The sequence below is a fragment of the Tamandua tetradactyla genome, chromosome 7, assembly GCF_023851605.1.
Source record: "Tamandua tetradactyla isolate mTamTet1 chromosome 7, mTamTet1.pri, whole genome shotgun sequence".
Classification (NCBI taxonomy): Eukaryota; Metazoa; Chordata; class Mammalia; order Pilosa; family Myrmecophagidae; genus Tamandua; species Tamandua tetradactyla.
In genome coordinates this window covers 23,752,392-23,824,480 of record NC_135333.1, presented here as the reverse complement: position 1 = coordinate 23,824,480, position 72,089 = coordinate 23,752,392, and the positions used below count along the sequence as shown (strand labels likewise).

The window sequence follows — 72,089 nt, the reverse complement described above, 5'->3', positions numbered from 1 at the left end:
TGGGCCCTGGAGGCCACTGCTGGCTCAGACCCTGCATGCTGGCATCTCCACATGTCAGTGATTGATTCCAAGAAGAAGCCACCAGGTGCAGGAATGGCTGAGCCAAAGGTCTCAACGGGTTCCTCATATTTCACAACCTTCCCCTGCTGACCCCCTACCTTCCAGCTGTACCAAAATATTTTGGCATTTCCAGAAGAGGCCAAGCTGTTTGTCTACCCTTGCTTCACACTTTCTGCTCTCTTACCTGGAATGCCCTTCCTGCTCCCTTGTCCTCAGGCAAATTCTTACCCATCCTTCAAGACCCAGCTCAGGTGGGTCCTCCATGGAGCATTCTCTGGTCTCCCCCAGGCATAAAGGACTTCCCCTCCTCTGTACTGTACAGCAGAGGGATTAAGTACGTCAACTTGGAGGCAGACGACTTCAATTCACGCAACTGCTGATCAGCTGTGTGACCTTGGACCTTGGTGAGTTACTTCAACTCCCCAAACTGTAGTTTTCCCATCTGTTAAATGGGGACAATAATGGTCCCTACCTCAGAGTGTAGATGTGAGACTTAGATGAGCTAGCCCACAGCTAGCCAGCATGCTGCCTGGTACATGTTGAACCCTCAGTAAATATCACCAGCCATCACTATTAAATCTCCCTTCTGAGAGAACCAGCCTGTCATTATTAGAAGTACCTGTATGCCTGCTTGTCTTCCCCCCTGTGCTGTGGTCTTGAGGTCTGGCACACTGTCGTATGCCTGGAACACGCTGGATGCTCCATAAATGTTTCCAACAACGTTCTGAGACACATACATTGAGGGAGGGGAGGAGAATGCTTTCTTTAGGCTAGAGAAGTAACATGATTGTAACTGATCTGGGGAGATGGGGGAAGAAGCAGGACCAGAGTCTCGTGAGGGTGAAATTGTGAGGATGGGGACGAGGTGGCAGACAGCCTAACCAAACACTGGGGCTTCCTTGCCCATTCTTGTCCTATTGCCTCAATTTCCCTCATCTCCTTAATCCTTGCATTTATGTGGGAAAAATTGCTTGCTGCAGCCATCTCAAAAATCCTGGTGCTCAGAATGTCTGGCCCCTATGTCTGATTATTTCCTGTGGGAGGTATCCTTTTCCCTGGTGCTGAGGGGCAAAAAGGACACTTGCCCATGGGCTATGCCCGGAGTCAGGTTTCTCCGAGACTTCCTGAGTGTTTGGTTGTCATGGCTTAATGTGGTGATGAATGATTCTGTGTATCAAAGTGTCACATCACAATGGAATGCTAGGTTTAGAAAGACCCCTATACCTCAGCCCTCTCCTTGTCCCCACCCGGAGGGCAGTGAGGGAGGCATGGTCTTCCTACCATGTCTTGTTTCCTCTTCTCAGTTCCCCTGCCTTTCCTTTCACTCATTTTTACTTGAAAAGAGGTCCCACTTTGAGCCAAAGTGCTTTCAAAATCACTTCATATGATAAGTACTACATAGTACATGTGTAACTTGTCTTTCTTTTAATAAAAGTCTTCTCATTATAAAAGCAATACATGCTCATTGGAAAAAATGCAGAAAATTCAGGGGCATTTAAAAAAAAGAATATTTACATCACCTAAAATCTCACAGCACAGAGAAAAGCACAACTAACATTTCTGACATTTCCTTCCACAGTGTCATGCATGCTTGTATCTGCATTTGAACACAGTTAATGCCATACCTCAAATAAACCAGAGATGCATGCCACACATCTGCATTGATTTAGATCGTGTGGATTTCCATGGCATCTTCATATCCTTTCTTTTTTTTCTGACCAATATCATAAAAGGAGATTTAGTGTCTTAGGTTCTACTAGAGGAAAAATAAGGCCCAGCAAAGTAAAATGACTCCCTCAAGGTCACACAGCTTGCAGGTACAAATGGAACTGAAGCTCAAGTCTCTTGAACCATGGCCAAGATTTTTTCCCACTGAACTGAAAAAAAAAAAATCAGTCCCAACAGCACCAAAAGAAGAAACATAATCAGTCTTAAGTACTTGCCCCCAATTTGTAAAATATAGACTCAGAGCTCTTAGCTAGTTTACATTTTCCTCCAAAGTCCAAAGATAGAAATTGTCAAAATGCCTTTAATAAGAAAATTTGAAAATGTATTGTGGTCACTGAGGGAGGGGATAGACCCCCCTCTGTGGCCCTGACCTTGGCATATCACCTCTGCCGACTCTCTTTTAATCAGATTTTAAGTTGCAAACAACTGAAATATACTCACTCTTCTTTTCCACAGAAAATTAACTTATTCAAGAATATTGGATAGGTCACAGAATCTCCAGAAAAACCACAGAACCAGACTTTGTAGCCACATCACCAGGGGCAAACAAACCTAGGGGTGATTGTCAAATATCTGGTAACTATATGACACAGGCTCCTATTAGTCAGAATAGTGGCAGGTCATCTTTACTGCTATCTGGGCTTACTTGCTAAATATCAGCCCTGCCCAAATCATAGCTCAGATAAACAGCAGGAGGTATGCTGTATCAGTCAGGTTCCTTCTGTGAGAATGCTCTATAACAAAAGAGTCTCCAATATCAGTGTTTACAACAAACAGTTTATATTATGCTCCAGAGTCACAGGTCAGTTGTGATTTGGCTAATCTTGGCCAGCGTCAGCTGAGTTTGGTTGAGCAAGTCTAGACTCCAGGGTCTGGTTCAGGTTCAGGTCTATTCCAAGTGCCTTCTTTATAGACCCCAGACAGAGAGAGCAACAGCTACATGGAACATACTCTTCTTGTGGTGAGGGCAGAGGCTCAAGGGAGCTGATGAACTTTTGCCATACTCCTAAAGCCTCTTCCTAGAACTGCAACCTTGGCCTTCCATCTGTCCTTCATGAGTGAAAGCCAGTCGTACTGCCAAGCCCAAGGTCAGTGGACCTGGAATGTGGACTCTCCCTTCAGTCAGTGAAGGCATTGCAAAGTCACTTGGCAAAGGACACGGTTTCAATTACCAGGAGAGAGTGAAGAGTGGAGAGTGGAGACAATTATCCAGTCTGCCATAGAACCCACTGCTGCCACCGCTGGGCACAGCCCCTTTGGTTTCCACTGCCAAGCCTGGGCGCTGGATGCTCTGTTAGAACCTCTGTCTCCAGTGCCTCTCAGTATTCTGATACAGAGATCTGGTCAGTCTTCCTTCAGTATGAATGTGGATAAGATTATAGGTTTTGGAGAAAAGGAGGCCTGAAGTTACAATCGTGGGTCTGCCAATTACTAGCTTTGGGACTTTGGGCATATTTTGTTACTCTCTCTGATCCTCAGTATTTGCATCTGTAAAGTGGGGTTATACCATCTACTTCATAAGGTTGCAGCATGACATTTTTCTTGAATATAAAACACAGTGTAGTGGTTGGCATATAATTGCTCAAACAAAAGACTAGTTTGTTATTGTTTAGGAGTAGAGTTTGGACTTTGGTTCACATATCTCCTTTGTTCAACAAATTCTTCATTCATTAACTTGAGCAGTTATTAATTCCTATTGTGTATAGGACATTCTCCTAGATGATGTGGAAAACACAAAGATAAATAAGGAACATTACTGCACTCAATTAGTGAGAGAGAAGAAAATAGGAAGAACCAACTAATCCATGGCAGAATTTTAAAAATGTGGAAAAAGAGTGCAGGCAAAGTTTTGGAGGGTAAGAACAGGTTATAGCTAAACCCAACTGGGGTAGGGTTGCCAGATGAAAGTGCAGGGTAATTGGTTAAATTTGATTTTCAGAAAAACAGTGGGGAAAATTGTAATGTAAGTATGTACTATGCAACATTTGGCAACCCTAAAGTGGTATGGGGGTGGATATGGGACATCATGGGAGATGTCAAGGAAGAATTGATGGTTAAACTGTGGGTAAGGACTAATGAATACGATTTCAATAGCTGGGTTATTTAAATCTAACCAGTTGGGGAGGGTTGTGAGAACAAAGGACAAGAGGTTGACAAATATCTGGCATGTCTTGGAAACTACGCATTATAGTTTGGTGAGCCAACTAATCCTGTCTTCATCTTGGTGGCTCTAACTGATATTGAACCTAGTGGTGGAGGCAGAGAGAAAGGTACAGGCATGTTGCAGAATTTAAAAACTGGGATCTAGGATCTGGGATCCTTAGCAATATGTTCATCTAATAGTAGGTGTCCTGACTTCTGGAAGTACAATTAAACCAGACAGTGGAGAATTTTTAAAGGGGGGTATAATATAGAAATGGCAACATTCTTTTCTAATAACAGGAATCGCCACCCAGATCTTCTTTCTTTGCAAGATATAGTATGCACTATTTGGAGGATTTGCCCAACTCATGAGGCCCTTGGTCAGCCACCTGCCTTACAAGAATGGGCTCCAGGAAACCATGTTTGTTCTCCAACGTCTCTACCACCCCTCCCAAAATTGACTAAACCAAGTGTGAGTATGTGATTCATGCTGACTCAATCAGATTCCATCAGCTGCGTATTTGGAAATGGGACTAGAAGATTCTAGCTCATTCTGCATCACTACTTTGAGAGGACATTTACAGTTACTAACTGTCACTGACAGTGAAGTCTTATTCTCACAACTACCTCATAAACTCTGGTCCCTGGGTGTAATAGCTCTGGGAGCCTGGAGACCCTTCTCATTGGAATTTGATGATCATAGTTGGAAAAATTCTCTGCCTACTGCTAAAACTGACACGGTGTCACACTGTGAAATGTGCAAATGGGCTAACCATTTCTTTTTGTTCCTCACTAACCATGGGGCCCTTGGTGAAGGTGCTGGCCTGCAGTCTGCTTTCTGGAACACATGCTGGCCTCCTCCTTCATACTTGTATTCTCTGGAACAGCAAGTGGTCATAGATGTATTCTGATCCCTACTTGCTTTCTGCTCTGTGCCTGCTCTAAACTGGAGGGCTGCTGTTTGCATTATTGATAAGGAGGCAGAGAATCTGAAAGGTCAATCCAATGAGCCTGCCTCTGATATCTCATTCAAGCATGGGTTTGCACACCAAGCCCTGTCTTGTGATTCCAGTTTGGCCAGCTTGGAATTTAATGAGATTCATCTCGGGCTTGAACTGGTTTTGCTTTGGTCCCTTGAAATTCCCCCCACGAAAGGATTCCATAGACTTATCAGGTGAACTCTTTCTGAATTAAATGAACATCAATTAACTACACTGTCTTGCACTCCTGAGTAGTGATCAGAAATAAACGCTAGAGCTAAAACTACTGAATAGTTTTTCTAAACTTACTGCAAACATGTGGCCTTGAGCCCAATCAGCTTCAGAGTAATTGTGGAAGGTGGATGCTCTCAATTGAGAAACAGGAGGAAAACAAATAACATAAAGAGAGGAATCACTTGCTTCCTGGGGCAGAGAGCAGGGGGTGTGTGATACAGGGGTGCAGTATCTTTCCTCTGACATTGGGTGGCATATAGTGAAACTGGATCCCATTTCAAAAATCCCCCTTAAAAAGCTTCATCCCAGTATTGTTTACAGTAGAAACACTGAGCTGGGAAGAATGTAACCCATCTTCCATCCAGTCACACAAGGCTCTGGACTGAGATGATTCTCAATGGCTGGAGGGCAGCAAGGCAGCATAGCACAAAACCAGGAGTCCTGTTATATAGCTGGCTCAATCAAACTCAGCAAAGTTATACAAGCTCTCAAAAGTCCTGAGTGATCAGCTTGCTCCAAATTTGGAAAAACCTGAGAGTGGATTCGTGATTTAAAAGGTAAATTATTGTCTTAGTAATAACAATGATATCTGTTGTAAGAACAAGCCCCAGTTCTCTGACCCAAAAGTAATCTTTCATGAATGCCTTGTTTAATGTCTTCCTGGGACAATAAGAATTCTTAATACTTTTAGTTTCGTGTGTGAGATTAATCTGATGTTTTGTTTCTCACACTGGGCTCTGGAGAACCATGGTTATTTTCCACTTTGTAAAGCTTTCCCTCACTTTCCATCCCACTCAAAGGCAGTCGTTCTAAATTCTGAGTATCTTTTGTATAATGATGACATTCCTTGAACTAATCAGGATGGCTTTTTAGCAAAAAGGCATTGTTGGTTGGCTCTAGCTATCCAAGAGAAACAGTCTTTACCATGTGGGATTATATTCCTTCAAGAATCAATGCCCAGTGTTTACAGACACAACCACAAACTTTGCACTTAATCAGCTGTCCATTATATGCCTGTACATTAAAGAGTAAAAATTTCTACATTATCAATAAATCAATAAACAGGGCAATGCAGAAAGAAACCACATACATTTTATTCATTCATGAGTTCCCAAGGAGAGTAGCTTCATAAGGAAATAGGCTGGAGGAATCACAGCAGGAACTCAAGGGACACCCCTTTTATAGCCAACTTAGGAACTGGCTATGAAAGTTAAGAAGAGGCCTCCCAATACAGAATGAGTGGGCAAATAGTGGTGCACATCAGGAATCAGAACCGAGGAGAGGTACACCTGGATTCATGTCCCAGATGCACCGTGTTCTCAGTACAGGACCTGGGATGTGTTACTTAATCTCCCCATGCCTGAGTTTTCTCATCTATAGAGTGAGGACAATAATAGCACCCATCTGATAGAGCTGTTGCAAGAGTTAAATGAAATATTAATATTAGCAGCTAATTCATCCAGCCAGGGCACAAGAACCACTCTAGGTCTTTTTGACCAATAGGAGTTTAACACAGGAAATGGGAGATACAGGTGATGGTATTGCTGAAAAACAAACAGATGCCCATAAGGCAGCTCAGATATTAGAAGTAGCTGGAAGCTGCTAGGGCTAGAGGGTCCCGCAGGAGCTGAAACCAGAGTGGGATCTGAGCCAGTGTCATAGGGATTCCACAGGATACAGAAAGAAGGGGAAGAAATACTCTGGCATCTTCTGAAGTCTTGTCTTCTAAATCTTCCACTAGAGGCTTCCATGGCTGAACCTCCCTTGGAGCTCTGAATTCAGGGATCTCCAGAAATGTAATTCCTTGAGATAAATAGCAGAGCGAAAGAAGGTGAGGGATGTATCTAAGAGCATCCATTCAAACGGTCTGATGAATGTTAGACCAATTTTTGAAGTAATTAGCGTGCAGCCCAAATAAAATAACGGCATGCGTATGAATCCACTAGGTTGAAAACACATTGAGGAGAGGTACTATGTCTTATTCATCTTTAGGTCCCCAGCACTTTGCATGGTGACCTGCCCTTAGTGATAACGCAAGACATATTTGTTAAGTCAAATGAAACTGACAACACTGAAAGTGTGAATGAGTGAGTGAACTTGCTATAAGTAAAAGACTGCTTTCTATCCTTGCTAGAAGTTGTAGTTTTGTTATTATACAATCCTTTTACCTCCCATAAATATCTTGGCATTTTACCTTTAAAAATATGAATATTTTATAACCAACCCTGTTATACTGAGCACTCTGGTACCACAGGTGTGGACTCAAAATGGCATTTCCAATTGTTAAAATCAGAGAAATGATTGATTCTATGTCCAAAGCAGGAAATAGATGACCCTGGAACATCTTGTTATGCCAGAACCAAGAGATCGATCAAAGACAATCATGCCATGTCAAAAGGGTCCAGGGGTCAACTTTAAGAGGTCCCTGCTAGTCAAAAATGGAACAATTTAAGCATCAATAAGAATAATAACTGCAATGGATTAAAACATCAAATATGTTTAAAAATTCATGAGTTCATAATGTCACTAAGGAAAGAAACCTCATTGATCACCTTTGGCAAATGCTAGGTAACCAACTCATCCCGAAATGTGGTAGGTAAAGGGAAAAAAAAAATCAAGCCTTTACCCTGCTTTTTTCCATATAAACTTACCTCAGGTAAGTAAATAGTTGATGAGGGGAAGTTTCTTTTTATGGTTATTCTATTTAATAAAGAAGGAATGAAAGAAATTTTTAAAAATCACTATTTTGCCGACTCCTCTTAGAAGACAACAGTTTTAGGCAATGATTGTCGATAATCATTGCTATCATAAAAAAGAGACAATTAGATATGATGTGCTTCCTAATGGAAATACATAGCACCATGTATAAATTACTTTTTGCCAAAAATCAGACCTGATCAGACCAATTGTCTAGATCTAAGTGCTAATTTATGGAAAAATAGAAAGGACAGAGGAAGATGTTGAATTAACAGTGGCAGGATACACTCAGCAAAATCCAGGATCTAGGAAATTCTACAAGACAAGTGGCCTGGTTTCTTCAAAAATGAAACCACAAGAACTAACAAAAGGAAGGAGAAGGCTACAGATTAAGAGGTTTAAAATTACATATCAGAAAAATGACGTTAGTAGACCTTTTTCAGTTTCTATTTCCGATAAACCAATGATTGTCTATTACAAACAAACTCTTATGAGATAAGCAGGGAAAACTGAACATTTGCTAGATATTCTATTTTTAAAAATATCTTGTTATTTAATATTAAGGAATATTTTAGGTTCATGTTGGTTTTAATGGCTGTTTTTAAAAAACATCTTTTAACGATATATAATGAAATATTTACTGGAAAAATATGATGTCTTGGATTTTCTTAAAAATGATCTAAGGGAAGAGAGCAGTAAGTGGGTCAGAGATGAAAGAAGACTGGCCATGTATTGGGAGCTGTTGAAGCTGGTGACAGTACATGGGTGTTTATTATACCATTCTTTCCACTTTTGTGAATGCTTCATGCTTTCAATTACAAAAAGCATGTAAAGGATGTTGCAATATTGCAGGTGAACAGAAGCAAACAAACTCTTATTCAAGAAATGCAAAGAAAAAATAACTTTTGGCCTATCAAATTAGCAAATATGTAATGGTAATTCCTAAGGTTAGAGGAAGCAGACACTTGCATGGCTTGTAGGAAGAGTGTAAATTGGTACAATGCTTTTGAAAAGTAATTTGTCAGTATGCAGTAAGAATCTTCAAAAAACATTCTTATCCTTTTCAGAAGAAAAGAACTTATTATTTTAAATGTTCATACCCTTTAACCCAGTAATTTCATGGCATAGTTCTCCATCCCCCAAATATTCTTCAAATAAAGTGAGAAAAGCTTTATATTTAATGAATATGTTCATTGCACTGTTATGTATACAGGAAAAAAACAGAAATCAAACTGATATCCACAACCACGTAAAATTTAATTAGAGCAAAATATTATTTGGATACAGGCAGAAGGAGATTGCGGGGGGTGAGCTGTGAAATTGTCCTCCCGACCCTGGTATGCAGGGACCCACAGTGAGTTCTGAAATCAAGGGCATCTGTAGATATGTTTACCTCACCCATCCAAGCCTGACCACATCCAGGTCCTTTCAACACTGATGGCCTGAGAGATAGCAAAAGGTTGGCCCGAAGAATGACACGTGGATCTTTGAACTGGCAGTACTTCTGAGCAGCACATTTGTCTGCAACAGCTTGAGCCCCATCAACCACCACACTGCACTTTGAGATTGAACCAACAGAACTAATCAGGGCAAAATCCTCCTTAAGACCTGATGAAGTAGATGATTCCACAAAATGGGTGAGTGTCTTTTCAGACTTTGTAAGGATGGTGCAGGATTTCACCTTGGAGGTGTAGAGAGATGAATGCCATCACAGAAGATGAGGGCCTGGAGAATGCCTTGAAGCTGATTCCAGGCAGGAATTCTAAAATTCCAAATCCCAATTTCTAGCATGCCTATCAGGCATTTCCTTTCCGAAATAGAAGTGCTTCTCTTTGACCAGCCCACACATGACAAAGATCTGTTGGTTCATATTAAGGAAGTATCAGAAAACCAGCTGAATTGTAATTTCCAGGTGCAAGTTTAAAAAAAAAATTTATTCCTGAATCCATGCAAAGATCACATCCCTGAGAGAGGGAATCATTGTCCCTGGGAACTGGCTGGAAAGTCCAGTGGAGTCCTACATGGATGCCATCAACAGTGGATCAGTGCCTTGTCTGGAGAACGTGGGGACAACTCTGACCCAATGTGAGAACTCAGCAGCCATGAAGAAGGCAGGCAACCACTACAGTGAGTTGACAGCCCAGAAAGCAGGGTTCCCCCCAGATGTGCTCCAGGAGTTGCTGAATATCTATTTAGGCTTTAAGAGGAGCTGTCTTCGTGGATGCACTCCTTCATGGAGCATCCCATCAAGGATGGCAATCAAAAGTTCCAGGAGAAGTTCATAGGCACCAAAGAGAAAAAGAAGGAGAATTTCTTGCTGCAGAATGGAGAAGGCTATGTCAAATATTGTCAGGCTTTCAGAGACCCTGATGAAAAGTATTTCAAGAGGAATTTTTCTCTGTTCCTGGAGGGCATGATCTCTACTCAGAAGCAAAAGAAAAAGGTTGAACAGAAGCTATAAGCTGGTGGCCAGGAAAGGAGTTAAGGACTACAAGGTGCTCAAGTGCTTCCTGCAGTCACAGGTGGCAATAAAGGGATCCATCCTGCAGTCAGATAAAGCCCTGGCAGACGGAGAGAAGACCAGAGCAGCAGAGTGGGCTAAGAAAGAGGCAGCTGAGAAGGAGAAGAAGCTGCTAAAACAGAGAGTAGCAGCAAAAGATAGGGGCTCAAGAGAGGTGCTGCAAGGAAAACATTGCCCAGTTGACAGAGAAGAAGAAAAGGTGAAAGAGAAAAGCTTCTGAGAGAGTAGGCAAAGGAGCTGGAACATAAGCTGAGGGCCCAAGAAAACTTGCTTAATGAAAGGGTTTTTTAAAAATCTGAGGAGTTGAATGCAGAGATAAATTAACTTTAAATAGGCTGAAACAACTAGAAAAGATGAACACTCATTGGTTTCACAGTTCTTTCAAGGGACTGGCAATTTGTTAGTTACAGTACTCTCAGTTCCCGGTGAAACTGCCAGTTTGGGATGGAAATTTGCGAGCTCACAAACAAAATAGGCTCAGAGTTTCTGTTAGGGAATTATAAAGAGGCTTCTTTTGTTATTCTGTGGGTAACTTTTTAAAACGAGCCTTGGTCATTATTGTATTTAAAAATACAAAGCACAGTAAGAACAGAGCTAGGACTTGTGTTGCCTGTGGCTGATTATTAAAGTATATGTGTCATGTTAGTTTTATTAAGCAAAAGTTTCCAAATAACAAATGAAATAAAAATCAAGTTAGAAGATGTAATGGGATAAAAAAAAAAAAAAAAGGCCAAATTTGAAATAGCTGCCAAGCAAATAAAAACTGTGGAATAAAATTATCAAGAAGCATGTGCAATTTATCTGAAAAAAAAAAGTTAAAATGTTGCTAAAAGCCACAAATATTTATAAAAATGGACAGAAATAAAAATGTCAATCATCTGTAGGCTAAATATACATTACATTTAATGTGATGTAAATAAATTTGTCAAACATAAATACTATTTGACAATTAAAACATTTAAAAGGGCTTATAGATAAAAACGATGTTTATATTATAGTACCTTTTTAAAAAAGAGGATAAACAGTTTATGTGATTATAACTTGATGTGCATTGGATTTTCAAAAAATGGGTATATATACATACATCATAAATAAATACGCATAGATGCATACACACACACACACACATATAACACATACAGAGACCCTCTTACCTTGGGTGGAGCTTTATAACTAACTGCCATGGCTAACAAAAGTGGCAGAAGTGATGCTGTGTGACTTCCGAGGCTAGCTCATCAAAGACCCCCACCTTGGCTCCCCGTCTCTTCAAACAAGCGGTTTTAGACTCCCAAGCCACCACGCAGCTATCCAGCAAGTCTCTGAAGCCCATGCTGGTAAGATCATTGAGCCAGATCACGAAAAGCTGAAGAAGGCTGCGCAAGGACTCCCAGCTGCTTGAGTCTTCCAAGCCCAAGCACAAAACTTGTGAGTGAAGACGACTTTGAGAGGAGCCCAGCCCCAGTCCCAGCCCCAGCCCCACCGTACCCTCCTAAAAGAGCCAGAACCAGAACTCCCAGCCTATCCACTCCTAAATTCCCAGTCCACAGATCATAAATGACTGTTGTCATTTCAAGGCACCAAGTTTTAGTGTGTACCGATAGATAACCAATATGCAATTTCATAGCATATAACTGTAATATATAAAACCACAGTAAAAAGTACATTTAAAAGACAGGAAAAAGATGCCCCAAAATATGAACAGTGATTGCCTCTGGTGGGAGCTCTGTGTGTATGCTCTATTTTCCTTCTTCCCAATTTTTTTGAATAATCACACAGTTCTTTAATAAATAAATTTTATGATGGAAATATGCTTACCTGTGATAACTTAGGTATCCAGTCTCCTTCAGTCAAGCTCAAGGGTTTCCACCAGGGTTTCCTGAGGGTCACGTGCAGCGACATGAAGCCAAATACAGTTGAATCCTTGACCATTGGTTATTAGAGACCGTCTCATCCAGCGCCACCCCCACCGCCGAAGCTGTTCTAAATTTCCTGGACACATGTTCATGGAACAGTTGAATTAAATGTCTCCATGACAGGGGCTTTGTCTCACCCAGAGCTAGGCTTTTCCATCTTCAGTCTCCTCTGACTGTAAGTCTGCTCTTATAATGAACTGAAAAGTGTCTTCCTGGAGCTTCCACTCACTGGTCCTATTGATGAGATATTTAGGAAGCCTCCACAGAATGCCCACCATGGGCCAGGCATTGTTCTGGGTCCTGAGATACAATAGCAAACAAGACAGACAAAGTCCTTCGTCCCAAGGAGCTTAGATTCTAGTAAGGCAGACACGTGGTTAAAAGAAAACGTGCATAATATAAAGACAGTACTAAATACTAGGTACTACGAGGAAAATAAAGCAAAGTAAGGGGAGTGAGAGTGAGGGAGCACAATTTGAGAAAGGGTGGTGTGGTGGTTTGAAGCTATGCACCCCAGAAAAATATGCTTTTGAACCTAATCCATTCTTGTGGGTGTGAACGCATCATAAGGAGGACTTTTGGATGAGGTTATTTGGTTAAGGTGTGGCCCAATTCAATCAGGATGGATCTTACACCTCTCGCTGGAGTCCTTTATAAGCAGAATGAAATTCAGACCCAGAAAGAGATAAAGCCACAGGAAGAAAGAAGCTGAAGGCGAAGGTAACCCAAAAGAAAAGGAAGAGGCCAGGAGAGGCCACCACGTGCACTGCCATGTGACAGAGGAGCCCAGGGCCAAGAGTCACTGGGAAACAACTCAAGAACACCACAGTCTTCAGGAAGAAAGCATCACCTAGATATTGCCTTGATCTGCACGTTTTCCTAGGGAGTCAATGGGAGTCAATAAATTCCCATTGTTTAAGCCAACCCATTGCATGGTATTTTGCTTAGCAGCCAAGGAAACTAAAACAGATCATTGGGAAAGTTCACTCTGGGAGGTGACCTTTGAGTAGAGAACTTAACTAATGAGAGCAGGAGACTTGTGCATATTTAGGGGAAGAACATTCCAGTCAGAGGGGCCTCAAGTGTGAACTCCCAGAGCAGGAACCTGCCAGGCATATCCAAGTAATGGCACAGAAGGCACAGTGGCTGGTGAGTGGTGAGCATGGGAGAGAAAAGTAGGGAAATGCGATCAAGGAAGAATGCAAAGGTAGATGATGGAGTCCTCTGCCTGCTTTACTAAGGACTTCGGGTTTCATTTGAGGTGTGATGGGAAGCCACTGGGGGGTTTTGAGCTGAGGAGTAATGTGAGATGATTGAAGTTTTTGAAGCACCACCCTCGCTGCTGTGTGAGTAGAGTGAAGTTGGGGGTCAAGGGGAGCAGAGAGATCACTTGGGAGGTCTCTCTGCTGCCCAGACAACAAATGGATAAGAAGCAGTGGAATCCTGGACATAATTTTGAAGGCAGAACCAATAGAACTTGGTGTTTGAAAGTGTGAAAGTGAAAGGGGGGTCCAAGATCATTCCAAGTTTCTTCCACACGAACAACCATAGGGCCAAAAATATTTGTGTAAGATGGTAGAGATGCATCTATGAATAAAACATAGTTGGCTCGTGTACTTCCCAGAGAGAGACAGACATATTCACAGATAATCTTTACCTATTAGGTTCTAATATATCGAATACCATATAGTGAGGCTAGGTGTTGAAATGGACCTATTTGGAAACCTGGGAAAGGCGTGGCTGAGGGCTTCCTGGAGAACAAATGCTCAGCGGAGTCTTGAAGGATGAGTAACGGTTGGCAGGTGAAGGTCTTCCCAGGGGCTGGGACCAGCCTGGATGAGGCTTGGAGGCAGGAAACAGTGGGGTATTGAGGAAAACTCCAGGCACTTGGGTATTAGTAGAGCATACAAGTTCAGGGCAGTGTATGGAAGGAAATGAGGCTAGAAAAGTCCACAGACATCCCCCACAAAGGGCCTTGGCCAGTTTAAGGAACATGGGTTTTGTCCATGGGCAGGTCCTAAGTCAAGGAGAGGAGTGGTGAGATATGGGCCTCAGAAGGAGCACTCTGGAAGCCACAGTGCAGAGAAGGGAGTGGAGAGGCCAAAGTGGAGGCCAAGAGGCCAGCAGAGAAGATATAATAATAGTCTGGGGGGGGGAATGCAGAGATGGAACTAACACAGTGAACAGAGGGAGGAGATTTCAAAGAAAAGGAAGGCAAAATGGGCAGGACTTGGTGACTGATTGGCTACTGGGGCGATTGCATATGGTCTGGAATGGTGCCCTGCTCCTAAGGCGGGGTGACTGAGGTGGGAAGTCGGGGGAAAGGTCATGGGTACATTCAGACACATGGAGCTTGAGCTGCCCGAGGAATGCCCAAGTGGCTGGTGTAATATCTATAGGCTAGATAGAGAAGTCTGAGCTCAGGGAAAGGCCAGGACTGGAAATAGAGATGTAGCTATATCATTCTTTCCCTTCAGGCTCTGTAAGTCAGGCTGATTTGCTTCCCACAGGGAGGTTCTTTAAATAGCCGAGAATGGCCATGACATTCTTCAACTCCATCCCACTGAGCTGCCTCCAGGCTAAACGCCGTAGGTTCTTCCCGTCACCACTCACTTTTGGGGAAGGTAAGCAGAATTGTTGAAAACCTCCCTACGCCACTCTGGACCAGCAGCACCTGGGAGATGTTAGAAATATAGAATCTTATGCCAGCTCCAGACCTACTAAGTCAGAATTTGCATTTTAACAAGTTCCCCCTTGGGAGAAGTGTTGACTTCCAGTACAGACTGGATTCACACTGCCTGTGTTTCTATCCTGGCTCTGTGGGCAGATTGTTCCAACTCTGTGCTTCAGTTTCTTCCTCTATCAAATGAGGAAAATAGGCAGACTCACTTCATAGGAATGTTGTAAAGACGTAATAAAACAACTCAAGTTAAGCATTTTACACAGTCCGGCACTTAGTAAGGGTGCATTTATTATTGACGACTTGACTCCAGCCCCCTTACTGTGCTGAGCAACCTCTGACTCACCTCCAATTTGTCTGCGCCTCTTTTTAAGTAGGTTCCCCCCAGAGCTGAGCATTGCCACCGAGTGGTCTGGCCAGCCTAAATTAAATTGGACCAGTTCATCCTACATGCCCCATTTTCATAACTGCTGCCTTCTGGTATCATGGAATGGAGTTGATTGCAGATGATGGCTGAGACCTGAGCTTGGAAGCCCGACTGCCTGAGTTTGAATCCTGCCTTTACCACTTAGCAGCTGGTAAAATTATTTAACCTCTCTGTGCTTCTGTTTCCTTGTCTATAAAAGGGGGCTGATGATAGTACCTAATTCATAATGTTATTACAAGGTTTAGAGGTTTAGGTGACCTAAAGCACTTAGAATAGAGCCTGGCACACAAGAAGTAGTCACTAAATATAAAATCTCAGTATGATGCACTTCAAAAAATCACGACATTTTAGGGTTGCAGAGAAGTTGAGTTATACACAAGCCACTCAGCTAGAAAAGTGTAGGCCTGAGTCTGGCTCAGACACCAGGCCCTTTGACCTTGACTCACATCTGTGTCCTCTTCTCACAACACGTACATCGCAATCTACATGAACATCAACCCCGGGATTGTGCAGTATTCAACCTGAACAACTATATATGGTGGGCCTGCTCACCCTGATTTCATCCGAATCTAGCTGCCTTTATGTAGGGTATGGAGGAGAAAGGGGACCCAGCGTCTACACTAAGAGAATCTAAATGCGTTTGCATTTTGCCTCAAGTCAGTAATGGGCTCTGTAATTATGAGTTAAATATGGAGTTAATTTTAGTGAGAAATAAATCCAATTTTTCCCCTTCCCTTACTGTCTTAAGTCTTATAGAAATGTCAATGGTGTCCTGACCAAAAGGGGGAAAATAAATGCAACAGATAAGGTATCAGTGGCTGAGAGAGTTTAAATCGAGTCAAGAGGATACTCTACAGACTACTCTTATGCAAGCTTCAACTTAACATTGCTACTTACCATGGTTTGCCAAACCCCAACCCAAACCATTCCTACCAATCCTAAAGAACACTCCAGGTCTTATCTGAGATTCTACAAAAGTTGCATGCACCAGGATTACTTTCCAGAAACCTACAACCTCCAGATGGGTTTCTAGGCCAGTAAGTCCTGAAACTGAGAAGGGCCAGCCTCTCCAGAACTTCAACTAGTTCCATCTCCCTATCCCATATTATCGACAGCCCCTTCCAACATGAAAAAATTAGAATGGGCAGAGCCCAAATAACCCTACAGATTGGGAGAAAGATCAAAAGAGATGGTGGTCTTATACAGAGAAGGTAGGGTTTAACAAATGAGTATGATTGCTGAATCATATTTCTTTTAGTCTCCAGTGTCTTAAAGCAACTAAAAGGAAAAATCCAAAAATCTCTGAAATCTGCTCTACAAGTAATTGTTGTGGTGTGCTTTGAAATTTTTTGCTTTTTTTGTATATATGCTATCTTTAACAATTAAAAAAAAAATGGCAATAGCAGGGAGTTTTTCCCCAGGAGCCTGAGCCAAATGTAGTCATTTCTCTACTCTTTTCTTTAAGCACTGCCAAAGTGGTAAAGCAATAATCATCTCCTTTGGTGTGTTGGTGGGCTGGGGTTTTGTTGTTTGTTATAAAGCAGCTTTGATTTACCAAGTCACAACGACCAGGGTGCTGCCCCAGGGGCAGGGGATAACCAGAAAGAGAGTGACAAACGGGCTGTGGATACCAAAAGAACCCTTTCCCCAGGAAACTGATTCAGTAGGTCAGACTGAGCTGGGAACCTGCAGTGAAATAAGCATCCCAGATGCTTTCCTGTAGGACATTTGCTCTGAGAAACACTGCAGTATAGCAGGTAGAGGGAAGAGTCTTTTGAGTTAGAGAAGGGTCATCTTTCCTGTGAGATCTTAACTTCTCAACCCTGGTTCCCTTCAGCACAACTAATAGTTGAAGCCACCTCACAAACTTATTGTAAGAATTAAATTAGTGCATAAAAAATGAACTTTGTGTGTCAGGGAACTCAATAAAAATTAACTCGCTGTTCTTAAAGATGCAGTATAGTCTTATGGCTATAAGCAGGGACATTGGAATCAAACAAATCTGAATTCAAATCCACTATTTAAGAATTGTGTGACCTTGATTTTCCATACTGAAAAAATGAGATGAATACAGTTCCTCCATCGTAGATTTGTAACAATGGAGCTGCAACGTGAGGCAGGTACTTAGCACAGTGCTGTCACCTGAGTACTCTTGCTTCATGTGACGAGAATGCACCTTCCCCAGCCAATTTAAAGTTGTGTGATCATGTGACTTGCTTTGGCCAATGAAATGTGAGCAGAAAGAATGCGTCACTTTCTGTGGAGACAGGAGACCGTGGAGGTGGAGCATCTGTTAACCTGGACCCTGAGACGTTATGTTGAACTGAGGCTACCTGGTAATCACGTTGGACAGTGGAATGAGCCAGAAAAAAACTTCTGTTGTGTTAATCCACCGAGAGTCTGAAGTTGTTACTGCAGCATAACCTACCCCGCACTGCCTTAATACACTTGGTGCCCAGTAATTATTATTATTAATTACTTTCAAATTGTTATCAACCCTGATAATTATAATCAGCATCCTTGAGTGGCTTACTACTCAGGTGGAGAAGTGAGACTTGAGAAAATGAACAGTTAAATAACGAGCCTTCATTGCCTATGAGAAGGGCTAAAGAAGTGAAACATTTCAATATATTTTCTAGTATATATTCTAAAAGGCAGTGAAGAGAAAGAGGCCATGGCCTGTGATCATTAGAAAAGATCTGGTTTCAGATTAAACCCAAATTTACTGAACCTTTAGTTTTCGTTTTATCTAAGTGAAAAGAAATTTAATTCCTGATGTGTCTTGACATTTAATATAGACCTTGAGTTCTTGGAAAGAATCTTGAATTGAATGTTTAAGCAATCATAGCAACCGAGGCCTCCTGAAGTGTTATCTGCCTTTATTATATCTCAGTTTCCAAGACAGATGTCTTTCCTTTTGGCTTTTCAATAAAGAAAAAAAAAAGGAGAAAGGAAGGAAGGAAAGGAGGGAGGGAAAGGAAAGAAAATACTGTGATGGGCCATGGAATAAGTTGACGTTTTGCCATTTCTTATCAAAAGCTTTTCTCCACTTGCCTCCTCCATGGTTTAAGGGTCTTCTCTGCTGTCCAAGTCACTTGCATCCAGATAGGGCTTAGCAGGATTGGGGTGAAGAGGCTACAGTGGGGGAGGTTCTGATGAGGACCCCCGCATCTGACAGCAGGTGCCAGGACCAGGCAGCAAAACCCCAGATGGGAGCAGCCAGCACCCAGCACCCAGCAGGGCAGAGCTACAGGGGCGGGAAGACCTGCACCTGATGAGGTAGGAGGCCGAGCTTGCGCTCAGAGCCTCTCCCTGCCAGCGGGAGGCCGCCTCTCCTTCACCTGCACGCAAACGCACTCTTAGAAAGGGGCTACGGGGAGAAGGAAAAAACAGCCCCATAGGAGTTTGAACCGTGAATTCATGAAGTAATTACCCGAAAGAGACTTTCCTTAGAGAATGGGAATTCCAGGGCAAAATCAGGTAAGTTTTAGAAAATTAGTTTGTTTTTAGCACTTGAATAAACTGTGACGCCGCCTTCGATTTGCTGTTAACCCTATGCAGGGAAATGATACTGATTGTACATCGCCCGCATTGGAGCACGTGTGGAAAAATGAACTCCTTTCCTGCAAGATGCTAAAGCAGCATTCACTAATTCTGTCCTTTGGCGTTTTAGCGTGCATCCGAATCATCCGGAGGGCTTGTTAAAATACACATTGCTGGGCCCACACCTGAAGTTTTCAGGGTGGGACCTGAGAATCCGTAATTCTAACTAGTTCTGGGGTGCTGCTGCTGCTGCTGCTGCTGTCCTGGGACCCCCTTTGAGGACGTTTGCACTAATTAATTTACCTCCAGTGGTCAGCTAGGTCTTCTTCTCTATGGATTTCCAGTTGATAGTAAATACCAGCGAATGAAATGCAATACACACAGCTGCCGCTGTTTCGTTGTTATCATCATCCTCATCACCATCATCATCACCTTCATCATCACCACCCCTGACGCTCACTCAGCAGTTACTAGGAGCCAAGCAATGCATCAAGGGCTTTATATAATTTATCTCATTTAATTCTCACAAGGACTATTGTTCCCATCTCCTGAGGCTTTGAGTAGACAAGGAACTTATTTAAAGTTACAGAGGCTTCAAATGGCACAGTTAGTTCTTTCTTTTCTTTTTTTTTTTTTTTACACTTTTTATTGTGAAATAAAATATACATACAAAAAAGCAATAAATTTCATAGTACGTTATAACGAGTAGTTATAGAATAGATTTCAGAGTTTGGTATGGGTTACAGTTCCACAATTTAAGGTTTTTCCTTCTAACTGCTCCAAGACACAGGAACCTAAAAGAAATATCAATCTAATGATTCAGCAGTCATTCTCATTTGTTAAATCCCGTTGTGCCAGTTTGAAAGTATTCTTTACCCCAGAAAAGCCATGTTTTAATCCTGATTCAATATTGTAGGTGGGAACTTTTGATTAGATTATCTCCACAGAGATGTGACACACTCAATTGTGAGTGTGACCTTTTTATTTTTTTAATTTTTTTATTGTATAGTATAACACATATACAAAGCAAAGAAATAAAAAGCAGTAGTTTTCAAAGCCTCTTCAACAAGTGGTTACAGGACAGATCCCAGAGTTTGTCATGGATTACCATACAATCCTCTGATATTTTTCCTTCTAGCTGCTCCAGAATATAGGAGCCTTGAGGGCTTAAATATTTTTTTATGATCACAATTGACTTTTTTTTCTTATTATTTTGTGAACAATAACGTATATACAAAAAAACTATAAATTTCAAAGCACAACACCACAATTGGTTGTAGAACATATTTCAGACTTTGACATGGGTTACAATTTCACAATTTTAGGTTTTTACTTCTAGCTGCTCTAAAATACTAGACACTAAAAGAGATATCAATTTGATGATTCAGCAGTCATATTCATTTGTTAAATCCTATCTTCTATGTATAATTCCACCATCACCCTTGATCTTTCCATACCTCTCTTTGGGGTTGTTTGGGCTATGGCAATTCTAAATTTTTGCTGTTGGAAGAGTCTGTCACTAATATGGGGTAGGGAGAGGGAATTATCTGATGTTCTGGAGAGGCTAGGCTAGGTTTCAGGACTTATCTGGACCAGGGAACCATCTGGAGGTTGTAGGTTTCTGGAAAGTTACTCTAGTGCATGGAAGCCTTGTGAAATCTTATATATTGCCCTAGGTGTTCTTTAGGATTGGCTGGAATGGTCCTGGTTGGGGGTTGTCAGGTTATGATAAGTAGCAAGGTCTACCTGAAGCTTGCATAAGAACAACCTCCAGAGTAGCCTTTCAACTTTATTTGAACTCTCTCTGCCACTGATACTTTGCTAATTACACTTCTTTTCCCTCTTTTGGTCAGGATGTAATTGTTGATCCCACGGTGTCAAGTCTGGATTCATCACTAGGAGTCATCTCCCATGTCTCCAGAGAGACTTTCACCCCTGGATGTCATGTCCCAGGTAGCGGGGAGGGCAATGATTTCACCTGCAGAGTTGGGTTTAGAGAGACTGAGGCTACATCTGAGCAAAAAGAGAGGTCCTCCAGAAGTAACTCTTAGGCATGGCTATAGGTAGTCTAAGCTTCTCTGCTACCTACATAAACTTCACAAGAGTAAGCCTCATGATTGAAGGCATAGCCTATTGATTTGGGTGTCCCTAAAGTTTGACCATGTCGGGGATTCCCTTATGGTAAATTTTAATAGTTCCATATTCTTTCTCCCCTCCCTCAGGGAACTTTTGCCAATACTTCTTTATTATCTGCTTAATATACTGTAGGATGTTCCCAGGCATTAAAATAATCTATACAGGGCGGGCCGCGGTGGCTCAGCGGGCAAGAGTGCTTGCCTGCCATGCCGGAGGACCCCGGTTCAATTCCCGGCCCCAGCCCATGTAAAAAACAAACAAACAAACAAAATATAATAAAATAAGAAAATGTTTAAAGATGTTTCCCTTTCTTCCTCCCTTCCTTCCTTCCATCCTTCCTTCCTTCTCTGTCTTTCTTTCCTTCCTTTCCTCCCTCTCTCTTTAAAAAAAAAAAAAATAATAATCTATACAGGGAATAGCTTTCCATCTATTTAGATCTCCTTTGATTGCTTTTAGTAATTTTGTAGTTTTCTGTGTACAAGTCCTTTACGTCCCCAGTTAAGTTCATTCCTGAGTATTTGATTCTTTTAGTTGCTCTTTTGAATGGAATTTTCCCCTTAACTGACTCCTCAGATAGCTCATTGCTGATGTATAGAAATGTTACTGATTTTTGCACATTAATTTTATATCCTGTCACCTTACTGAATTTGTTTATTAGTTTAAGTAACTTTGCTGTAGATTTCTCAGGATCTTCCATGTATAGTATCATACCATCTGCAAATAATGAGAGTTTTACTTCTTCCTTTCCAATTTGGGTGCCTTTTATTTCTTAGTCTTGCCTGATTACTCTAGCTAGAACTTCTAGATACACTGTTGAGTGATAGTGGCGACAGTGGGCATCCTTGTCTTGTACCTGATCTTAGAGGAAAGGCTTTTAGTCGCTGTCCGTTGAATACAATGCTGGCTGTCAGTTTTTCATATATTCCCTTCATCATATTGAGGAAGTCACCTTTGATTTCTATCTTTTGGAATGTTTTAATCAGAAAAGGATGCTGAATTTTGCCAAATGCTTTTTCAGCATCAATCGAGGTGATCGTGTGAGTTTTCCCTTTTGAGATCCGGCTTCATCCCATTGTGATCAGAGAAAATGCTTTGAATAATTTCAATATTTTTAAACTTATAAAGACCTGTTTTGTGCCCCAGCATATGATCTATCCTAGAGAATATTCCATGAGCACTAGAGAAGAAGCTATAACCTTGTGCTTTGGGGTGCAATGACCTATATATGTCTGCTAGTTCTAATTCATTTATCAAGTTATTAGACTTCTCTATTTCCTTGTTGATCTTCTGTCTGGCTGTTCTATCTATAGAGCAGAATGGTGTATTGAAATCTCCTATACTATTGTTGAAACATCTATTGCTCCCTTCACTTTTGCCAATGTCTGTCTCGTGTACTTTGCAGTGCCTTGATTGGGAGCATAAACATTTATGATTGTAATATCATCTTGGTGAATTGACCCTTTAATTAGTATATAATGTCCTTCTTTGTCTCTTATGATATCTTTACATTTAAAGTCTATTTTGTCCGATGCTAGGATAACTACTCCTGCTTTCTTTTGGTTGTAATTTGTATGGAAAATCTTTTTCCATCCTTTCACTTTCAATCTATTTGCATGCTTGTGTATAAGATGAGTCTCTTGTAAGCAGCATATAGCTGGATTATGTTTCTTATTCCATTCTGCCAATCTGTATCTTTTAATTGGTCAGTTTAGTCCGTTAACATTCAGAGTTATTACTGAAAAGGCATTTCTTGATTCCACCATCTTATCTTTTTTATTTTATTTGTCAGATCTATAAATTCCTTTCCTCCTTTCTCTTTGTATTCTTTAAGTTACCCTTAGTGGTACTCTTCAATTCTGTGCCCTCCTCCAGACCTCCCTCTCCTGTCTTTTTTTTCAGCTGACAGAACTCCATTTAGTATTTCTTATAGGACTGGTCTCTTATTGACAAATTCTTTCAGGACTTCTTTGTCTGTGAAAACTTTAATCTCTCCCTCAATTTTGAAGGATAATTTACCTGGATACAGAATTCCTGGCTGGAAGTGTTTCTCTTTCAGGATCTTGAATATATGATACCACTGCCTTCCCTCCTCCAGGGTGCTAGTTGAGTAGCCTGAACTCAGTCTTATATGATTTTCCTTGTATATAGTAGATTGTTTTTCTCTTGCCACTTTCAAGAATTTCTGCTTCTCTTCAACATTTGACAGACTGATAGTACGTGCCTTGGGGAAGGCCTATTTGTATTTACTCTGTTTGGAGTTCTTTGGGTTTCTTTGACTTGTGTATTTATGTCCTTTATGAGGGTTGGGAAGTTTTCCCTCATTATATCCTCAACTACTCTTCCTAGCCCTTTACTCCTCTCTTCTCCTTCTGGGATACCAATGATTCTTTTATTTGCACACTTTGTTTTGCCTATCATTTCCCTGAGTTCCCATTCCATTTTTTCCATATTTTTTTTTGTCATTTGCTGTTTTGAGTCTTCAAAGTCAATTATCCTGCCCTCTATATCACTTATTCCCCTCTTCTATTTCTTCAATTCTGGTGTGGTGTGCCTCTAGTGTGTTTTATTTGGGCAACAGAGTGTTTAATCTCTGTGTTTTCTGCTATTTTTATATTTATTCCTTCAAATTCCTCTTTGTGCTCTTCTACTGTCTTCTTGATCTCTTATATGTCATTTGCTATCCCACTTATTTTATTAAGTAGAGTTGTATGAACATCTTTGTTTAGTTGTTCCAACATCTGTGTCTCCTCTGGTGTTTAATGTGGTCATTAGGCAGGGTTATATCTGTCTGCATTGTGATATGCTTAATGATCTTCTGCTGTCTTCCTTGCATGTAAATATCTTGATTGATTTACTTTGGGAGTTGATTTCTTTCAGTAGTCCTAGGCCTTGTGTTTGCAGGATGGTTGTACAACAGGGAGCAGGGTACAGAGTGGAACGCTCAGCACGGTGATTTGTTTCAGGGCAGGTGTGGGTGCAGGTTGGAGATGTTACACTGATGCTTGTGAACATGGGCACCCAGCAGCCAGGGAGGGTGTGACTGTGCAGGTGCACCACTCTGGGCAACATAACCATAGTGTGCACTAGTCTAAGGCATGCGGCCCTTTGTGTACATGCACAGAGCTGTGGCTGCAGGTTGGCATTACACCTTCATGGATTGGGGGCAGATGTGACCCAGGCACGTAGGTCAGCACTTTCTCAGAGCTGGGAAGTGAGGCTGAGGGCTAGGGTGTGGCCTTTTGATTAGATGGAGATGTGACTCTGCCCATTCCAGGTGGATCTTGATTAGTTCACTAGGATTCCTTAGAAGAGTAAACATTTTGGAGAAAATTAGAAACTACAGAGCCACAGGAACTTCAGAGCAGAGCTGATAAAGATGCTGACAGTTGGTGAACAGAGACACAGATGTTTGGCGGTGCTTGGAGCCCAGCAGACATTGCCATGAGATATTAAGCAAGCCAGAACCTGGAAATGAAAGTCAGCCCTGGTGAAGTAAAGTGAGGAGGTCCCACAGGAACAGAGGCTGAAAGCATGGAGCCCAAGAACAAGGGACCAGCAGATGCCAGTCACCCGACTACCCAGCTGACAGAGGTGTTCCTGACTCATCAGCCTTCCTTGAATTAAGGTATCTTTCCCTGGATGCCTTAATTTGGATGTTTTTATAGGCTTATAAACTTGTAATTTATTAAATCCCCATTTTTAAAAGCCATTCCAATTCTTATATATTGCATTCTGGCAGCATGAAAACTAACACACCTATCTTCTCTGTTATAACTCCTCCTTCTCCTTTGATGCTTCTCCAATCTTTAGGGATGTATGGGCTCTGCCCATTCTAACTTTTCATGTTGAAAAGGGCTGTTGATAATATGGGATAAGGAGATAGAATTAGTTGATATTCTTGTAGAGGCTGGCTGCTTTGGGTTTCAGGACTTATCTGGCCTAGAAACCCATCAGGAGGTTGTAAATTTCTGGAAAGTAATCATAGTGCATGGAACCTTTGTAGAATCTCAGATAGAGCCCTAGGTGTTCTTTAGGGTTGGCAGGAATGTTTTGGTTGGGGTTTATCAAACCATAGTAAATAGCGATATCTAGCTGAAGCTTGCATAAGCTTCCATAGTTGCCTCTTGAGTCCATTTGAACTCTTTTAGCCACTGATGCCTTATGTTGTTACATTTCTTACCCCCTCAAACAGCTGGTTCTTGCATCAGGGACTTCACTTTTTCCCTTGAGCAATGCTCTTTATTATGTAGTAATATAAGGGGGCTACAGAGCCCAGAACTGGTAACAACCTAGAAACCTCTCTTTTAGGAGTCCTTAAGCCACCTGACACTGGGGCCTTTCCAGTGGTATTTCTCCATATTCTGAACCCCTACTATCATTTTACTTACTTTTAAAGCTCTCTTCCCTTCTCTGGTCCCCAGATTTTCTATTCAGGTTCTCATCAGAGACTTTAGCTCTCTCTGTTTTCTGGTTGCTTTCTAAGCCATCCCCTAGTGGGGGGTGGGGGGCAGGGCAGGGAGGGCTGCTTGCCTTTAGCACCTAATTAAATTGAATTTTTGAATATTTAAAGCCATCTCCTCTAGAGAGAAATTATATCAATTTTTTGTGTGTATGAGCAGAAACAGCTGTCAACAATTGTGTTTTAATTAGTAAGGATTTTTTTCTGTTCGGTACTCATAGTTTATAAACATCCACTTGTATAGAGAAGCAAGAATATGTTCAAGTGCAGTGATCCGCCTTCTGCATCCTGTGTTAGCTTAGAGGGTATTTATCGTGGCCTCCATTTATTCCAGTCCCACTACTTTGTCAGATTTGCTGAGCTACCACAGACCACGTGGTCACAGCAGAGCAAGCAAACCTCCCACCCAGACTTCCTTTGAAAGAATTAGCTAGGGCCATAAATCACATTAGTCACCTGCCAAGAAGCTGCTTCATAGGTTTTTCCCTAGAAGAATTTCCAATTCTTGGTGACACCACAGGGGTAGGACATGGTCGTCCTCCAGAGTCCATCTGACCAGGAGAACGTGTGCATTCCTATTCTCCCTGAGGCCAGACTCATCTCTGGCTGCCTGGGAGCAGAAGTGGACAACTGGTTGGGGCACCCACTGCTCCTTCCTCCTTCTTCTCTTCCCCCATGTGTACACCCAGCTGCTTCAACTTCACCCAGGCTGGGGAGGCAGGGACCACCCCACAAAGCCAGGTACTGGGTGGCAGTGGGTGAAGTGCCTCCAGGGCCCAGCCACTGGTCAGCATGGGATGTTACTGGTTAATTCTGGGCCTCCAAGGAGACCCTTCCCCACCGGCCAAGGCGGAGCTGACCATGCATGCTTGATCTCATCTCGTTCACATTTGCACTCTCTCTCTCCTCTTTTCCTGATTATAAAAGAAATACATGCTCACCAGAAAAAGAAAAAATCCAAAATGAAGGAAAGGATACATGAGACAATGATGATCCCTCCATCCAGAAATAACCACTGCTAACAATCTTGTGCATTCCTTTCAGATATTTCTCATATACCTCAATATATAATTTTTCATTGCATCATTTTACAACCTGCTTTTTTCACTTCACAATAAATTGTGTGGATCTCTCTCATGTCAATCACTGTACATCCACATTATTAGTCCTGGTATATAATTTATTTAATCTGTCCCTTCTTGTTGAACCCAAGATTAGAGTCCTCTGCCCAACCCTGCCCAGCCCTGTATATCAGTTTTCTCCGGACACCTAGTCGTGAGTTTTTACTTTTCCCCCCCTGTGTTGCAGCATGCAGTTCTCTCTCCTTGTCTCCCTTTCAGGTGACAAGCTCCTTGTGAGTGGGCCTGAGACCCCCATACATCAGAAACCCCTGCAGCGCTGTACAACACTGTGGGAGACGCAAACACTGCCGACTGACAGACCGACCGACAGACTGATGGACAGCCACCCCAGCTAAAGGAGAATTTTTTGCTCTTACATTACTCCTCTTCCCTGCTGAGTTCTCTTCCCTGTGCATATTCTCCCTGTCTCCCTCCCCCCCACCTGCCACCATGTATTCTAGCACACTCTCTGTCTCTGTCTCATTTTCACACCCTCTTCAGGTTCCTCTGAAGCCTACTTTGGCTAACCTGCATTCTAGAATTCTTCCTCTCTTATCCTCATAATCTTTTCTTCTCCCCTCTCTCCTCCTCATGCAATACACACACTCATGTCCTCCCCAGCTCACACACACACCCCTCACCCTGCTTGTGTTCATTCCCCCCTCATACACACCCCTATAACTTGGTATCCCTCACATCTACACACATTCCCTCTGCGCTTTCGCTCTGCTTTTTTCTCTCTTCCTCATTGAATAATAACAGCCTTTGAAAACCCAGGCCGAGCAGGCCCCTTGACATCTGTCCGTCTTACTGCAATGCTAGCAAGGGGCTGATCCATCCAGACTCTTCAGCTTGTGAATTTCTTCTAGCTCTTCAAACAGCACTGCATTTGAGCTGAGAAAAGGAAAAAGAAAGAGTACATGGCAAGTGAAAGGAAGTCTTGCCACTGGTGGGTAAATGCTGATATAGGATAAAACTCAGAATCAGAAATAGAAATGTTTGGGAGGGGGGCGGGTACTGCAATAGACCCTATTAACCATTCCCCAAAGATTGTTTTCATTTTCCCTTTTTTCCTTTAAGTAGTAGAATCACACACAGACACACCACCTCTCCAAACACATCAAATTTCAGCTGGGCACTTGACCAACGATCCAGAGTCAAAATTCCCCATAGCCTCTTTCCGCTAGGTATGTCCCAATAGATCACTGAGACCAATGGAATAAGGGTGGTGTGTGTGCAGCTTCTGCATTATTTTCTTAAATCTGCTTGTCCTTGACTCTTTCCTTCCTTTCTCCCCCTTCCCACTTGCTGACCAGTGATGACAACTGGTGCACCCTTGGAAGTCATGTGATGAGTATGACTGTTGGCGTGGACCACTCATATCTGGATTCTTACATTGTTCACTCACATCTGGACAGTGACATTGTTGAGTGTATGGTTGTTGTTTAAGCAACTACATTCCGGGTCTGTCTGTTAAAACAGATTAACCTTTAGCCTTGCCAAATGGAGGCTTTCAGATAAAGCTATATAGAAGTTAGGAAATAATTAATATTTTCATCAGGGAAAAAAGTAACAGCAGTGGGTTTACATTGAAAGAACTCAGGTGAAGGAGCCTGATGAACTTGGGCTTGAATGCTGTTTCTGTTGCTTACCAGTTCTATGACCTGGAACAGATCATTTATGTGAGTGTGTTTCCCCATCTTATAAAATAAGAAAAGACACCTCATTTACAATTATTGTGAAGACTAGAGGTCAAGACGGTAAAGTGCTTAATAAATGGTAGCTGTAGTTATTATTCAAAAGGCATCATTATAAGAACCAATTCACAGAAGGCTTTGGTGCCAGGACTCCAAGGAGGAGAAGTGTTTTTATTATTTTCATTTGTGGGCAATAGCTCTCAGCTAAAGCTGTCGGGATTCTCAAGTCTATCCAATGAGAGAGAAAAGACTGTCAGCAAAGTGATTAAAAACCTAAAGGGGAGCTGGAGAAGGTAACACCTTAATAAAAAGAAGTGGTTTTTGTGGGTTAGGATCAGGAATCATTTCCTTCTGGCCCTAAAATCAAGAATTGGCTCTGATAGGCACTCTAAGTTGTGTTAACTTGACCAGACCTCCCTCTTGGCTTGACTGCTGGAAAATTTGAAGCCAAATTTGTGGCTTTCCACCTAGCAACATGTAGACTGATAAGAAGGCATTTTTGTAATTGCCTCCTGATGTCATTTCCTGCCAGTACTTCGCTTATTTTTTCTCTTTCTCACTTCATTTTTCATGTGTTCTCTTGTACTTTATGAACTCCTATACGATTGTTAATTTTTTTCTTGAAACAAGCGTAGTATGGATGGATGGGAGGATGGGAGGATGGATGAGTAGATGGACAGAATCTTAGACTAGAAATGGATCATAGAAGCTGTGTAATTAAATTTGGATTTTACTTCTATAACATCATTAACAGATGGTCAGACTACTTCCTGAATCTTGATATTTGCAGTGATTAGAAACTCACGCCTGATAAGATAGTCCATTCCAACTTTACAGAGAATATTCCTCTTTATATTGATATCTGCTCCCTTAAAGAAGTAACATTAGTATTTAAAGCAAGAAGTGACAATATTTTAATAAGTAAGAGGAAAAAAGTGATAGCAGGAAAATAAAGGTATAGGACAAAATGGAATGATGTTAGTTCTTGTTCTCAGTGACCCTATTTCTCAGGAGAAACAAAGAATCAGCAGGTGCTATCTGTAAATATAAAATATATAAATGTCTCACATAACAGAGGGGATGTAAGAGTCCCAGGTCTGTAGGGCAGGCTGCGAGCTGGCAGCTCCAGTGAAGGGCCTCAGTGAACTCTCAGGAGAGGCTGGCTGGCCGAAGCAGAAAGGATGAATGTCTCTTTCTGTGATCTCTTTAATATTCTCTATATGCTAACAAACCATCTATGTTTATGATTCTACTAGTACTCAACTCAAGACTTCTCTAGTGCCATCTTTTAAATAAAAACTGAGGTGTATATCAAGAAAGTAAAAAGACACCAAACCGAATAGGTGCAAATATTTGCAAATCATACATCTGATAAGGGACTAAAAAGACAAAGAACCCAATTTAAAAAAATGGGCAAAAGATCTGAATAAGCATTTCTCCAAAGAAGATATACAAATGACCAATAAGCACTTGAAAAGATGCTCACCATCACTAGCCATTGGGGAAATGTAAATTAAAACAACAATATCACACCCATTTGGTGGTTTTAATTTAAAAAGTGTTGGCAAGGATATGTTGAAATTGGAACCCTCATACAGTGCTGGTGCAGCCACTTTGAAAAACAGTCTAGCACGTCCTCAAAAAGGCTAAAGACAGTTACCATATGAGCCAGCAAGTCCACTCCTAGGTATATCCCAAAGAGTTAAAAACCTATCTCCACACAAAATCCTTACACAAATGTTCATAGATGCATTTTTCCCAACAGTCAAAAAGGGGAAGTGTATTAGTCAGGGTTCTCGAGGGAAACAGAATCAATAGGAGATAACTGTAATTATGAGATTTTATAAAAGTGTCTCACATAGCTGTGGGAATGCATGAGTCCAAATTCTGTAGGGCAGGCTGCGAGCTGACAGTTCTGATGAAGGTCTTCAATGAATTCCCCAGGAGAGGCTGGTGGGCTGAGCAGACAGAGCCATTCTCTCTTCTGAATTCTCCTTTAAAGCCTTTACTGATTAGATTAAACATCACTGATTGTGGGAGACACTCCCCTTGTCTAACTGCAAATTTAATCAGCCATGGGTGCAATCAGCATGTACGAAATGTCCTTGTAGTAATGGTTAAGTCAGCGCTTGCTTGACCAGACAACATGGTACCATCACCTGGCCAAATTGGCACATGAACTCCATGAACACGTGATCCATTCCACAAGCTACCCAAATGTCTAATAACTGATGATTCGATAAATAATAAGTGGTACATCCATATAATGGAATATTATTTAGCCATTAGAAGTAATGAAATACCAATACATGCTACAACATGGATGAACATTTTTTAACTTTTTTATTGTATAGTATAGCATATATACAAAGCAAAGAAATAAAAAAGCAATAGTTTTCAAAGCACTCTTCAATGAGTAGTTAAGGACAGGTCCCAGAGTTTGTCATGGGCTACCATACCATCATCTCAGATTTTTCCTTCTAGCTGCTGCAGAATATAGGAGGCTGGAAGGCTTAAGTATTTTTTAATCACCACAATGAACTTTTTTTTCTTTTATGTGAAAAAAACATATATACAAAAAAATATTTGAAAGGACAGCACCACAATTAGTTGTAGGACATATTTCAGAGTTTGACACGGGTTACAATTCCACAATTTTAGGTTTTACTTCTAGCTGCTCTAAAATACCAGAGAATAAAAGAGATATCTATTTAATGATTCAGCAATCATATTCATTTGTTAAGTCCTATCTTCTCTGTATAACGCCACCATCACCTTTGATCTTTCTGTCCCTCTCTTTAGGGATGTTTGGGCTATGGCCTTTCTAGCTTTTTCATGTTGGAAGGGTCTGTCACTAATATGGGGTAGGGAGATAGAACTATCTGATGTTCTAGAGAGACTGGGCCCTCTGGGTTTCAGGACTTATCTGGTCCAGAGACCCATCTGGAGGTTGTAGGTTTCTGGAAGTACATTAGTGCATAGAACACTGGTGGAATCTTATAAATTTCCCTAGGTGTTCTTTAAGATTGGCTGGAATGGTTTTGGTTGGGGGTTGGTAGGTTATAATAGGTAGCAATGTCTAACTCAAATTTGCGTACGAGCAACCTCCAGACTAGCCTCTCAACTCTGTTTGAACTCTCTCTGCCACTAATACTTTATTAGTTGCACTTCTTTTCCCCCTTTTGGTCAGGATGGAATTGTTGACCCATGGTACCAGGGCCAGATTCATCCCTGGAAGTCATCTCCCACATTGCCAGGGAGACTTTCACCCTTGGATGTAACATAGATGAACTTTTAAAACATTATGCTAAGTGAAAGAAGCCAATCACAAAAGACCACATAATGCATGATTCAATTTATATGAAATATCCATAATAGGCAAATTTACAGAGACAGAAAGTAGAATAATGATTGCCTAGGGCTTAAGGAAGTTTGGCAGAAAATGAGGAGTGACTACTAATGGATATGGAGTTTCTTTTGGGGGTGGTAAGAACGTTGTGAAATGCTTGCATAGCTCTGTGAATACACTAAAAACCATTGAATTGTACAGTTTAATTATTGTATAGTACATGAATTGTATCACAATAAACATATTTTTAAATGAAATAGCAATCATTCCTGGTTGCAAACCAAAGAAATTAAGCAGAAGAGGGAACTTATTAAGGCTACAAAGAACTTCATAGACTCTCCAGGAGGGTCAGAATGTCAAGTCCCCAAACCATGCCTTGGTACAGCCACAGCTCACCATAGACTCTGCAGTTCTCACTGGTGAGGCTTGGAACTGATACTAATTCTCCTGCTTTGTAACTTGCTGAGATCTGGACAGCTTTGCCACCACCATTACACAAAGCTTCCTCATGATACTTTCTTCTGAATAGAAATCTAGAGACAGACTAACTGATTGACTGCAACTTGACCACATGCATGCACTTAAATTGCAGAGGAAGCTGGGAAAACAAGTTCCGGCTTCTGTTTTAGGGAGTGAGGTTGCATAATGGGAGAAACACTCCAATCAAAGGAGAGGTATTTCCTTATATCTTTCCTGCTTTCCAAGGATGGGATGAGTTTTCATGTGCTGGCTTAAAAGTTGTATTCCTGGTTTTGTTCTTATGATAATTACCATTAACTGAAGACCCATTTGAGATTTTTTTATTCAATGTCAGGCTGAAGACAATTGGTGCACATCTCTTCTGCATTCTGTGTTCAGTGACTTCACCTTAGTAGCTTGAAATTGGTCCTGATGGGAGTAGTTACCCCACAAAAATTGGCAAATGCTACAAATCAAGCATTCCCCACCACACACAGCTAGAGAACCAATTATTAAACATTTCACAGGATACCATTGTCTTTATCCTTACTGATATCTAAATTGTCATTGTACCATGACAAGTACTTTAGAGCAGTCCTACACAAAGTGGGATCCATGGACCTGTGTTGGCCCACAAACTCTTGATTGCCAGTCTGAAATAAGTACTGAAATTAAGAGCCACTTACTTAACACTGCTGTGACATCCAAATGCGCAATTTTTTTATTTCACAAAAGCATGATTTCATAATGGATTGGTATTTTTTAAATGGTCCATCACCACAGGTCATTTGAAAAGTACCATCTTAACCTACTCTCTCTGTTCTTTCTTCTATACCTTCTCTCTCATATACATGTGGTAAAAAAATCCTTTTATCTAGTTGATGAATTCATGATCAGCTTCTTACCCAATGGCTTTTTGAAACCAATTCTGATGTCTTTGCTCAGTTTCCACCATTCTGACTTCCCCTTGGACAATGGCAGATCTTTCTCCCAAATGGAGTAGCATGAAGGGCCTAAAAAGGAGTGCCAGAGTTTTAAAAAATACCTCACATGGATAAAAATATCTCTCCCTCTTTCCTTTTCCCATATATGGAAGTTAATGCTCTTTTTGCATATCTGAATTTTCTAAATTTTCTGCAATGAATATGAGTTACATTATAATGAGTAAAGCAAGTTCATGCCTTTATCTCCTGGGTTTGGTGGGATTTTCAGGGGTTTTCCTTCTTAGTCCCCCTTCCCTTCAGAGGAAGTACTGAAGCTCAAATATCATTCTGAGAAAGTCTTAGCACACTGTCAAAGAACTGTTGTCTTAACACTCTCAGATATTAAATTCATATACAAAGTGGGCTGAAAATGCTGAGCTGTCAGAGTGATGGTTTTTCCCTTCCCCGTGATTCCCTGCCAAATCCTGCAGATCCTACATTTACTGAGAAATTACTCTAACCTTGCAGCTTGGTTTGCTGGAACATTATCACTAATATTCCCCAAGGGTGGTTATGATTCATGCATTAAACCTTGAGTTCTCCATATGTAGAGCAGAGGCTTTGTGGATCTATCCTAAGTGACTTGATCATAAGGATTGCAGCAAATATTTTGGTTTGTGATTAAACTTTAAGATATGCCTTGAGGTACATGCCTTGCATTTCTATAGCAAATTTTACACTGAGTCTTATTATAAATATAATATCATCTTGTCCTAATCTCAAGTAAGCTCTTTGAAGTTATAGTAATAAGAGAAATTTAAATTATATCCACAGCATAATAATATTTTTACTTATAAGTTAGAATGGATTCATTTAAAGCTATTATCTAATCCTGGGAATTTGTGGGGAAATTGGCACCACTGATAGGAACATAAATTGGAACAATATTTCTCAAGGGAAATTTGATTTTATGTATCAAAAGTATTAAAAATGCATGTACAGATGGAACTTCTGGGTATGGTGGAGAGAAGAGCTTGGCACATTCTCTCCCCTCAAAACAATTGTGAAACTGGACAAAATTGTTCAAAAACGAGCATTTCAGGGCTCTAGAAAATTGGCCAAAGACAAATAAGAAATTGAAAATCATTTGTTCATGGAAATCTTCTGAATGTTATAATATTGGGAGTCTATGACATACCTACCTGGAGCTGCTTCCTCTTCCCACTCAGCTCAGATAGCACAGTAGTGTGCTTGGGGGTGGAGCAGCCTGTGAAAATCAGTCATTCCACTGCTGGAAGGAACTGACTTAATTAGAAGAGGAGGAAGGATACACCTGTCCAACAGTGATGTCAGTAAAAGTAGCAAACTTGATAGGAAACAAGTAGGTAAAACCCATGGTTCTGCTAGTTTGAAGTTGTATTGGTTGGGGTGAGTGGAAGAATGGGGATTAGCCAGAAATTGAACAGGGGCATCCTGGAAATGAGAGAGCCATAGAAGACTAGAGACACTCTCCATGCATCCCTGGCTGACTGGGAGCCTACTTGCCTGTATCTCTAGATTCAAGAAGTAAAACAAACCCCAAGTTGGATAAACACAAAGCAATCCTCATCTGTACGCATCATAGTCAAACTATTGAATGCCAAAGACAATGAGAAAATCAAGAAGGCGGTAGAGTAAAAGGACTTGTCACCTACAGGGGGACAACAGTAATATTAATGGTTGACTTCTCCTCACTAACAATTGAGGGCAGAAAGCAGTGGAATGACAAATGCAAGTTGCTGAAAGAAAAAATAGCTGTCAAACAAGAATTCCATATCCAGCATAATGATTCTTCAAAAGCAAAGCCAAAGTAAACATATTCACAGGTAAACAAAGATTGAGAAAATGTGTTGTTAGGAGACATGCCTTACAGGAAACACCACAGAAAGACCTTCAGTCTGAAAGGAAATGACATAAGATGGCAAACTGAATCCACAGAAAGAAATAAATTGTAAGTATGTAGATAAATATAAAAGGCTGTCTAAACATATTTTGTGTCTTCTCTTAATTTCTTTAAATGACATTAAATTGTTCTTTTTGTTCTTAAATTTTTTTATTGTTAAATATAACATAAATACAAAGAAAAGAAAGATAAAGCAATGTTTTTCAAAGTACAGTTCAACAAGTAGATACAGAACAGATTTCAGAGTTCGTTAAGGGTTACCATTCCACTATTCCAAATATTTTCTTCTAGCTGCACAAAAACACTGGAGGCTAAAAGAAATATTTTTGTGTGTGAAAAATAACATATATACAAGAAAAGCAATAAATTTCAAAGCACATCACAACAATTAATCGTAGAACAGATTTCGAGTTTAGTATGGGTTAAATTCCACAACTTTAGGTTTTTACTTCTAGCTGCTCTAAGATACTGGAAACTAAAAGAAATATCAGTATGATGATTCAGCAATCGTACTCATTTGTTAAACCCTACTTTCTTTGTGTAACTCCACTATCACCTTTGGTCTTTCTCCCGCTTTTCAGGGGTGTTGGCGCTATGTCCATTCTAACTTTTTTCATGTTGGAAGGGGTGTTGATAATCTGGGGAAGAGGGATGCAACTAGTTGATGTTCTGGAGAGGCTGGTCCCTCTGCATTTCTGGACTTATCTGGTCCGGGGACCCATTTGGAGGCTGTAGGTTTCTGAAAAGTTATACTAGTGCATGGAACCTTTGTACAATTTTATATATTGTCCTAGGTGTTCTTTAGCATTGGTTTGGTTGGGATTTGGCAAGCTGTAGTAGGTAGCAATATCTAACTGAATTTTCTGTGAGTGACCTTCAGAATGGCCTCTCAAATCTATTTGAACTCTCTTCGCCACCGATACCTTACTTGTTACACTTCTTTCCCCCCTTTTGGTCAGGATGGCATTGTTGATCCCACAGTGCTAGTGCCAGATTCATCTCAGAGAATCATCTCCCACACTGCCAGGAAGACTTTCACCCCTGGATGTCATGTCCCATGTAGGGGGTAGGGCAATGATTTTACTTGCAGAGTTGGGCTTAAAGAGAGCGAGGCCACATCTGAGCAGCAAAAGAGGTCCTCCAGAAGTAATCCTTAGGCATACCTACATAAGCTACACAAGAGCAAACCTCAAGATCAAGGGCTTGGCCTGTTGATTTGTGTGTCCCTAATGTTTGACACAGTATCAGGGGTTTCGCCAGTGTTAAAGTTTAATATTCCCATATTTTTTCTCTCATGCCTCAAAGGAATTTGCCAATACCTTTTGATTATCTGCTTAATATACTTTGGGGTGTATTCAGGCATTATATTAAGCTATACAGGATTAAAGGCCCTAAATGACATAGGATTGTTCAAAGCAATAATTATAACACCATATTACCATATTTATAAAGCTGCATTATAATATATATATAATAGCACAAAAAGGATGAATCAAATGGAACTGTATTAGAGCAAAGTTGCTACATCTTAGTTCAATTAATTCTGGATTAATTTTGGTTATATTATAATATAATACATATTGTAATCCCTACAGCAATCACTAAGAAAATAACTAAATATTTAGAGAGTTTAAAACCTGATCCCATGTGTAGAAAATTCAAAGTACTCTATCAAGAAAAAACTATACTGGAACTAATACCTATGTTTAGCAATATTGTAAGCAGCAAGGTCAATTCTATTTCTATATAGTAGCAACAAACAATTTTAAAATTAAATTATGAAAATTTCAACAAAATAGCATCAGAAAGAACAAGATACTTAGAACTATGAAAAGATAAACTATAGACAGAAAATATTTGAAAGTCACGTATCTGATAGAGGACTTGAATTCAGAATATATAAATTAAGAATATATAAAGAACTCTTAGAACTCTAAAAAGAACATCCAATTTAAAATTGGGAAAAATAGTTGAATAGACATTTCTTACCAAAAAAGATATATAAATTGTTAAGATGCGAATGAAAATATTTTCAATATCATTAATTACTATGAAAATGCAAGTTAAAACTATAGTGAGATGACATTACACTTACACTAGAATGGCTATAACCCAAAGATTAAGTGTTAGCGATATCGAATGTTAGCAAGGACGTTGAAAAACTGGCACCCTCATATATTGCTGGTGGGAATCTAAAATGGTATAACCATTTTGGAAAACAGTTTGACGTTTCTTATAAAGTTAAAAATAATCTTACCATACAATCCAAAAATTCCATACCTAGGAATTTACCCAAGAGAAATGAAATATATATCCAGACCAATACTTGCACGCAAATGATTACAGCAGCATTATTTATAACAGCCAAAAAAATAGAAACCACCTAAATGTCCATTACTATTAAACAGATAAATGAAATGTGATATATCCATACAATGGAATACTACTTGGTGATAAAAAAGGAACAAAATACTGATATAAGCTACTACATGAATGAACCTCAAAAACATTATGCTACATGAAAACAAATGGACAGAAAAGACTACATATCATGCAATTTCATTCATATGAAATTTCCAGAAAAAGTAAATCTGTAGATCAGTTCAGTAGATGCTTAGAGTCAGGTGTGTGACTCGAGATTGACTGCAAACTGTCGTGAAGGACGTTTTGGGGGTGACGAAAATATTCTAAAACTGGATTGTGGTGATGGTTGCACAACTCTATAAATAAATGAAAAATTGTTGACTTGTGCCCCTTTGGTGAATTCTGTAATATGTAAATTATACATCAAAAAGCTGCTAAGAAGATATGTACTTTTGAATCAGTAATTCCACTTTTATTTATTTCTCCCAACCATAATCATTGATGTGATCAAAGTTTTAGCTTTGAAGATGTTTATCACAACCTCACTTATAAGTAGTGAACAATTTGAAATAAAATCAAATGGTTCAACATTGGATAGAAATTAGATAAAATGTGGTATAGTTTTATAGAGAAATATTTTACAACTCTTGAACATAATATGAAATATGTATATTAACAAACAAAAGATTTTCCAGACATATGTTAAGCAAAAACACGAGGTTATAAAACAACTATGTATAGGACATCTCATTTAAAAAATAAATACACAGAGGGTATGAGGGTAGTTCAATAGTAGAATTCTTGCCTGCCAGGTGGGAGACCTGGGTTCTATTCCCACTGTCCCTTGCACTTCCCAAACTAAAAAACAAAATAAACAAACGAAAATCAAACCAAACAAAAAATTCAACAAATGGTGCTGCGATAATGAGATATTCACATGGAAAAAGAATGAAATGTGACCCCCGCCATACAGCATACAAAAGAAAACTTTATGCATAGAAATTAAGTCTGGAAGGTTAGATACCAAAATTATATCTGGATGATAGGATTAAGAGTGATTTTTTCTAGTTCTTTTTTCTCTTTTCTTACGTGCATCTTATAATGTTTGTGTGATATGCATATTATGAAACAGGTAAAAATTAATTTTGAAAGGAAAATTCTGTGAGGTAGGCATGGCACATCAGTGAGTACGCAAACAAGTGTAACAATTTGCCCACCTGGTTCTCCTGTTTTTTCACATCAACAAGTAAACTCCTGCATACAAATTCATTCCATTATGCCATACTCATTAATAATTGCACTTTGTACTTGCTGTAAAACATATTCTAGTTCACAACATGCTGACATGAATGTTAAATTTCATAGTTCCTCTGGTCCTTAAAATGACCCCATCAGCAGGGAAAAGGAAGTATATATTTATATTCACATCTATATATGAATGTAGGTATACGTTCATGTACATGCACCTATATATGTATGTAATCAATATATATTAGTATATTCAGTGTGTATATACATACACATAAATAATTATATATATATATATATACAAACACACACACATACATAAACATGGAGATATGTATTCCTCATTTCATCTTCACAACAAACTCTGAGAAAGATACTATTTTCCCTATTTATTTGTGTGGAAAAAATCTTGAGAGCCACTGTTTAAGGTACTGGTAATGTTATATAATTATCCCCATTTCAGAGATTGGAAAACAAGAACTGAGTCTTAGAAAGTTGAACTATGGCAAAGTCACACAATTAGAAAGAGGCAGAACCAGAATTTGTAAGCTTTCCATGAGAATTAATCATCATCATAAGGTCCTATCCAGAATCTTCTATATGATTTGAATGTTTTCCTTCTTTGGAAGAGGAGAAAAAGTGGGTGTGAGACAACTGGACTTATTCCTGTACTGGGAGCAAGCCACAGAAGTTAAAAAGAAATGGTGGTTCACTTCCAGCAGTTTGTCCTGTAGGTACTTGGCCTATTTTCTCTTTCTGTGAAGTTTGGTTTTTAAATAAGGTGATTTCCTGTCTTCAGATTCAGTCCTTAATTTGAATTTGGGTTAGTGTAAGTCAAAACATTCTACTCATGTAAAGGGCTTAATACAAATCGGTCAATGTGATTTGTCTTTGGATTTAAGGCAAAATCTGTAAGGTTAAATAAACCTAACAAATGTAAACACATAAAGTTCTCCTTTCTGAATACAGATGCTGCAGACGTTGAAATACATATTTGCGTGTATTCAACATCTCCTAATGCTTTTTAGGAACCAGGTATTAAGGATACACGTGAGCAACCAGAAGAAGTTACATCAGCTACTAGTTGCTGTTTTGGTTTGCTAAAGCTGCCAAAGTGCAATATACCAGCAATGGGTTGGCATTTTCCTATGGGGATTTATTAGGTTACAAATTTACAGTTCTAAGGCCATGAAAATGTCCAAATTAAGGCATCAAGAGGAAGATGCCTTCTCTGAGGAAAGGCTGCTGGCATCCGGGATTCCTTTGTCACGTGGGAAGGCACATGTCTTACGGACCTTTTCTCCTGGGTCTGATTTTGACAATGACTCTCTTAGCTCCTGTGGGCCCTTCTTGCTTCTCCTGGGGCGTTTTCTCTCCAAACTTCTCTGAGACATCTGAGTTTCATCTGTCTTTTATCCTCTCCTAGAGGATTCCAGCAGGGGGATTAACACCCACCTTGAGTGGGCTGGGTCACATCTCCATGGAAACAGCCTAATCAAAAGGTCCCACCCAACAATAAGTCTGCACCCACAGGGCTGGATTAAGAGGGCATGGCCTTTTATGGGGTACATAACAGCTTCAAACCAGCACAGTCTCATAGTCGGCTTTATAACTGCCAAACTCAGAAAACATAGCAATAATAATAACTGCTTTTATTGAATGCTTTCTGTATGTCAGGCATTGGGCTTAATGCTTTGTATGCAGGATCTTATGAAATCTTCCTTCCTTTCCTCATGAAAATCTTCCTTCCATGAGGAAGGTACTATTTATATCCCCTATTTAGAGATGAGGAAACAGACCTGGAAAGGTTAATAACCTCTCAATGTCACATGGCTAGCAACGGGCAAGGATAGAATTCTAACAGAGGTCTGTAGGATTCTTAAACCCTAACTACTCTATACTCCCCCTTCTGGGAATGGTGGTCACAGATATTGCTACTTCTTTGGAAGTTTATCTACATAATTAGGTGCGTTGTTAAAATGTTCCCAATGATACTTGAAGGAGTAGGAAATGCGGCATTTGTATATCATACCAATTTCACCTAAAGCCCCTAAGCATGAAGGACATAGCTGCTTGCTGAAGTCAAAAGATTTAACCAGCTAGTAAGATTAGAACCACAGGTATTTAAAGTCCATTCATTCATTCAGCTCAGATTTCCAGACGGTTATGAGGTGCCAGGCCTGTTACTAAGGCCTGGGGATGTGGACTTGACTGAATGTGATCTTGACCTAAGGGGCTCGTAGTTGAATGGTGGCGACAGGTACATAGAAAACCAACGATAACACAATATTAGATGAGTTACAGGGACAGCAAGGTGACACCTAACATTTTAAACCTCTGCTATGGAATGAGCACTGACCAACCATGTTGTTAACTACCTGTAAACTATTGGTAGGACTGGGAATTCCTCCCAGTGAACGTCAGCCCTGAAGAGTAAGCTTCAAAGTAAGATGGTACTTGATTCAAACTGAAAGATGAATTGGATTTCATTAGGTGGAAAAGAGCCAAAGGGGCATTCTAGGAAAGAACAGCACCAGAGAGGAAAGGCAGAGAGGTGAGAAGGTACTTGATAAATGGACCAGTGAGGTCAGAAAATGGGTGCCTAATAGGGTGGCAGGAGATAAAATGGGAAAGGCTGATCAGAGCAACATTCTGAAGGGTCTTGGCTATCGCAGGAAATAATTTGATCTTCCTTTATGTTGTCAGCAATTTGGAGACTGTGTTAGTTTGTTAAGCTGCCAGAATGTAATATATCTGAACTAGAACGGCTTTTAAAAAGGAATTTATTAAGTTGCAAGTTATAAGCCTGTAAAAATGTCCAAACTAAGGCATCCAGTGAAAGATACTTTAATTCAAGAAAGGCTGATGGGTCAGGAACACCTCTGTCAACTGAGTAGTAACATGGCTGGCATCTGCTGCCCCCTTGCTCCTGAGCTCCATTGCTTTCAGTCTCTGTTCTTGAGGCAGTTCCTCACTTTGTTTCTCAGGAGCTGGCTTTCATTTCTTGACTCTCCTTGGCTTTCTTAAGGTTCTGGCTTGCTTAATATCTCATGGTGGTATCTGCTGGGCTCTAAGCATCTCCAACATCTGTGTCTCTGTGTTCTGACTGTCAGCTCTGCTCAAAAAATTTCTGTTGCCTCTGAGGCCCTCTCCAAAATGTTTCCTCTTTTAAAGGACTCCAGCCAACTAATCAAGACCCACCTTAAATAGGTGGAGTCACATCTCCATCTAATAAAAAGGTCACGCCCACAGTTGGGCATGCCACATCTCCATGGAGACAATCTAATCAAAAGTTTCTGTCCCACAATATTCAATCAGGAAAAAGAAACAGCTGCCCCCCACAAGATTGAATCAGGATTAAAACATAGCTTTTCTGGGGTACATAATACTTTCAAATCAGCACAGAGACTTTGCAATATTTTTGAGCAGGAAAATGTTGTGATTGGAAACTGTAAGAATCACTAGACATTTTCTATTCCATCTTCCTTCAAAATACAAGTGTCCATCCCTGGTCAGCCAAACTTTCACTGAGTACTTTCCTGCTACCCATAGTATAATTCTTTGCTAATGGTAATATTTTCTAAAATGCTTTGCTAAGAAAGATACGCTTTGCTTATATTTCATGAATGAATGAATGGGCTTCCATGTATTCATTATTTGGAATGACATAGAAGGGAAGATAACTCTGCGTTTCACAAGCTGAACTTTCAAAAATTTAAAGTTAATTAAATCTTCTCAAAGATCCCCTGCCACCCCCATAACCTAATTCGCAGCTCCCTCCACCATTTTGGTATCTCTCCTCCTGAAAGCAGTACTGTAACTTATTGGTATCCCTTTGATGTCCAAAGCTAAACAGGACACATCCCATACTGTCAATTTAGCACATGGGATGACTCCTGTTCTCGATCTGGACACACTCTTATAGCCTCAGTTTGTGTTAATTATTTTTTTTAAGTTTTTTTCTCTTTAAAAAATAAAATGCTAGGTGTTGACAAAGTCCCTTGAGGAATGGGAGAAAAAATATGGAACTATTGAACTTTACCACCAGGGAAAACCCCAGATCCTGTGCCAAACATTAAGGACACCCAAATCGATAGTCCAAGCCCTTGATCTTGAGGCTTCCTCTTGTGAAGCTTATGTATGTAGCAAAAAAACTTAGCCTATCTATAGGTATGACTAAGAGCCACCTCCAGAAGACCTCTTCTGTTGCTCAGATGTGGCTTTTCTTTCTCTAAGCCCAACTCTGCAAGTGAACCCACTGCCCTGTCCTCTATGTGGGGCATGACATCCAGGGATGAAAGTCTCCCTGGTAGAGTGGGAGATGACCCCCAGGGATGAGCCTGGCCCTGGCATTGTGGGATCAACAATGCCATCCTGACCAAAAGGAGGAAAATAAATGCAATAAATAAGATATCGGTGGTTGAGAGAGTTCAAATAGAGTCGAGAGGCTACATTGGCGGTCACTCTTACGCAAGCTTCAGTTAGACATTGTTACTTACCATAATTGACAAGCCCCAACCAAAATGATTCCTGCCAATCTTGAAGAATACCTAGGGCATTATATAAGATTCTATAGAGGTTGCATGTACTAGGGTAACTCTCCAAAACCTACAATCTTCTGATGGGTCGCTGGACCAGATAAGTCCTGAAATGCAGAGGGGCCAGCTTCTCCAGAACATCAACTAGTTCCATCCCCCTATCCCATATTATCAAAAGCCCCTCCCAACATGAAAATGTAAGAATGGCCATAGCCCAGATAACCTTAAAGACTGGGAGAAAGATCAATGGTGATGGTGGAGTTATACAGAGAAGGTCGGGTTTCATGATTATGAGTGTGGAATCATTATACTGATATTTCTTTTAGTTTCCAGTGTCTTAGAGCAACTATAAGTAAAAATCTTTTTTTTTTTTTTCAAAATGCTCTCAGTATTTATTTTACTCTCTCTAAATTCTCCATGGAAAGACAGACATTTCACAGATACAGAGGCTCTGACTGCAGGGTCACAAGCCTAAGTACAGGCAGATGCAGTAACTGAACTGTACCGGGCACGGAAGAACCACTACCATTGAAAGCTTTGAGATTCAGAAGTCACATTCTATCTGTAATGAGGAACTCTCGGGCACAGCTGGCCAGGAGAAAATAGCTTCGAAGTTCCTCTGACAGAGCTGGCGTGGGCAGGAGAGTGGCCATGTCTTTAGTTTTGTCACCAATACCGGTCATCTTCATCCAGAGCATACCAGTTTTCATCAATGATGAAGCTGGGCTTGGTCCTCTTCACCTCTTCCAGCAGACGTTTTTGTTGGGTGGTAAATAGCACTTTCCATTTCCCTACAGTTTTTAGATTAGATGTGGGGCTTCCAAAGGCCACGCACAGCTTGGTGGTTCCAGTAGTGCCGAAGTTGTTCTGATTCAGGTTTAAGCTGCTGAGGCTCCGGTTGCGGCAGAGGGCAGAGGACAGTGCCTCGCAGCTGTCAGAGGTCAGTCCACACGCCTCCAGCCCGAGTCTCCTCAGGGAGGTGCTCTCTTGTTTCAAGCCCTAGCACAGCCGGATGGCACCCTTGTCACCCAGCTCGTTGGACGCCAGGTCCAGGCTCCTCAGGTAGTTGCTTCTCCTGATCACTGAGGACAGACTCTCACAGCAAGCGGAGCTGAGGCAGCAGCTCACCAGCTCTAGGTCCTGGAGGCGACAGTATGGTTCCCTCATGACCTCACACAGAAGCTTTACCCCGTCGTCTTGCAGGGTGTTCTGGCTAAGGCTCAAGTGCGTCAGACTCCTGTTGCTTATAAGTGCGAATGCAAGAAAGCCGCCACTAGCTGCTTGCAGGTTGCACTGATTAAGTATCAGCCTCTGGAGATAACAGCTGGGATGTTTTAGAAATCGACACAAGGCGTTCACGCCGTCATTTCCCAGGTTGTTGCCGGCCAGGTAGAGGTGAGTCAGGTTCTGGTTGATAATGAAGACAATGGCCAAGTTCTGGCAGCTGGATTCTTTGAGACCACAGTGCCCCAACGCCAGCTTCTGCAGGTTGCAAGTTGGGTACTTCAGAGCCTCACAGAGAGGCCATAGCCCCTTGTCTGTCACGTTATTTCCTGTCAGACTGAGGGATTTTAGGCTGGTGCACATAATAAGGGCTTTGGCGATCATCAGACAACTGCTTTGTGTTAGTCCACAGGAATTCAACCTCAAAGCCTCCAGCAAGCAGTTACGGTGTTTTAGGGCTGTGCACGCAGCCTCTATGTCTCTGTCTTTCAGGTGGGTGCTTTCTAGGTTGAGGTATTTTAGATTATGGTTGGTAATTAGGGTGGTCCAGAAATGTTGGAGGCCGAGGGTTATCTGTGCATCTTTAAGGATGAGGGTCTTTATTTTGCAGACTGGAAGCCTCAGCTTGGTGCAGAGGGTCTTCATGGCCCATTCATTCAGGATGCTGCAGCTCAGGTCCAGGAGTCTCAGGTTTACCAGGGTGCTGAGCACAAAGCAGAACTTCTGCCACCACTTGGTGATGAGGGTCTTCCGCTGTGACCCGTTGGGGTTCACGTGCTGGGTCTCAGTTATCTCATCCTTCGAGAAGATCTCTTTGACACTCAGTCGAATTTTCTGCAAATGCTGACAATACTGGAGACAGAAAGAAGACACGAGCAAGTCCATCTGCTGGTTGATTGGAAGCCACACTTCCTGGAAAGGTTCCAATGCCAAGCGAACAAACTCTTCATCTTGAGTCTCATAAAGGCAGTGGAAGGAGTCCAGGACATCTAGTGGCAAGGTGGCCTTGGCCTGCCTACCTAACAGAGAGACCCATTGCAGAAGCTCCTGCCTGATCACCAGGGGGACATGGCACCCGAGCAGCACCTCCAATTTCCTCATGGACTTCTTGTTCATGAGGCTGAACAAGAACCGCTTCATCTGAAGCAAGTGGGGATTAAAGCCAATTCTTTTAAGGTCCATCAGGCTCTTTGCATTCCCAATTGATAGGTGGTATGGATCACAGTCTTCTTCCATTCCCTCTAGGACATAGTACAAGGCAGCACAGAACTCCTGGAAGCTGAGGTGAAAGAAGGTGTAACATCTCTTGTCAAGGATATCCTGGGGAAGGATTTTCATGTGAAATAGGGAGGAGAGCTCGGACTCCTCCAGCCTGTAAAAACTCAGGTCGTCCCTGTAAAATACAAACTTCATATGCCACACTCCCTCCAAAGCCATATGACACAGGCCCTTCAAGATGGCTTTTTCTGAGGACTTCCTGGAAGATGGCGGCTTAGTAAGACGCGCGGATCTTAGTTTCTTCTCCAGGACACCTACTAGGGGAGTAGAAACGATACAGAAAGCGCCCAAAGCCACAACAGAGATAAAAAAGACAGCGTACCCCATCCTGGAACGGCTGGCTGGCTGAGAGAAGCAGCTCGGGTGAGATTGCCGAGGCGCGCGGGCCTTACCGGGTGGGGTGGCAAGCGGCCGGAGTGACTCCCTTCCCCCTTCCCGGGCCGGCTGGGAGAATTGGAGAGGCGGTCCCCTGAAACCAAGGCGGCTGGCGCCCACACCACGCGCAGCCCCCGGACCAACTGAGAGAATTGGATCGGAAACCCCCAGGCCGCGGAGAACGGTGACGGGTGGGGGAGGCCCCTTCCAAACCCGTGACTCCCGGGGAACGTGCACTCTCTCGGGCGGGCCGCTGCCGCTGGCGCCCTCCCGCCACGCTTGTTGCCCAGGGCCGACTAGGAAATTCGGACGGGCTCTTTCCCTGGCTGCGGCGACCAGCAACCCTCCCTGCGTTCGGACCGCGGGCCGGCTCAAGCCGCTTCGGCTAGCGAACCCCCAGGACGGCGAGAGTTTTCCAAAGTTTAAGGTCCCACAGCACCTTTTACTGGTGGGACCCGCAGACAAACGTGTGCCACGAGCGCCACCTACTGGGCAGGATAAGAAAAACAGAACCCAGAGATTTCACAGAAAAATCTTCCAAACTTTTGGATCCAATACCCAGGGAAATCTGTCTAAATGCGCAGACGCCAACAGAAGATAACGGATCACGCTCAAATAATTGAAAATATGGCCCAGTCAAAGGAACAAACCAATAGTTCAAATGAGATACAGGAGCTGAGACAACTAATGCTAAATATACGAACAGAAATGGAAAACCTCTTCAAAAACGAAATCGATAAATTGAGGGAGGACATGAAGAAGACATGGGCTGAACATAAAGAAGAAATAGAAAAACTGAAAAAGCAAATCACAGAACTTATGGAAGTGAAGGACAAAGTAGAAAAGATAGAAAAAACAATGGATACCTACAATGATAGATTCAAAGAGACAGAAGATAGAATTAGTGATTTGGAGGATGGAACATCTGAATTCCAAAAACAAACAGAAACTATCGGGAAAAGAATGGAAAAATTTGAACAGGGTATCAGGGAACTCAAGGACAATATGAACCGCACAAATATACGTGTTGTGGGTGTCCCAGAAGGAGAAGAGAAGGGAAAAGGAGGAGAAAAACTAATGGAAGAAATTTTCACTGAAAATTTCCCAGCTCTTATGAAAGACCTAAAATTACAGATCCAAGAAGTGCAGTGCACCTCAAAGAGATTAGACCCAAATAGGCGTTCTCCAAGACACTTACTAGTTAGAATGTCAGAGGTCAAAGAGAAAGAGAGGATCTTGAAAGCAGCAAGAGAAAAACAATCCATCACATACAAGGGAAACCCAATAAGACTATGTGTAGATTTCTCAGCAGAAACCATGGAGGCTAGAAGAGAGTGGGATGATATATTTAAATTACTAAAAGAGAAAAACTGCCAACCAAGACTCCTATATCCAGCAAAATTGTCCTTCAAAAATGAGGGAGAAATTAAAACATTCTCAGACAAAAAGTCACTGAGAGAATTTGTGACCAAGAGACCAGCTCTGCAAGAAATACTAAAGGGAGCACTAGAGTCAGAACCAAAAAGACAGAAGAGAGAGGTATGGAGAAGAGTGTAGAAAGAAGGAAAGTCAGATATGATATATATATAATACAAAAGGCAAAATGGCAGAGGAAAATATTATCCAAACAGTAATAACACTAAATGTTAATGGACTGAATTCCCCCATCAAAAGACATAGATTGGCAGAATGGATTAAAAAACAGGATCCTTCTATATGCTGTCTACAGGAAACACATCTTAGACCCAAAGATAAACATAGGTTGAAAGTGAAAGGTTGGGAAAAGATATTTCATGCAAATAACAACCAGAAAATAGCAGGAGTGGCTATACTAATATCCAACAAGTTAGACTTCAAATTTAAAACAGTTAAAAGAGACAAAGAAGGACACTATATACTAATAAAAGGAACAATTAAACAAGAAGACATAACAATCATAAATATTTATGCACCGAACCAGAATGCCCCAAAATATGTGAGGAATACACTGCAAACACTGAAAAGGGAAATAGACACAAATACCATAATAGTTGGAGACTTCAATTCCCCACTCTCATCAATGGACAGAACATCTAGACAGAGGATCAATAAAGAAATAGAGAATCTGAATATTACTATAAATGAGCTAGACTTAACAGACATTTATAGGACATTACATCCCACAACAGCAGGATACACCTTTTTCTCAAGTGCTCATGGATCATTCTCAAAGATAGACCATATGCTGGGTCGCAAAGCAAGTCTCAACAAATTTAAAAAGATTGAAATCATACACAACACTTTCTCGGATCATAAAGGAATGAAGTTGGAAATCAATAATAGGCAGAATGCCAGAAAATTCACAAATACCTGGAGGCTCAACAACACACTCTTAAACAACGAGTGGGTCAAGGAAGAAATTGCAAGAGAAATTAGTAAATACCTCGAGGCAAATGAAAATGAAAACACAACATATCAAAACTTATGGGATGCAGCAAAGGCAGTGCTAAGAGGGAAATTTATTGCCCTAAATGCCTATATCAGAAAAGAAGAAAAGGCAAAAATGCAGGAATTAACTGTTCAATTGGAAGAACTGGAGAAAGAACAGCAAACTAATCCCAAAGCAAGCAAAAGGAAAGAAATAACAAAGATCAGAGCAGAAATAAATGAAATTGAAAATATGAAAACAGTAGAGAAAATCAATAAGACCAGAAGTTGGTTCTATGAGAAAATCAATAAGATTGATGGGCCCCTATCAAGATTGACAAAAAGAAGAAGAGAGAGGATGCAAATAAATAAGATCAGAAATGGAAGAGGAGACATAACTACTGACCTCACAGAAATAAAGGAGGTAATAACAGGATACTATGAACAACTTTACGCTAATAAATACAACAAGTTAGAGGAAATGGACGGGTTCCTGGAAAGACATGAACAACCAACTTTGACTCAAGAAGACATAGATGACCTCAACAAACCAATCACAAGTAAAGAAATTGAATTAGTCATTCAAAAGCTTCCTAAAAAGAAAAGTCCAGGACCAGATGGCTTCACATGTGAATTCTACCAAACATTCCAGAAAGAATTAGTACCAATTCTCTTCAAACTCTTCAAAAAAATTGAAGTGGAGGGAAAACTACCTAATTCATTCTATGAAGCCAACATCACCCTCATACCAAAACCAGGCAAAGATATTACAAAAAAAGAAAACTACAGACCAATCTCTCTAATGAATACAGATGCAAAAATCCTCAATAAAATTCTAGCAAATCGTATCCAACAACACATTAAAAGAATTATACATCATGACCAAGTAGGATTCATCCCAGGTATGCAAGGATGGTTCAACATAAGAAAATCAATTAATGTAATACACCATATCAACAAATCAAAGCAGAAAAATCACATGATCATCTCAATTGATGCAGAGAAGGCATTCGACAAGATTCAACATCCTTTCCTGTTGAAAACACTTCAAAAGATAGGAATACAAGGGAACTTCCTTAAAATGATAGAGGGAATATATGAAAAACCCACAGCTAATATCATCCTCAATGGGGAAAAATTGAAAACTTTCCCCCTAAGATCAGGAACAAGACAAGGATGTCCACTATCACCACTATTATTCAACATTGTGTTGGAGGTTCTAGCCAGAGCAATTAGACAAGAAAAAGAAATACAAGGCATCAAAATTGGAAAGGAAGAAGTAAAACTATCACTGTTTGCAGACGATATGATACTATACTTGGAAAACCCGGAAAAATCCACAACAAAACTACTAGAGCTAATAAATGAGTACAGCAAAGTAGCAGGTTACAAGATCAACATTCAAAAATCTGTAGCATTTCTATACACTAGTAATGAACAAGCTGAGGGGGAAATCAAGAAACGAATCCCATTTACAATTGCAACTAAAAGAATAAAATACCTAGGAATAAATTTAACCAAAGAGACAAAAAACCTATATAAAGAAAACTACAAAAAACTGCTGAAAGAAATCACAGAAGACCTAAATAGATGGAAGGGCATACCGTGTTCATGGATTGGAAGACTAAATATAGTTAAGATGTCAATCCTACCTAAATTGATTTACAGATTCAATGCAATACCAATCAAAATCCCAACAACTTATTTTTCAGAAATAGAAAAACCAATAAGCAAATTTATCTGGAAGGGCAGGGTGCCCCGAATTGCTAAAAACATCTTGAGGAAAAAAAACGAAGCTGGAGGTCTCGCGCTGCCTGACTTTAAGGCATATTATGAAGCCACAGTGGTCAAAACAGCATGGTATTGGCATAAAGATAGATATATCGACCAATGGAATCGAATAGAGTGCTCAGATATAGACCCTCTCATCTATGGACATTTGATCTTTGATAAGGCAGTCAAGCCAACTCACCTGGGACAGAGCAGTCTCTTCAATAAATGGTGCCTAGAGAACTGGATATCCATATGCAAAAGAATGAAAGAAGACCCATCTCTCACACCCTATACAAAAGTTAACTCAAAATGGATCAAAGATCTAAACATTAGGTCTAAGACCATAAAACAGTTAGAGGAAAATGTTGGGAGATATCTTATGGATCTTACAATTGGAGGCGGTTTTATGGACCTTAAACCTAAAGCAAGAGCACTGAAGAAGGAAATAAATAAATGGCAACTCCTCAAAATTAAACACTTTTGTGCATCAAAGAACTTCATCAAGAAAGTAGAAAGACAGCCTTCACAATGGGAGACAATATTTGGAAATGATATATCAGATAAAGGTCTAGTATCCAGAATTTATAAAGAGATTGTTCATCTCAACAACAAAAAGACAGCCAACCCAATTACAAAATGGGAAAAAGACTTGAACAGACACCTCTCAGAAGAGGAAATACGGATGGCCAAGAGGCACATGAAGAGATGCTCAATGTCCCTGGCCATTAGAGAAATGCAAATCAAAACCACAATGAGATATCATCTCACACCCACCAGAATGGCCATTATCAACAAAACAGATAATGACAAGTGCTGGAGAGGATGCGGAGAAAGAGGCACACTTATCCACTGTTGGTGGGAATGTCAAAGGGTGCAACCACTGTGGAAGGCAGTTTGGCTGTTCCTCAAAAAGCTGAATATAGAATTGCCATACGACCCAGCAATACCATTGCTAGGTATCTACTCAAAGGACTTAAGGGCAAAGACACAAACGGACATTTGCACACCAATGTTTATAGCAGCATTATTTACAATTGCAAAGAGATGGAAACAGCCAAAATCTCCATCAACAGAAGAGTGGCTAAACAAACTGTGGTATATACATACGATGGAATATTATGCAGCTTTAAGACAGGATAAACTTATGAACCATGTAATAACATGGATGGACCTAGAGAATATTATGCTGAGTGAATCCAGCCAAAAACTAAAGGACAAATACTGTATGGTCCCACTGATGTGAACGGACATTCGAGAATAAACTTGAAATATGTCATTGGTAACAGAGTTCAGCAGGAGTTAGAAACAGGGTAAGACAATGGGTAATTGAAGCTGAAGGGATACAGACTGTGCAACAGGACTAGATACAAAAACTCAAAAATGGACAGCACAATAATACCTAATTGTAAAGTAATCATGTTAAAACACTGAATGAAGCTGCATCTGAGCTATAGGTTTTTGTTTTGTTTTATTTTGTTTTGATTTGATTTTACTATTATTACTTTTATTTTTTTCTCTATATTAACATTCTATATCTTTTTCGGTTATGTTGCTAGTTCTTCTAAACCAATGCAAATGTACTAAGAAACGATGATCATGCATCTATGTGATGATGTTAAGAATTAATGATTGCATATGTAGAATGGTATGATCTCTAAATGTTGGGTTAATTTCTTTTTTTCCGTTAATTAAAAAAAAAAAAAAAAGAGAAGGGATAATTGGAGCTGAAGGGATACAGACTGTACAACGGGACTGGATATAAAAACTCAGAAATGGACAGCACAATACTACCCAATTGTAATGCAATTATGTTAAAACACTGAATGAAGCTGCATGTGAGGTATAGGTTTTTTGTTTTTGTTTTTTTGTTTTTTTTTCTTTCTATTATTGTTTTAATTCTTATTCTGTTGTCTTTTTATTTCTTTTTCTAAATCGATGCAAATGTACTAAGAAATGATGAATATGCAACTATGTGATGTTATTAAGAATTACTGATTGTACATGTAGATTGGAATGATTTCTAATTGTTTTGTTAATTCTTTTTTTAATTAATAAAAAAAAAGATAAAAAAAAAAAAAAAAAAGATGGCTTTTTCTTTGGGGTTGAGACAGCACTGAACTTTGTCCCGTGGGGTAAGCTGTTGGAACATGAAAGTGGTGTACAAGCTTGTGAGCGTTTGGCAAGTGCGGGAAAGATCGCTTTTGCCACCTCCTGCAGAGCCATGCAGATCATCGAGCACACAGCAAAAACCTGGCAATTAGCGAACAGCTGGTCATTATCCATCACCGAATTTAAGATTTGTAACTTCTGTTGCTCATCCTTAATCTACTCGGAGATCATCTTAATCCTATGTTCCACCGAGATTCCCCCAACTAACAGGTACCGGGGTGACCTGATCACCGACTTGAGCTTTCCTAAGCCCACGTCTCTGATCGAAATCATTAAGGAACACTCTGGGAGGAGGGCCTTCTTCAGGAGGCTCCTCATCAGGATGGACATCGGCTGCTTCTCAGCCCAGTCCCTACAGATCTTCTCGTCACTATCTTTGATGATGAAGCTCAGGTCATCGAAGCTGTCCAGGATGAACAAGAGCTTCTGTGGCTGGGACATGATCTCTGACACTGGAGCCTCGGAGTCTGGCCACTCCCTGGAAATCAGCTCAGCAAAACTTCCCTCCCCGAGCCACTGCATCTCTCTGGCATGGAGAAAGAAGATGTAGGAGAACATGTCCTTGTAAAGTTGACCTTGCGCCCAGTACAGCATGACCCTCCTGGCCAAAACTGACTTTCCAGTTCCGGATTTTCCATGCAGGACCACGGTGCGAGGCTGTGAGCTGCACCCATCTGGGTGAAAGGCGTCGACCAAAATTTTTGTCTGTGGCCAGTGGGTTACAGATTCTTCGAACGTGAAGGTGATGTCCACGTCTGTGGAGAATTTAGTAATCACATGTTGCTTGTAATTCCGTTGGCCTAGTTCTTCTATGGTATCTGCTGTTCCGGCACCATCTTGTTCTATAGCTGATAAACTTTCTGGCATCACTTCGTTGTTTGGTTCTTGGTCAATCCCTATTGGTTCAGAATCCTCCCATTTTTCATCCTGTGTGTATTCTGTAATAGAGAGCAAAAGAGAGATTTTCATCTCATCCTTTGCCTTCTCAGAGAGTTCTGATAGGTTCATCTTTTCAAAGATGTTAATAGTCACCTCCCAAGCAAGAGATACTATATAATATTCATGCAAGAGGCATGCCAGCTGTTCTGTGTTGGCATTCATCACCTCGAACTGTGGAAAGTGGCCTTTCACCAGTTCTGAAGTTTCTTCCATTAGTAATTCCTTGAATCTCTGAAACTCTTCTTTGTCCAGCTCCTTGAAACACCACTGCAGCCCATAGATGGAAAAGGAGGGTAATTTAATGTCTTCCATCTTGATGAAAGGTGGAGAGGTCAAGTTTTGGTAGAAAAGCAGAAACATTGGTGATATGGAACAAGTAGGACCAAAGCTTTCACTTTGCCTCTTTCCTTCCTTCTTCTATACTTCCTATCTCTCCTGGTACATCTGTCTCCACAGGTGTCTTGAATGGTTCACTCCAAGCTCAGATCCCACTTCTGGGCCCTAAGTAAAAATCTTAAATTGTGGGATTGTAACCCATACCAAACTCTGAAATCTGTTCTACAACTAATTGTTGTAATGTACTTTGAAATTTATTGCTTTTATGTATATATGTTATTTAAAGAGAAGGAGGAGTTTAACAGAGAAGATAGAATTTAACAAATGAGTATGACTGCTGAATCATTATATTGACATTTCTGTTGGTCTCCAGTGTCTCGAAGCAGCTGGAAGCAAAAAATGAATAATCATGGAGCCATAACCCAAACCAAACTTTAGAATCTGTTCTAGAACTACTAGTTAAAAGGTGCTTGGAAATTTATTGCTTTTTTATGTATATATTTCATAATTTTACAAAACGTTAAAAAATAAAATGCTTATTATAGATATAAATCAAACAATAAAAATGTATAAAATATAGCCCTCTATTCCTCCCAATTCCACTGCCCAAAGATAACTACCATAAACAATTTTATGTGTCCTTCCAAACTTTAAACATGTACTAACACAATGTGACTACGCCATTATTAGATTTAATTAGGTTTTTACACATCTGGCTGGCTCCTGTCCTGCAGACTCATTCGGACATTGCAGACAGCCAAACTTCCTTCCCTGTCCTACCTCCTAAAGTTTTTAAAGAGTCTTGCTGGTTCAATAGCTAGGAACAGTGCTTGATTATTACTCTTAGTTGCGTTTCATCATGTTGATTTGGGCCCACTCTCTCAACCTATAGCTGTCTCTACAAATCCTGAAGTTATTGGCTATTTCTTCTTTCATATCACCCAGGCATTGGATTTCTTCTTGCTTTGTACACCCATAAGAAGTCCAAGGAGAGTCCTGTTGGCCCATCCTTGCTTATATCAGTGGCTTCCCTCCCCTCTCTGAGCTTTAGCTTTCTCATATTTAAAGTAAGGAGTACGATTTGATGATCTTTGAGAGCCTTCTCTGATTTAAAAGTCTTTGAAACCTGCTAAACCTCCTTCTAGCAGGAGCTAATGCTTCATAACCTGGGAAAGATCACGTTTCCAAATCACATTGCGGAAGGTGGAGGCAGTTATCCTGGGAAGCCAAACAAGGGCAAAGCAAATGGCTCTGATTACCTTATCCAGGCTTTGGTTTTGAAAGGTGGGACACGGTAAGATCAACATGATGTGAAAACATTTGCAGCAATTCTAAGGAGAGGGACTTAGCTTGGTACCGTTCCGAAGTTTCAAATGCTGGTTATATATTTTTTTCCCTGGAGAAGGAGTTTGATCTTTTAAAAACACCAAACCCAAGTTATAATAACTGTGGCTCCAGTTTCCATACAAAGGTCAGCTGTAAGTTAGTAACTTCTGAAGGTGACTTAATTGCTTTGCCAGGCAATTATTTTGGATGGGAATCTTAGCCTATCCAGCCTTATGAGATTTTTTCTTGAAAGGGAATTCAGCGCTACCTCAAAAACTTGTCCTCACTTAGCCCCAGGAAAAAAGGAGAGCCCTGCAAAGCAGAGAAAGGAGAGTCTTGAAGTGTAATTAAAGTCTGAGTACATTTTAATTATTTGGCTGAAATACATTATGGGAATACTTTTCATTTTTAAACGATTTAATTTTTTTCCCTTCCTGTGTAAAGGACTTAGCAGTTCCTAATTTTCTTCTCAAGGACATAGTTTTCAGGATTCTCTTATGACCGAAGCCATTGTTTTCCCCTTCACACCACATCTTTCAACAAGGAAAGATACAGAACCCAACATTGATTTGATTTTAGAGAATGGAAGCACTGAAGGACTTTTAGGAAGAGAGAAGGCGATGGAAAAGGAAAATTGAGATGTTTAGAATTAAGTGAAGCTACTAGAACAGGTGTCTGGGCAGTATGTGGCAAGCACAAAGAGTCTGAAACCCGAGTACTGAGTTCCAATCACCATGTACCAACTACTTGACCTTAGGCGAGTTACTTAACCTCTGCGTGCTTGTTTGTTCATCCATCAAGAAGGAGAAATGACAACGCCTGTGTCGTGGGGCTCTCAGGAGCATCCTATGAGTTGACATGTGAAAGGCTTAGGGCAGCACCTGACTCATAGTAAATCTCCAAAGTTTTCTATATATAGTATGTGTATGTTATATTTGAGTTTTGTGATACTTCAAATACCAATGAGATCTAACAGTCAGATCCATCCTCACATGAAGATCTTAAAAATCACCATGATATAAGTTTACAAGTATTTGAAGGGACCCCTTGTAAAAAAAACCATGAGATCTGCAAATTCATGCTGGAAGAGAATAAAGCATCACCCACCTATTTTCTCTGGACTGAGATCCAAAGTGATCAAGTGATGTGCCAAAGGGACTTGGTTAGTAAAGGCTGGAATAAAAATTTAGCAACCAACATTGAGTGTTTTCTACATGAAATATTCTACTGTTAGTGCTTTTCATGTAATAACTCATTTGCTTGTCTCATCATCCAGTGATGCAGGGCTCTGTTTTACAGGTGAGGAAATGGAGGCACAGAGATATTAAGTAACCAGCTGACAGTCACAGAATTAAAAATATAAATATGATCCTTTACTTAGACAAAAAAAAAAAAAAGCAAAGCAGAAGTAAGGTTAATGGAAAATAAACGTCAGTTTCTGCTACATGTATGTTTGATTCTGGAACCAGGGCTTTCCTACAAAATCACTTAGAATTCCTTCACCCATCTGATCTTTGTCCCATCTGACACCTCCCCATTCATGAAAATACATCTCAGAAGGATCACAGTTTCAACTTTTTCAATCATTGACACTGACAAGAGTTTTATCAGATCCTTTTTGAGGGTGAGGAAAAGGAAAAGACTTGGGGAGTATAGCCGTCTGATGTGGAATCAATGGGGTGCCACATAGAGGGGGCAGAAAGAGAGGGAAAGAGAAGAGAGAAGAAGGAGAGGGGAGGGAGGAGAGGAGGGGAGGAGAAGGAAGAGGAGGAGGGAAGGAGTTTGGGCTCCAAACTGGGGGCACCCTAGTTTTTTTTCTTTTTTTGTGGGGGGTGCATGGTCCGGGAATCGAACCCAGGTCTCCCACATGAAAGGCAGGCATTCTAACCACTAAACTACCCGTGCACCTGGCACCCTAGTTTTAATAGGAGCAGACCCTGAAAGCAGTTACCATTATTTCATTCCACTGGAGGAACACATTTTAAAGGTGAAGGAATGATCTAGAAGTCAAAGAGCTCCGTATGGAAGTCTTTGTGCACTTTGACAGCATGGGACAGGTGTACTGAGCTGCACGGGCTGACCTTACAGGAGTGCTGGCTCCTGCTTTGCCAGTTGGCCCGAGGAGCCACCCCCCATGGAGCAGGGTTTAGCCAAGTAAAGAGCTGCCATGTAACTGAGGCTTCCTCAGGTGCAGTCCCTGCCTGGGGTCCTCTCCAGTTTGCCTGGGTGGTTTGAAGAAGCAGGCATGCAGGGCCCCAGTTCGTTTCCTGAGAAAGCCTGACTGACCCCCACAGCATAGTGCACTGAGGCCAGCTCTCGTGAACCAGACCAAGAGTAATAGGGGTCCTTATTGTCCCGGATAATAAGGTTAGTTAGTTTGTTTGTTTGTTTGAACTCACTGTTTGGGGGCAATTCTTGAAGCTAGCTCATGGCAGAGGGACTCTGCTGCAACTCCCTTCGCCCTAAAGTCTTTGCGACCCTGAAGACCCTAACCCACTGTTCTATGGTGCTCAGATGGAAAACAGTCACGCCTCCCAGAGCCTCCTAATTCTGCTCCCCCATGCTCTGGACTTGTGGGAGACCATGAAAGCCTCTGGAGTCCCTCTGTGACATAAGTGGTTTCAGCCCAGCCTCCGGCAGCCTCAGTCCTCACCTGGGCAAGCGGCCTGATGGTGCCACAGGACGGACCCCACGTGGCGGCACCTTGTTCCAGACAAACAGAATCTGGTAGCATGTTGCTCCTCAGGTGATGAGACACCCTCCCTCCCCTAAATCATCTGTACCCCAACACGTGCTCCAATCAGGATCAGGGCAACTACCAGCCTTGGACCCAACTGCACATTCGTGGACCCTGACCATAATAAGTGCAGTAACAATATTCAACTTATTTAGAGGTGGGGAAACTGAGGCACACACCAATGTCATGTACCCCAAAAATGGCAGAGTCTAAGATTCCTGCCTGGGCAGTCTGCTCTTAACACAACACGTTCCCTGAAGGGGCTTAGACAAGTGATACCCAACCCGTAACCACAAGAGGGCCATGGAATTATTGAAAAGTGCCTGTGAATCTGTATGCCAGGCAAACACAATCTGTAAATAAATATACAATACCCTGGATGTCTATGTCCAAATATTTTTCAGATGTATAGAGATACTGTTGTGAACAATAAAAATATCAATTCAATGTCAAAATATTGCATATATTGTGGCTTTTACTCATTATATAATTTCTCAGCCACAGAGCCAGGAAGAAATCACCGCCTATGGTGATACATCTAATTACAGTTTTCTTTTGCCTTGTTTTGAGACACTGATCAACTTGGTTTTCCCTAATAAATCAAAAGAATGCGCAAATATAGGTTCTAAACAAAAGGGATTTCTAAGAAAATTGTACTGAGGCCTAACACACAGAGAGCAAAGCGCTCAGAAGTGAATAGCTGGATGCAGTTTCACAAATTAAACCTCTGTGTAACTAGCACCCAGATCAAGAAACGGGACAGGCCCAGCATTCCAGAACCCCTCACCATGCTTCTCGCAATCACCATCTCTCCCCTCCAAGGGTAGGCATTATCCTGACTTCTGACACCATAGGAAAGTTTGGCCGGTTTTTATACTTTATGCAAATAGATCGCATAATGTGTTCTCCTTTGAGTTTGTCTTCTTTTGCGCAGCAGCATGGTTGTGATTTTCATCCACGTTGTGGCGTGTAGTTGTAGAACTTCCATTCTTTTGTTCTTGTTGTTCTATTTAAAGAAGGGATTTTAACGAATGTGCCCATGCCGCTTGTTCTCCTATGTCACCACAGGTCGGCAACCCAGCTTTTAACAAGGGCACAGGCAGATCTTGGCACACTTTGTATAAGAGCAGTGCTGATAGTCTATAAACCCCATTGGCCTCCAGAGAGAAGAAACCAACGGTACAAGGTGGTCACCATCTTAAGTTCCACGTAGGAGATTTCGCCAAGAGTCTCCCTTAAATAGACTCCAAACCTTTCACAGTTACTGCTCGCTGCTGCGGACTTTGGGCTGGAAAAAAAAAAAGGTTATTGGGGCTTGAGGTGAGTAGGAAAAAATCCTGGCTTTTCGGGCCTCTCTGGAACTGTCAGATAAAGTTGTTACTGAGTTAAATTTTCTGTGCTGTTTCCTATGCTGGTTGAATGAAGTAAATTTAAATGTAAAAATCACCGAATGATAAAATAAAAAGTGCTATACTTGAAAGGATGGGGAACCATCAGAGAAAGTGCCTTTGTATTGTTTTTATTTTTAACTTCTGTGGACTTCTCTGACCTCACAATAGAAGTTTCTTTCTTTCTTTTTTTTGTTTGCTCTTGCAGGTTTCAGGCAAAAAAAAATCTGAGCTGAGGAAATTGCTTGTGGGAGGCCCTAACCCAGTGGCTCTTTCCTATGTCGCAGTCTCTAGGCTCTTTTATTTATTTTTGTTATGTAAATAATTCTGGCTTTAGAATGTGGGAATGCCAAGTGAAGCCTTAAATCATCTTCCATAATAAGGTGTGACACCAGGATTTTTATCTCTAATAGTTGTGCTGCCCTTGACTGACAGTGATTGTCTTAGAAGAGGAATTTTTCCACTCTCGGTAACTTTCTAAGTGCAATACTTTCACGTTCTGTTTGCTTTTGTTTTTCCCTCCTTTCAGGTTTTATTTTTTTCTTCTTTTCAATGAAAATAGGCCCTTTCCAAGATATGCCTCAAAAGACTCGCTGACTTTTCTGTGTTGTTACTGTTGTTTTTATTACTGTTTTGTAGTGATTTATTGAGCGGTTCCTGAGCAGGGAATATATGGAAGCAAATGAGCAAATGCTCGTTCAGTCAAGGAGTCTCCACTGAGGCCTCACAATGTGCCAGGTGCCATGCTTGGTGCTGGGGTCACTGAGCTGAGCCTCCAGGGCTCCCACAGCCTAGTGGAGGAGACCAAAGAGTGCAGCCAACCAGTTTCCCAGGAAGTGTGATATGCACTGTGATGCTGCAAACTTGGGACCAACCCAGGCCCTCATTTCTCTGAGACTTGCCCCTTCTGGTCATCAGGAGTGGAGCCTGGTGACCACAGGGCATGGCGATCTTGTTTCTACCATCTGGTCATCGCACCCCAACTGGGTGAACCTGGGAACTGTGGCTCCGGGATGCCTGTCAGTCTCCGCTGATGACTTGAACCAAGGACATATGAAGTTGGGAGCCACGTGGGTGTTCGTGTGCTGCTGCTTGGAGAAACAAGCAGGCTGCTATAAATAAGGGCGAGATGAAATACAAAGACCAGCTACCAAGTGGCTCCAGAGGACGCAGAGAGAGCGGGAGGGGGAGGAAGCAGGTTCCTTGGCTCTTTGCATTCCAGACCCTGTCCAGGTGTTTTCTGATAACAAATCTCCTTCTCCTTATGCTAGATCAGGATTTCTCAACCTCAACACTGTGGACATTTGGGGGAGGCAGGGCGTGGGCACATAATTCTTTGTTATGAGATAGCAGCATCTCTGACCTCTATCCATCTGATGCCAGTTGTTAACTCCCAATTGGAATCATTAAAAATGTCTTCAGAATAGATGATAATTAATACTTTAAAATGTCACCTTATGTGTGAGACTAAAGCAAAAAAAGTTTATTTGTTACAAAATTTATATTTTGACTAGAGCATTTCCTAATATAACTCATGTAGATAGTTTGATTGAATGTCATAAGAACTTGGAATCTCAGGTAGGACATGAGATTTTGTTGGTTTGTCCAGAGTGATGCCCCGATGAATCCCAGAGTGATTTGATCAGTGACTGGAAAAGTATTTGCAAGCCCCCTTCGGGGAATGGTGAGAGCGGGAAGAAATTCAATTTCTCCAAGTTGAATTCTTGATATTCTCACAAGCAGTGTGGACAACCAAAGCTATAGGCTGAGCCCCCAGTCTTAGGGTTTGTTCATATGAAACTTAACCCCACAAAGGATAGGTCAAGTCTACTTAAAATTTAGGCCTAAGAGTCACCCCCAAGAGAGCCTCTTTTGTTGCTCAGATGTGGCCTCTCTCTCCAGCCAACATGACGAGCAGTCTCACCACCCTACCCCTCTCTGCGTGGGACATGACTCCCAGGGGTGTGGACCTTCCTGGCAATGTGGGACAGAGATCCTGGAATGAGCTGAGACTCAGCATCAAGGGACTGAGAAAAACCCTAGAATGAGCTGAGAATTAACATCAAGGGATTGAGAGAACCTTCTCGACCAAAAGGGTAAGAGTGAAATGAGACTAAGTGTCAATGGCTGAGAGATTCCAAACAGAGTCAAGAGGTTATCCTGGAGGTTATTCTTATGCATTAAGTAGATATCACCTTGTTGTTCAAGATGTAGTGGAGAGACTGGAGGGAACTGCCTGAAAATGTAGAGCTGTGTTCCAGTAGCCATGTTTCTTGATGATGATTGAACAATGATATAGCTTTCACAATGAGACTCTGTGAATTTGAAAACCTTGTGTCTGATGCTCCTTTTAGCTACTATATCAACAGAAGAGTAGAACATATGGAATAAAAATAAATAATAGAGGGAACAAATGTTAAAATAAATTTAGTTTGAAGTGCTAGTGGTAAATGAAAGCGAGGGGTAAGGGGTATGGTATGTATAATCTTTTTTTTCTCTATTATCGTTTTATTTCTTTTTCTGTTGTATTTTTATTTCTTTTTCTAAATCGATGCAAATGTTCTAAGAAATGATGAATATGCAACTATGTGATGATATTAAGAATTACTGATTGTATATGTAGAATGGAATGATATCTTAATGTTTGGTTTGTTAATTTTTTTTTAATTAATAAAAAAAAGTTAAAAAAGAAAATGTCTTCAGGTAATGCCAAATATCCCCGGGGAGGGGGGGGGGGGGCGGGCAGCCACTGTGCTGGAATGAGCCATTTCTGTTGCTTTCAACCAGAAGAGTGTTCGCCTTGATCCTTTGTGGAGGAGACTGAGCTCACCCCGAGCATCACCAGATGTGTAGACAGCAGTGAGGGTGGTCCAGACGGAGGAGCCAAGCTGGAAGTGGGCCCTGGGACCCTTCGAGAAGATACGGAATTGACAGAAGTACAGCCTCTGTGTTTAGAGGTTATTAGAAGGAGCATAATATCAATGCAGAACAGTAGTTCCTGAACACTGAAGTATAAATATGGCCACATCTTTTTCGTTTTCCTCAATTATTTTAAGACTAGCTGCAACACCCACCTTTCTTATTAGTGGGAATACCCAGTGGTTCTCTCTCCTGGTTCCCTTTTCCATGTGAATTATCCAAAATAGGCAAACAAATTCCAAAGTGGTAAGCAGCCCAAAAAGGGAGTCAGTGCAACTTTAAACCACAAAGAAAGAACGTCGGTTCTAATGCAGAGAAATTCAAACTTTATTGATTATGAGCTCCCATCAGTAAAGCATTTTGGAGAGCGTTTCCCTCGTATATGCACGGGTATATTTATTTTATAAACCACATGCATCCTTTCATAGTAATGTATTAAATTATGTACTAATATACTGTGCTAAGTTGTAAAAACAGAAATATAGAGACAGTTGTAAATGATTAAAAATACATATAATTAGAAGTCCTTCCCTCGCCCCTGGTTTTGGGTCATTTTGGGGAAGCACATCTCACTTTGGAGACCACTGGGGTAATAGTTCAGACTGATCCTTGCCAGGGCCTTCTATTGCCAGACTATGACACGATTAAAAGCTGGCTATTCTATCACTCACAGAGTGCAATGGCTAAAATTAAGAAGAATTTTGACCCCAAAGGTTGGCAAAAATGTGGAAAAACTGGTATGGAGAAACTGGTATACCCATACCATATTTGTGGGAATGTCAATGGATACAACCGTTTTTCTATTAAAACTAAATACATACACAACCCAAAATCCCAGCGACTTAATTCCCTGGAATTTGCCCAGCAGAAATGCAAGCATATGAGCATCAAAAGATACGTCCTAGCATGCTCAGGGGAGCACTGTTCATACTAGCCCGAAACCTGAAATAACTCAAATGACCATCAGTAGTGGAAAGGATAAATAAACTGAGATATATTCATACAATGAAATTCTATTCAGCAATGAAAAGGAAAGGAATAAACGTACATACAATAAATGAATTGACCTCATAAAAGTAATCTCAGCAAAAGAAGCCGGACACAAAAGGGCATACATGGTATGATTATTTAGATGAAGAATAGGCAAAAGTAAGCTACATCGTTAGAAGTCAGGCTAGTGGTTACTTCTCAGTATAGGGATGGTAATTAATGATGGAGCACAAGGGGGCTGCTAAAGTCCTATTTCTTGGGTGGGTTCACTTTGGAAAATTCATTGGGCTGTACCCTGATATTTGCACTGTTCTGCACGTGTGTTCGACTTTAATAAATAGGTTGATTCAAAGAAATAAAGTGAAAACAATAAATAAAAGGGGAGAGTCCTGTCAAAGCCCTGGCAGTTGTGACTGGCTCCCTCTGCAGTGTTCCCTCTAAGCCTGGCCCAGCTCCAAAAACAGAAGGCTGGAGGGTCCACTGAGGAAGGGTGCCTCCATTCCTCACCCCAAGCTAAGCTGGACCAAGGTGTGTCTCCCTCAGTCTCCCCAGCTCCTCTGCATCTTCAGCCCCTTGCAAACCTCTCCTTCCCTCCCCCACTGACCCCACCCCACTCTCCATCCCACCCCTGACCCGGGCTCCAGTTGCCCCAGTTGGGTTTCCTCAATCATTCAAACAGCATCCTCATTCTCCTCCAGAACCACTTGCCTCCTGGGAAATATAGAAGGGTCAGGCCAGGTCCTTTCAAGCTTTAAACTGAAGCTGTATTTTCAGTTACCACCCTTTCCCGTCAGTTATGTAACCTGCCCCACCCTGCTGTGGGAAACTCCCCTCAGGGACTCCTGGGAGCTGTGCATCTACCTTTGTGAGGGAACCTCCCCTCGTGGACAGTAGCTCCTGTTTATGGAGGCTTTTCTCTTCGCCAGCTGCTGTGTCACGTGCTTCTGATGTATCGTCTCATTTGATCTTCGCAACAATTTTTTGAGGTAGACCCTATTTTAGCCTCGCTTTCCAGACAAGGAAGCAAAGACAGCAAACGATGTGCCAAGGTGTTCTGTTCCTGGAAGGGACGCTCTACTTGTGATTCCATCCTTCACGTAGTTCCCAGGCGAGTTTCTAGAACATCTCTCAGAGGATAAGGGAGGAAAGGTTTCTCTCGCTAGACCTCTCACTTCAATGACAAACATACAAATAACGATTTTATGAGGGAAGTTTGTTAGATGCCAAAGAGAGACACTAACAAAGGAAGGACAAAGGCCATGTGAGATAATGTCACACCCAGCAGAGCAGGAGACTTTGTTTGGAAGAAGTGGCATTTGAGTCGCCCTCAAACAGTGAGCAGGAATCGAACAGACAGAGATGGAGCAGGGAGGTAGGAAGCACAAGTCATGATTAGAAAGCCGTGAGGGCCCAGTTTGGCTAAGGTGTAAAATGTAGAGGGAGTGGTAAGAAGTGGGGCTGGAAAGAGAGGCTGGGCCCACCCCAAGGGAAGGAAAAGGAGCTGACACCGAACTTGGTAGACAAAGTTTACCAAGAAGGGATTGAGTTTAGCAATTGGGCTCTGGATTGGCAGCAGATTGAGGCATTTCTTCAATGTCCTCAATCCTCAAAGGAGTTCAGGAGCTCCTCTTCAACCCATTCTAATACTTGAGATAATCTTCAGTTAAAGGATTGGTCTGAGTTGTTATGGTCTCTTGGTTTAAAGGAATTCCAGCGAAGCATTCAAACAAGGGGCTCTGTCATGTGGGACGGAAGGTATCGTAATAAAAATGTAGCCATTTACATCTAAAACCCTAATGTGAATGATACTGATTCTAGAAACATCTTGGCTCTTATAAAATGATATAAAAGGAAATATTGAGCACCCCCAGTCTCCCTAGAAAACCCTGCCTTGATTAGATGATGGATGAATTTTAGGTTTGCTTGTTTTTTAGGTTTTTTCACTGCAAGGTGCACAGACTCAAAGGTTGTAGTGTTATAACCACACGCGTGCCTAGAATTGGAGCCAGGAAGCTACAAGAATCAAGGCACGCTTGAGACCCACTCCTCTGAGGGTGTCTGTCACTGCCAGATTGGTCTAACCCTTGTGATGTCCCTGCTTTTCTGTCACCCTATCACTACTGACTGGTCAATCCTCTCATAATACTCCATCCAAATTCTGTAGGAAGTCTGTCCAAGTAGCTTAACTAATTACCCTTCACCCCCATGAGTAGAGAGCCAGCCCTGGATTAGGGGCTGCCCATAGTCAAGCAAATGCTGGAGTTCTGTAGTGTTTAAGAACACAGACTTCGAAACCAGACTGCATGAATCAAACACCAGATCCATCATTTACTAGTTCAATGGTTTGGTTATGAGTTAATTTAAAAAAAAAAAACTCTCTGTGCCTCAGTTTCTCCACCATGAAATAGGAATATTAATCATACTTGACTCATATATTAGCTGTGAGGATTAAATGAATTAATGCTACAAATGAGTTAGAATCATGCTGGCACTTAGTGTATTTTCAATAAATTTAGCTATTAGAATGATATACTTTTTTATTTTTATTTGGATGTTTACATAGATGAAACGTTCATGTGGTTTAAATTCAAAAGGTATCCCAGTGAAATGTTCCCTTCCCAGTCATGCCCTCCAGCATCCCGGTTTCCTTCCCAGAAACATCCAGATGTTACCAGTTCCCTGTATAGCCTCCCAGAGATATTTTGTGCTTACATATGCTTATCTATATGTTTTCCTCACTTTTTTAACAAACAGGAAGCACAATAGACATACTGCTCTGAATCTTGCTTTTTTCACTTGACAATATATCTTAGAGATCATTTCTTATCCATATATAAAAGTCCTCTTCTTTCTTTCTCTGGCTATATAGTATTTCTTCCAGGGATGTGCCATCATTTTATTTAACTAGTCCCCTAGGGATGAACACTTAAGTACATGGATCTTGAATAGGGCATGGAATCTTGTTGGTTTGTACAGTGTGATGCCCCAATATATCCCAGAGTAATTTGAGCAGAGAATAAAAAAGTATTTGCAAAGTCCCATTGAGGGACTGGGGAGAAAGGAGGAAATAGTCAACTTCCCCATTTGGTGAATTCCTGATATTCTCGCAAGCAGTGGGGACAACCAGTTCAATAGGCTGAGCCCTTGATTTTGGGGTTTGCCCCTATAAAACTTACTCCGGTAAAGGAGAAGCTAAACCTACTTATAGCTATGCCTAAGAGTCACCCCCAGAGAACCTCTTTTGTTGCTCAGATGTATTCTCTCTCTCAAAGCCAACTTGGCAGGTGAACTCCCTGTCCTCCCCCCTACATGGGATATGACTCCCAGGGGCGTGAATCTCTCTGGCAATGTGGGACAGAACTTCTGGGATGAGCTGGAACCCGGTATCATAGGATTGAGAAAGCCTTCTTGATCAAAAGGGAGAAGAGAAAAATGAGACAAAATATAGTTTCTGTGGCTGAGAGACTTCAGAGTCAAGAGGTTATCCCGGAGATTATTCTTATGCATAATATAGATATCCCTTTTTAGTGAGTAGCTGGAGAGAAGTACCTGAAACTGTTGAGCTGAATTCCAGTAGCCTTGATTCTTGAAGATGATTGCGTAATGATACAGCTTTAATAATGTGACCATATGATTGTGAAAACCTTGTGCCTGATGCTGGCCAGGCTATGGACAGATGAGTAAAAAAAATAGGGATAAAATTTGAAAAAAATAATAAAGATGATAAAGGGTAAAAAAAAATGGGTATATTGAAATACAAGTGGTCAATGAGAGGGAGGGGTAAGGGTTATGAGATGTATGAGTTTTTTCTTTTATTTCTTTTTCTGGAATGATTCAAAAAATGATCATGGTGATCAATATACAACTACGTGATGATTGTGAGCCATTGATTGTATACCATGTATGGGCTGTATATGTGTGAAGATTTCTCAATAAAATTATTTTTAAAAAAACGAAACATTATGGACTGTCAAGCCAAGGAAAAATAAATAAATAAAGTAGCCCTCTCAAAACTTACAACCCACTTACTCTGCCTTATTTTCTTCATAGTGTATAAACACTTCCCAAAATTAGATTATGAAGATTTTATTTGTCTATTTTCTATTTTGCCAGTAGAACATAATCTCTATGAGAGTACGTGCTTTGTTTTGCTCACTGCTATATCCACAGCTCCACGACCAACAGTCAGCACGTGGTAGATGCTCAATAAATATTTGTTGAAGGAAGGAATTGTAACACTTGCACTCTCCATCGTTAAGGAAGTTACCAGTTCACCTTGGTTTCTCACTGTGTCTCAACATCCTAGCAAGGTCCCTGGTGCCTGGAAGGAGTTCAGGAACAACATGTTGTATGGGTAATTACCTTGTATTCTAGTTGTTCTATACTTATTTCTCTCCTCCAGATTACAAGCTATCTGAGTGGTGCCAACATCAATCAATGCCCCACATCACCTGTCACGGAGCCTTGTGCACTGTAGACCAGGTATTTTGAGGTCAACTGAATTGTGTCCCTAAAGTACTTGGTAACTGTTGTGTACCTAGACAGTACTCCATCAACATTTTTAAATCGCTACTGAACGCTTCCACTTAAACCTTCCATTACCGAGTTCATTATGAAGAAGGAGCACACACATTAAACAAGAGAATGACCACTTGGGGAAGATCTGATCCTCATTTTGATTCATCGGATGATTTTCTGTCTAAAGTGTTAACAATCTGCTGGTTGACTGTGCCACAATTATTTTGTTGAGCACAGGATCAGATCCACTTACAGTGTGATTGGTTTTCTTTTTAAAGTGCCACCTTTCCTTTCTTAAAGGACACATCTTTGAACTACCACTTCAGGCCATCTTTGTTTCACAAAATTTGGGGCCTTCCGTGAAATACAACAGCCTTGATGAGAAGCACTTTTTGGAATAAGCCCATGAACGAGGGAAGAGACTTTTCTTTTTGATCAGAGGGTCACAAGAGAATGAAATTGCCAAACACTTTTGCCCCCCACGAGAGTGCTAAAGTGCTGAGCTTAAGCTGTTTCATTATAGGAATAAGTGAAGAGTGGAAAGAAGAGCAGGGAGAGAATGTAGTATTATTTAGTTAATTTCCTATGGAAAACTCCAAGCATGCTACAGCTTGTGAGCTTGTGCCATCCATCCATGTGTGGGCAGGGCCAAGGTGACGAGGGTTTTTGTTTCATCCAGACATTCTCTTGTTTTGCACAAAGCTCGGAAAATTTTGTATTCTCTCTGATTCTGGGGAAATCAAATTTAGAAACAGAACTGGGAGGGAATGTTCTAGAACCTAATGACTCCCATTATAAACCATTGGCAAAATATTAGCTCAGGGCAGCATGATAATGAAGCTGGTCATTAGCAGCTAAGAAATGCCACTCACGCCAATTCTTCGGCTCTGGTGAACCACGGGAAATTGGTTGGAAGATTAGAGATTGCCAGTTTACCCTGATCTCATGGGTCTGTTGCAGCGCAGGAGCTGGCTATTGTCACCAGTTGCCTGTTTGTCTGAAAACAAAAGAAGCCAAATGAAGCTGAAATGAATCTGGAAAAATATCTCAAAACAACATGAAAGGGTGGATTTTTAAAAAGGTGGTCGGATTCTAAGGGATAGAGCAGGTTCTCATTCACGAGTTATAGGCACATCCATTTTGAGGGAGAACATTCATGCCCCTCTCTCCCCAAGAATTCACTCCCCGTGTGAAACTCGTCTTAATTTTCTACATAGCTGTGACTTGTAATTCATCATGCATGACAAGAAGTTTTATCTTTATCTTCATAACTGAAAAGCTTTTAAGATTACCATGGAAAACACATATTATATTTTATTTAATTCTGGCAGAACAGCAGATCCCAGTTTAAGAAATCCTGCGTTCAGGAAGACCTGGCTTCTGTCAACTTCATCTTCTATCATATGGTCACTGGTTTAGAACTGACGTTCCTGAAATAAGCACAGAAGAATGTCAACAGTGACTTAGAGGTGAGAGAGGAAAATGCATGCAAATTCGGAGCATTTTTAAAATATGGCTTTGCTACTCTTTCTGTGAGCATGAAATATCAGCTTTTATAGGCGTGTCTTAAATTTTTTAAAAAAAGGATTTGTTGAGTTAGTAACACAGGCTAAAATCCTCCATTAACCAGAATATTCAAGGACGCATATTGTCCTAACAGGCGCTTTGGTGGTCGGACTTGGAAGATCAGGCAAACACACGGGCCTCAAGGCTGTATAGCTCAATGGCCTAGAAGCAGTGACGTGCTGCATTGCTAAGGCTGGCTCCTGAGAGCCGATTGCCAAAGACTCAGCAATTTTGAGAGCTGTATGGTAGCTTGAAGTCTACCACAGTGAAAGAAATATTCACAACACAAAAATCGTCACACACTACATAGTTTAGCTTTTTTTATTTATTTATTTATTTATTTTTGAGGCATGCAAAACTAGCCTTCTGGGAGCCAGCAAGTTAAGCCCAGAAGTCCAGGCTAAACAAGAGGCAGGTAGTGGTTTAATGGTAAAGAATATTGGCCTTAGAGCCAGTTAGACCAAGTTTCTTCTGATCCCATACCATTGCTTTTATGCCTATAAAAGTTGATATTTCGTGCTCACAGGAATAGTAGCAACTGAGTTCTTGTATCAACTCAGTCAAGTCACTTGGCTGAACCTGAGTTTTCTCATTTATAGAATGAGTTCATGACACTTACCTCATTGGTTTGTGATGAGCAGGTAAAACGTGTATAATTATAACCTCACTTAAAGATTTCAAAATCTAAAATAGTACCTGCCATATAAAAATCCCATGCTGGACACATATGTTGAATGCTAGATGGGTGAATTCCCAGCCCACAATGTGAACTCAATTGTCCATAGACCTCTGAGTCCAAGCCACCACTTCTTATCCAGTCCTGCCCCCTTCTGAAGGGTTCAGCTGGTGTCTCTATCGTTGATTGCCATCCTTGTCTTTCAGCTCCAATCTCTTTCTCTCTCTCTCTCTCTCTCTCTCTCTCTCTCTCTCTCTCTCTCTCTCTCTCTCTCTCTCTCTCTCTCTCTCTCTCTCTCTCTCTCTCTCTCTCTCTCTCTCTCTCTCACACACACACATACATATACACCTAAAGTCCTTTGGTCCTGAATTTCCAGCCAAAAAGGATGGCTGGAGGTGCTGAGCTCATCTCTAATCAGTATGTGGATCAAGAACTACTTGTGACATAATCAAAACACAATTTTATATTGACCTCTGACCATCCCTTTAAAAGTGACTCTGCGAATGATCTGATAGATTCTCAAAAAGTTAAATATAAAGTTACAATATGACTCAGCAATTACACTCTTAAATATAGACCCAAGAGAAATAAAAATATAAGCCCAAATAAAAACTTGTTCATGAATGTTTACAGTAGCATTATTCATGACAGCTAAAAAGTAGAAACAGCCCAAATGTCCATCAACTGATAAAATGTGGCATATCTGTACAATGGAATATTATTAAATCATTAAAGGAATGAAGTACTGATACATGCTACAACATGAGTGAACTTTGAAAACATTATGCTCAATGAAAGATGCCTGTCACAAAAAAAAAACATACATTGTATGATCCCATTCACATGAAATGCCCAGTATAGGCAAATCTATATAGACAGAAAATAGATTAGTAGCTGCCTAGGGCTGGTGGATTTGTGGGGAAACAGGTACAGGGCTTCTTTTTGAAGTGATGAAAATGTAAAATTGATTGTGGTGATGATTACACAACTCTGTGAATATACTAAAAACCAACATGCATAGATGAATTTTATGGTATGTGAATTATATCTCAATAAAGATGTTATAAAAATAAAAAGTGATTCAGTGGTGATAATCTTCCCTTGCTTATGGAGAAAAACTGTCAGACCCTTGATTTTTCTGCATATACTTAGATAATGTCCTATTGCCATTGTAAGTCACAAATACAAGACCAATTCAGAAGTTAGGAAGTTCAGTTCCAAGATAAAATGTCAAATCTTCTTCCCTCTGTAGTCTGGGTTTGCTGAAGCCTGAAGATGGCAAGAGGAACATAACCAGCTTCCTCTGGTGTCGCCACCTTGAGCGTTTGTTTCTACCCTGTGCCCACTTATAAGCCAGTTTCTGATCTCAGCCACATGGGAAGGAGAAGGTGAAAGGAGCAGAAAAGTTTTATTTGAGCTTCCGCCATAGGGTGTTGTGTTCTTTGGGCTTGGCAGGTATTTAAGTGGCATTTCTCATGTGGCCCTTTGCATGAGCTCTTAGGAGAGAAATACCTCTGGAATGTCTCTCCTGCAGTCTCCTAAGCCCAGGGAAACACGTATCGATTCCAGGTAGTCATTGACCAAACCCTAAGAATACCACATGCACATTCATCCTGTTGGTATCTCTTAGCCCCTCTGGGAAGCCCTACTGGGGAGTCCCCAGATAGCCTCAGGCAGCCTTCTTCCTCCATGAGACACATATCTGGACTGTGGGAGACACTCACCCAGCCTGGGGGTGCAGGCTCACCCCAACATAGTAGTCATCTCCCAGTTCCACTAAACAGCAGAGATCATCAGTTCATCCTTTGACTCAAGATTTTCCCGAAGTTGACTCAGTCCACCATGTGCCACAATTGCAAAGAACATATTTTAAGCTCCCCAAAGTGGTTGCACATAAGTCACCCCATCACCAGACTTGAGGTGAAGGAGGTAGACCCCCTCCCTCCCATCCTGGGGTGGGTGACTCTCCAAGGAACCTGCCTCACAAATTCCATTCTTCCATGCTCTGGCCCCTTTTTATATCTTTGATCTTATTGAGGGATTCAAGAGTCACAGACTACTCTTGGAGACCTGCTAGGTACATTCTGCAATTTTAATGTGATCCCTGGCCTTGAGGGAAAAATCTGGGCATGGTAAGTACTAATGCCATGCTTATTTGTCACCTGGTCTGGTTCTAAGCAGTCTCTGCTCTCAAGGGACAAGCCTATTCAGCAACTGCGCTTGATAAGTTAACCATTAACAATTGGGTAAAGCTGCCTCCTGGAAAAATTAGCTACAGAAGATCTGCACGTAATTGCAGGGCTTTTTT

The 72,089-nt window shown here is 41.0% G+C and overlaps 2 pseudogenes; one reads left to right on the top strand and one right to left on the bottom strand.

Moving 5' to 3' along the window:
* Positions 1-9,180: 9,180 nt before the first annotated feature.
* LOC143690387 (guanylate-binding protein 7 pseudogene) lies at positions 9,181-10,686 on the top strand (annotated as a pseudogene).
* Positions 10,687-43,818: 33,132 nt separating this feature from the next.
* On the bottom strand, positions 43,819-57,721 carry LOC143690386 (NACHT, LRR and PYD domains-containing protein 5 pseudogene; annotated as a pseudogene).
* Between the last annotated feature and the right edge of the window lie 14,368 nt (positions 57,722-72,089).